General features: G+C 50.9%; 1 protein-coding gene across 1 annotated transcript; it reads right to left on the reverse strand.

The window, feature by feature from the left end:
- Nucleotides 1–1,095: 1,095 nt before the first annotated feature.
- SYT13 (synaptotagmin 13) lies at nt 1,096–44,632 on the reverse strand. Its single transcript, XM_045808686.2, has 6 exons — nt 44,430–44,632; nt 15,188–15,413; nt 12,375–12,509; nt 10,538–10,839; nt 6,399–6,528; nt 1,096–4,743 (listed from the first exon to the last, which is right to left on the reverse strand). The coding sequence occupies exons 1-6, from the start codon at nt 44,610–44,612 to the stop codon at nt 4,439–4,441; spliced, it is 1,281 nt and encodes a 426-aa protein (XP_045664642.1). The 5' UTR covers nt 44,613–44,632; the 3' UTR covers nt 1,096–4,438.
- Nucleotides 44,633–71,109: the final 26,477 nt, after the last annotated feature.

Here is a 71,109-nt window from a genome sequence, read left to right on the forward strand (position 1 = left end):
GTCATTACAATATAATAAAAATGTGTATAATATAAAATAAGGAATTTCATGCACAGACCTGGAAAGCAAACACACCCCGTGGCTTTCTTTGTGGATCATTTCTCCTTGATAAGAACTTCGGTTTTCATCAGCCCTGGCTAATTCCCTGCTGACTATAAAATTCAGGCCCTGCCCTTTGCCTGATGCCAGAGGCTCTCCCTCCAGAGGCCAGGGATGCGGCAGCCACCAGGAGGGCCTAGGGTGACAGGCCTCCAGGAGCCCCCTTGTCCCTGCCCACCTTCTGGAGTGCAAGAGAACCACTGGCTGACCTTCCAGTGACGGGAGTATTTCTTTTGGGGACATTAGAGGAAAGTCTCTAGTACCTACCTGATTTTTCTTCTCAAGAATAAAGTCAGAGCCCCAAGAGGCCCGATGCCTGCATTCCTGCTTGTGTGTAACCCCTTGGATTCGGTGCTCAAGCAAAGCCACCAGGGGCATGAGTATACACACACACACACACACACACACACACACACACGTGCAAGCATACGCGCACAGAGAGCCCTTTGTGATTCAGCAATTCTGCTCACTCCTAGGGACATACCTTAGAGAAACTCGTACACGGGAACAAGGGGACATGCGCGAGAATGTTCCTAGAAATCTTGTAATGGAAAAAAACAAAGAAACGTCTAAATGCACGTCAATAAGAGAATGGGACTGTGGCCTCTCCGTACGATGGAATATTATACAGCAGCAAAGACATAAGTAATAAATAAATAAATAAATGAGCTGGAACTACATACGTGTGGATGGGTCAAGCTCAGAATTTTCATGTGGAGCTCAAATAGTGGGATGCAATTTAAATAAAGTTTAAAACACAAAGATACTCTTCTGCTGCTCAGAGTTTATGTGGACATGGAGGGAAGGGGTGAAGACATGTTTGGGGTGGGGAGAAACAGGGCGCTGTCCTGAGTGAAACCGAGGGGACTTCGATGGCATTTGTCAAGTTTTATAAAATTCGGCAGTGGCTTGCGAGTGTTTGTCAAATTACTGTCTGTGCCTTTTATGTGTCTCAAATATTAAGTGAAAAGGAAAAAGAAAACACCGGCCACCTGATCCAGCTAGAAATGATTTATTTACCATTGAAAGGTTTTTGCTCCCAAGTGTGACACCAGACATAGGACTACAATGTCTCATGCTTCTTTTTGTGCTTCGGTTCGTGACTGCAAAACAAACACACACTTAGCACTGACAACAAGAAACACAGGCGGCAGAAACAAATCACAAAGGCTAGGTCTCTCTTTTGGGGCTCCTCGCCTCGATTTGGCTTAGACTGCAGCTCCCTCCCCTCAAGACTCCTTCACACCCCAAAGGAACTGTCGCCGGAGACCCTCCCTTGCATCTTACCCTCCCTACATAGCATCATTTGGAGAGCTGGGTCACTCAACCCATGCCAAAAATCCTATCGCAAAGTGAAATGGACAGACAACGTGCAAGGTCTTGACCAAGGGATGCGTGGCAAACGCACACCAATTTGATGTGAGAAGTGGAGTCACAGATTAATGAGGATGGACTCCCCGTTCTCAATCCCTGTCACCATATCTAGGAAAGAACCAGGTCACCCTGGGGGCCCCAGCCCTATCTACGATGGGTTCTCCCTTTATTTTCACCTGGCTCCATGCCCTTCTTAGAAAACACTCCCTGGCCAAGTTACAAGGCATGCCTTTCAAACATGATCAGTTGATTTCACAGAGACTCAATTACTCTAAGTCGGTAGTAAGTCACAAATGTGTCTGGTACAAGCTTTGCCGATGCGAAGATGACTGAAGTTTGTTGATTCGGCTGTCTGATGTCTCTGGGCAATTTAAAATGTAAAGTTCCGAGATGGCTGATGCTTTCACCATTGAGAACACTTACAGTGTCTTTTTCTGTCTAGTCCCCCCCTCCATCCCTCATTCATTAATTCATTCAACAGATATTTATTGAGGGCCCACGAGCTAGCTTTATTCTAGGTTCTTGGAACATGCCAGTGAACACGACGGACTAAATCCCGTGCAAGACTTCCCCCTTCCTGTGCATGCCTGCCAAGTGAGGTGACGGGCAACACTGAGATGGTCTGTGCTGGCATTTGACTCCTATCAGGGGCAACCTTGAGGTTGGATTCTGGAAAACGAAACGCTTGAGATACAAAGAAATGGAAGCCTTGTGATGGAATGGCCATAGGCAGAGCTGACATTTCTGGCATCGGAGGCTCCCCGGCCTGCCTCAGACATCCTTCCGTGATAACTAGGAGGCAGGTGCATAGATTCATGAGGAAGTAGAACCTGTGTTTCCCGATGTTAAGTCTAGAATCCAGGCTTTTCTACACTGGAATAGTGGATGTTACCAAGAAGAGATTACCCGTCAGCCTACGTAGGAAATGTTTTGTTTTCTTGTGGCCATGCCGACCAAAACCGGGAGGCCGGAGTGTGAGGGGCATCTCAGAAGCACATTATAGGAAATCACCAACAAATGCTTTGCCAAAAAAAAAAAAGAAGAAGAAAGAAAGAAAGAAAAATACAAAATACAAAAATACAAAAAAAACCCAAAAAACAAAAAAACAAACAAACAAAAACTTGGCAGGAGGTGGCCAGCCTTAATGAGCAAGATCTCCTATTATCTGAAAAACTTTCCATTTAAACAGGGATTCGATATTTTTTCTGTTTCTTTAGATGCTTTTCTACTTCTGCACAGAAACGGAAAATCATGACTTAAGGTGATGAGGCCGCTGCTCCGATTCTCAGCGAGAGGCTAAGCACGGCCTGACTTGTCACAGGCATGAAGCATGGCCCTTACCCATCTCACCCAGGGGTTCCCTTGTAGATCACAGGACAGGGCGACATTTGAAAGCCCAGAGTTTGGGTGTCAGTAGCAAGGAGCCCAAATGCAGAATCCACGGTTCTGGAACTGCCTGGGACGGTTCTGGCCCCTTCCAGTCTCCATCAGCTGCCCTCTTGCCGCTTAAAGATGATCTGCGGGTGGCTGCAGTTTCTTAGCCGGAGGACGCCTATGGTGTTCGAGCTCTATTTCATTGACCACATCACTCACAGAGACAGAGCTGCCATGGCATTGGCCCCATTTTACAGATGGCCAACAGAACCCGGGAGTCCTGGTTCATGGGTAAATATTATACCCACGCGGCAAGACGCAGCATCTGATTGACCGTGCGGACAGCTATTTGGGATAAGAAGGTAGGAATTTGAAGCCTAGCTGCTGATGACTTACTGATGAAAGTGGCAGACCCTGAAAATCGAGGAAGGGAGACACATTCGCAAAAGACTTCCTTTCCTATTTCAAGTTCCCTCTTCGGCCACTTCTACGCAGCCCGATAAAATAGACGAAATCAGGATGTGCCTCCCCCACGGAATTCCTCCTGCAATGGCTGGAACACTGAGGACGATGGCTCCGTCTCAGAGGGTCACTTTGGTGATGCTGGTGGGTGCGACAAGAAGCGCCTCGCGACAAACAGGGGAGTCCCACCTACGCCTTAAGGAGGATCTCCCCGAGTAGACCATAAACTGATTTTGAGATAAAACAACAGAGTTCTTCAATAAAAAACACAAAATTCAGTCCAAGAACAGGATCTGAAGAGCACAAATGAAAATATTAAGAATTAAAATAATTAAATAAATTAAAAAAAAAAACAAAACCAGAGAGGCCTCCCAAATTTCACACTGACAGTTGAGATGTCCAGCCTTGGAGCTGGCTGCCCCAGGCTGTTGGGAGTCTCAGCAAGGACTGGGAAAACCTGTCTGGAATGTTGTAGAAGGGATCTCTCCCAGTGCAGTGCTGCAACCTCTGCATCGAAACCGGATGGGGCTTGTAAAAATGCAGGTGCCTGGGTCGCGGCCAGGAGTATTGATTTGGAGTGTACAGGGGGCCCGGGGAATCTGCTGGTGATTCTTCACACACTAAGGTTCGAGAACCGTTGGGTGACTGCCGTGGGTCAGGCGCACCATGTCGTGCTGGCTAAGATTTCGTCCCACCCATCCCAACCCCTAACTCTGTGAGTTGATCCGGGATGCTCTCTTTCCTCCATCGTTTTTGAAAATGCTTATTTTTAAAGAGCCACATTCTTTGCATACATTCGTCCCCACATTAAGCTTTCCCTGCCTGGGGCCTGACCCCACCTGCCACACGTGCACATGGGCTCTATTCAACAAGTGTCTCTTCAACAGCACAGAGAAGCGACATGCATTCCTCGGTGCGACCCAAACGTCCTGTTTCCACACACTGCCCTGCCCTGCTCATATTCTAGAAGTGAGAGTGTACTAGGAGAGGGACGGGGGCCTGGCCTTTGCAAACACATCTGTCTCCTGGGTGTCAGAATGAGGATGGGGCACGAAGAGGACGTCACGGAGGGCAGCAGGGCCGGAGGGGCGGGGCTGGGGCCGGAGGAGGGAGGCGCCCGGGCAGCTGGCTACGGGTGCAGCTGATGCCACATGGCGATCTGGCGGCGAGGGTTTTTGAGCATCTCCTCCCAGTGGCTGCGCTCGGAGCCCGAGGCGTGCAGGCCCAGGCTGCAGCGGCCGAGCGCACAGCTCTGCCCCTCGTCATCCTGGCCCAGCACCTCCAGCTCCACGCTGGACGCCTGCAGCAGCTCGTCGGGCAGCTCGAACATGACCATCTCATTCCACACGGGGTTGATCTTGTGCTTGGCCCGTTTCGTCTGCTTCTTCTTCAGCTTCTGAGCCTGGTGCTTTAAGGTCACCTTGACAGAGACATCTGGGGGAAAGAGAGAGACAGAAGGGTGAGCCCGGGGGGGGGGGGGGGCGGGCCAAGGATGATGCTCCCTCTTAGGGCTGGAGAGACAGGGTCTCTGGCTGGAGATGTGCTCCGAGGCTCCCTCTCTCCGCACCCCCCCTCACTCTGTCCCCCTCTCACAGTTACTGCATGCCCACCGCGGGGCACCAGACGTGGGGATACAGCAAGGGGGCCTGCCCACTTAGAACTTAGGCCACGGTGTGGAAAACCCACAATGGTACAACACATCCGGGTGGTCACTGGGCTGCCCGCGACTGGGTCGAGCTGGAACCATGATTTGCCATGAGCCCTTCCCAGCATCTTCACGTCCCACATCAGCCCAAGTCCCAGGTAACAGCTCAAATGTACTACAGCTTGATTTTCCACTCAGACCAGCCAAACGAAGCCATCCCTTGTCCTCACCCCATTGGTTTTCCATCCGCGCGTTTTTGTTGATTATTAAGATAGAAGGTCTCCTGCTGGTTGGTTGAGTTCTTGTCCTCTGTTGTGTCATAAATGTTACTGGAGCACCCCGGCTGCATGTGGGGGGTGAGGGCAGATTGCCTGGGCCCCCACGGGTCCTGGGCCGATAGAGCTGAACCCCCCCACCCCCAGGAGAGCGGCACGGGTCACAGGACAAGCTCGCACGGGACATCACCAGGCTCAGAAGCCAGATTATGTTTTCATTAGTCATACTCCCCAAAGCTAATGTGAGAATAATTGTTCCTCGGTATTTACGGCTATAATTATCACCCCCGGGCGGCTAGCTTGTTATTTCAGCAGACAGATTTGAGAGACAAAGTGTTGTGTTGTAATTGTCCTGACAGGAGCTGTAAAAAAGGAGGCGAAGAAGTGTCTGGAGGGGATGAGGAAAAGCACTGAGTTCTGGCCTTCGGCTGGGGGATCGGCCCGCAAGACCGGCCCTTCTGATGTCATTTGCCCAAAATTGTTTGCTCCAAGATTCTGAACCGGTGGTACTTCTTTACTTGTATCCTGCTATAAATACCTGGTTATTTATATCCTGCTCTAAGCACTTGGCTTCGGGTCCAGGTATCATACTGCCAACCAGGGCTGCTTTCCGGCTCTGACAAGAGAGCCTGTTTGGTCCCCAAGACTCAGGGGTCTAGTCTGTGCTGGGGCATCCAGAAGGAAAAACCGAGGCTTCCAGAATGTCGAAGAGATGCTTACTTGGGTATATGGGGCACAGACGCCCTCAGCTTCAGGCCGCCTCGGCCCAGGCACCCACACACCTTCTGCCAGCACCCACACTCAGCTGGCGTGGGGGTGGCAAGTTGACAAAGATGAGAAGAGAGGAGAGACTGGGGTTGGGTGTGGGGCACACAGTGATGGCTGCCTAAGACAGGAGGACAGCCTGGCCTTCCCCACACCTGCCAGTGAGGTGAGTCCGGCCCGTTGTGGGTGACGGGCTGAGCCAAGTTTCCTCTATGGTCCGGCTACTGTGCTCCGTGGCTACCCTCCGATCCTCAGCTTCCTCTGAGCCACGGGTGAGACTGGTTCTTGGCATGTGGACCTGCAAGGTCGGGAGCTCCAGGTAACTCACGCCTGGGCCTGATGAAGGGATTGGCCCAGGAGTAAAGGGATATGAATTTAAAGCAGGGAGTGTTGTTCTCACTCACCCTTCCCCAGGAGCGCCTTGGACTGGTGAGAGTGAAGGTTCTTGGCCTTAATGAGCACGACCAGGAGGCGGTTGGCAGCCGGGAGGTAGCTGATGGACAGAAGGACCTCTCCAGTTCCTGCAGACGGCTCCTGAAACAGAAAAGAGGCGGAAGGAGGGGAGCTTTCCTTAGCGGTGCCTTCTGACCCATCGGCTAGCGCTGAGGCTGGGGTCACACCGGCCTTGTATCCGACAGGTGTCCCAGAAACCATTTACCCACCAACACTGCTCTCCTACAGAAGCGAGGGGGGCCCAGAGGAATTATACGTACCATGTGCTTCAATAAGAGTTTCCCATTTGCCACAAGATGTGTTTTCCAAATATCGTATATTCAAACCCAACACATAAAACAGATTGAAGAGATGCCACTTAGGATGTGGCAGGGGCAGAGGGCCAGGATCCCTTCTCACCCTTCACCAGCACCCCTGTACAAGTTCTTGGGGTATCTTTATAGAGCACTGGGGTCCTAGGGGACACAGTTTGAGAACCATGGCATCGACCGGTCAGGCTCCCGGGGCCGCGGGGAGGTGTGATCCATTACTCTGTTTGAGAAGGTAATTCCTTCCAGCCCCTGTAGGGCTCAGAGTCAATATGTGGTGTGCGAATGTTGAGCAGGGCCTTGCTTGGTCAACAGAATGGCCAACTGTGTCAGCACAAAAGCTGGGCGGCCGATGGTAGGAAGGGCACCAGAGGCCACTGGAAGTAAGTACGCTCTGCAGGAGGTGGGGATGCCCCGTCTGCCGCTTTCCAGAGCGTCTCCGCTGAAATTCCTGCAAGCACTTGTTTGGAGTGTCTGCAAATCCCCCGAGAGACAAAAATGAGCCAAAGAGCCCCCAGGAGGCAGATGTCTGTCACAGTCCCAAGGTAGTGCTAAGGGTATAGACCCTCGCACCGGACCATCGGGGTCAGAGCTCCGATCCTGCCATTCACACGCTGTGTGCCCGCTGGCACGTGACTTCACTTCCCCACGCCTCCAGGGCCTCATCTGTAAAATGGGCATAATAATACATCCACCCAATGGCCTGGCCCACGTGAAGTGCTGTGGAACGGTCGGCCTTGATGATCACCATCGGTCATCAAGGAAGGATACTCAGCACTTTTCGAGATGATTAAGTGGGAATGTTGTTTCTAGATCAACAGGAGCCAGTCTAGGCTTTGGCAATGTGGCTGGTTGAGGCTGGTCAGCCCTCTGCCTGGGTCTCCCCTTTTCTCTGGGGGGGAACAATGTCTTCAACATGACCCCAGTGATTCAATCGGCCCTAAGTAACTAGTCACATGACAAAATGATCTGGGAGCTACCAGGGACTTTGGCAAGGACATGAGTAATAGCCGCGAAGCCTGATTAAACACTTACTATGTGCCAGGGGCAATTGTATGATCGGTCCCACCAGGCTACAGGCTCCCACAAAGCCGTTCCCCAGCACGTAGCATACAGTTGGCACACAATTAATATTTGTGAGAAAGTACCCTACTGAATCTTGACAACGACCCTAGCGATACTAATCTCGTTCCCATTTGAAGCATAAGACCTTGACGCTGGAGAGGGGGCGTCGCTGCCCGAGGTCACGTAGCCAAAGGACGTGAAGCAGCAAAGCTGAGCCTTGAACGAAGGTCTGGTCTGATACCGCAGCCCGAGCCCTAACCCGAGATTTTCAGACCTGTCATTCCCCAGTGAAGGAACTAGGCCCAGGGACCTGTCCGGGCACCCAGAGGGCCCGGCCCCCACCTCCTGATTCTAGATACTTCTTGAGGTCCACGGTTGGCCTGAGCTGCAGCCACGGGATGATTCGGCTTCAGCGTCCTGCTCCCCCGAAGCCAGGTGAGAGGAACCCGGGCCCGTCAGCCTGGGAAGGGCTCGTCACCTCTGTAGAGGGGTGCCAAGAGCCCCGGGGGAGCCCCACTCGCTGTACCACAGCCCGATAATTTTAGCAGTCTCTGCTCCCCTCAGCTCTGCTGCTTCAAGTACCTGTCGGCAAAAATAACTCTCTTCACCCTCACCCTGCCCCCCAACTTTCTCTTGGGCTCTCAGGGAATCATTCAAGATGGCCTCGGAGTGGGGGGGCTCTATGATCCCCGGTGACGCACACGCCGCTGTTTGGCTGAGCGTCTTCCGGTGAGAACTGGGGCACCGACGGCCCCTGGTTAACTCATTCTGGCCTAGAGGAGAGAAGCTTCGGGGCTGTGGCCACGGAACGCTCCACCCACCTTGCTCACCTCAGCTCGCACCCCCAGCTGGAGCCAGGGCCACCCCCACCGGCCTCAGGGCACCAGCTCCCAGGTCTGCCAGCATGCTGCCTCTGGCATTCCTCACGTGTGGGGAAGCAGGCCAGCGGGGGTGTCTTTGGGGGCACCTATGGTGCTGGTGAGAAGGCGCGCACGGTAAGGGCAGGGCCCGGCCTTAATTACTGCTGCGTCCCCAGCTCCTGGCACGGGGCCTGGCACGTGCTGGAAATTGGGCATAGTATTTGCCGGATGAAGGGATGCGCTTTGCTCTTCAAGGGGGAGGGACAGCAGGTCTGAGACTTCCAGCTAGAAGTCTCCGAAGCCCTGGGGGAGCCCCTCCCCCTCCAGAGAAAGCTGGTTTACCAGCTGAATGAACCACAAGTGTCAGATCCTCTTCCCAGGGCCCCCGGCTGTGATTCTGCTCGGGTCCCAAATCACACACTCATTAGGGAGCTTGCTGCCGAACAGCCTAGTTCCAGCTGAGAGTGACTGTCAATTTTTATCAAGGGTCTGCGGCTGGGAAAGAAAGAAAAATAAGGCGAGGAAGAGATGCTAGTCCACAAGGGGGCAGGTGGGGAGTGCAAGTGTCCGTCAGGGAAGGTCCCAGCGGACAGGGCCTCGTAGGCGGTCGGCCACGTACATGGCACGGCGGCGAGGGGACAGCCCCAGACTTAGAGCCAGACCAACCTGGCCGCAAGGCCGAGCTGGCGGGGTCCAAGCTGGGGGACCCTGCGAGGGTTACCCCACCGCTCGAGGCCCCTGTCTGCACATCTGTACACGAGTCACGTTGTCGTTTCTGCCAGGCCGCTCTGAGGACTGAAGTGACTCTCTAAGCACAGCAACTGATAGGGGGTAAGGACTCAACACCGCAGGCCCTTTGTGGCATTGTTATCACTCCAGCGCAGTCGGCAAACGTTCTCCGTAAAGGGCCAGGCAGTAGATACTTGGGGTTTTGTAGGCTAAGCAGTCTCCCCGTGAGGCACTGATCAGCTGGTTGAGACCGGTCCCCCAGAAGGCTCCCTCTCGGCTCCCCTGCGGCAGCCCTTGGATGAGGCCTTGACCCGAGGGCCTAAATAACCACACACCGTCCTATGGCCTTGACCTCTCTGACCCCTCGCTGCCCGGCCCCTGAGGAATGCCAGTTTGCTCTCCAAGGAACTCCTCTCTAAACAGCACACAGCCGGCAGACCCTTCTCTCCCACCCTCGGCTCCCCCCGCAGCACAGGGGTGTGGAGAACCGTCCCAGGGCTGGGGACCCCAGGAGAACACTGGGCTCTGGGGCTGCCGCCAGCCCAGTCTGTACTTCAAAGCCCAGCACAAACAACACTTCCCACCAGGCCTTCTAGAACTCTCCATCAGAGCACCTCGGTTAGGCCTCTCTTAGATGTCTTAGGATTCAACCCATGTCCGCTATCATCGTTGTCGTTGTCATTGTCACTTGTCTGCTCTAATTTATTCCCCCGGCCTGTAAGTGCTAGGCGTAGAGGCTTTCTATATGATGCCCATCTCCCCTGCAGTGCCTGGCACATAGTAGGGACACAGGGAACGTGCATGAGTTCGGATGGGGGTATTTCTGTCAGCGTTAGAGCCCAGACATTCATAACACGTTTTCCACGATGGCAGGGGGATCTCTGCACGGTCAGCTAGAAGCAAAACCAGATGCTGGGAATTCCACAGCCTGGGCTGTGGGGTCTGCTGCAGCTCTCCACCCTGTTCACGACTCCAGTCTTCCTTGCATGCACACACACGCACACACACGCACGCACGCACGCACATGCTGGGAGGGCCTGTGGAGCTTGCTTCGTGAGCGCTGGCCCAGTACCACCACCCCAAGCTCCCCTAACGGGTTTCACCTTTCCTGGCAAGAGGTCACCCTACCTTAACTGAAGTCTTCAGCTCACCCCACTGGGCGGCCCCCAGAGGCACAGACGCCCCGTCCAGGCCCAGGCGGAGCTCCCCGAGCACGCTGTGGCGGGAGAAGCGGTCGCAGGTCCGCAGGGTGAGCAGCAGCGTGGCCGTGGGGAGCTCCTCCTCCGCCAGGGGGAGCACCAGGCCTTCCTCCCAGGTGGTGTGCAGCTGCCGCTTCTTCAGAGCTGTCTGGGCCTCCACCGTGCCGGTCCTGTTGGCCACGCTGCCTTGGATGTAGCAGTCACAGCCTCCGTCGTGGCCGCTGGTCACAGCTGCAGCCAAGGAGACAGCAATACGGACGTGGGACTTCGCGAGGACGAGGGGAGGGGAGCGGCACGGGCCGGCTTGGAGCGGCCACGTCCAGCTTCACGGTCATGACCTTAGGTGGACGAGAGCCCTGGGGCCGACCACCGTGGCTTTGTGGAATCGCCCTTCAGCAAGACACTTAGACACTGGAGCTCCCCGGAGGCGGCCCGTGTCAGTACACGCTGGTCCCCAGAGAAGACGGGCGGGACGGGGAGGCTTCCCAGAGTCCTCCCCGCCTCATGACCCCGGGGTGTCCCCGAGATGCCAGGTCCCACGAACGGCTAATGACTTTTGTGTTCTGACACCGTACTGTTCGTTCTGTACTTTAAATATTTACCACACAACCATCTGTGACACGCATCGCTTGGCCACCACCTCCGTTGTTTTCTTATTCTAAACTTTGGTGTTTTTAAAGCTTCCCAAGATGGACTGACCCAGAAACTTGTACTCGTGGTGCTTTTATGGCTGGCTACTCAATGATCAGCTGAGAAAGGGTAGCTGATCTTTCCCAGGAAGGGAAGGTGAAGGACTGGGGCCATACATCCTGCTAGAACCCTCCACCGAGCTCCAGGGGAACTGGGTTTAGTCCTGGCTCTGGCACCAATAGCTGGAGTATCTCAGACAAGTCACCCGAGGTTGCTAGACCTCAGTTACCTAATCTGTTAAATGGGACTATGGTGAAGACCAAATGTAATATATTTGAAAAGGCTAAAAAATCTTGAAAGAGCATAAAGAGGAAAAACACCCCTTAAAAAGCATAAAATTTAATACAAAAATCTAATTTCTCCTGCTCACAGCTCCCAACTCCCAGGAGCCATAGAATGGCCCATTGTTAGCCCCAATTCCTTTGCAAAGCCTCAGCTTTGTTTGCTGGTGGTAAAGTGAATTGTGGGGGTAGGGAGACCAGGGACATCCTGACCCCCTTGGAAAGCCTGCCCCGTTCTCGGGTTACAGAAACTTGGCGGCCCATTCAGAGCACCCTTCACGTTCAGCACAAAGCCCCATTCAATGGCGAAGGCACCTGCGGCAGATAGCCAGCTCTTCACCAAAAACCCCTTTCCTTTTTTCTGAGCACCCACTGAGCCACATTGCCCAGGCTCCTTGGCAGTCAGCGGCCACGTGACTGAGTTCCAGCACTGAGCAGGCGTGACGCGTATTCTGCGTAGGTCATGGCTTCTAAGGGGCGGTTGGTTGTGCTCTCTCCCTCTCCTCCCTCTCTTTCCACCTGCTAGATACAGATGACAAGGAGGCCTGAGGGAACTGGGGGCGGGGGGGACTCCTGATGGAAGGAGTCTGGTCCCTGAATCACCCCTTGGAGCAAAGGTATTTGCCAACTAGGATTCTCCACTTTGGATGTTATGGGGGGGGGAGCCCCACACATTTCGGAATCTGTTCATTACAGAGAGCTCCCTCCAGCTGCAGATGCCCCCATCCCTCCTGCCCAGCTCCTCCAGGGGAGACGGACACATGGAAGCCCGTGGAAGTCAAACAAAAGTGATACCTTCCAGACGAGTCACAAACAGTTCTGCCTTCTGCCGGTCATAGTCCACGCGGTAGTGGAGTTTGGGCGCCTGGTTCCAACTGGCGGCCTTCTCTGGGTTCCAGGCCTCCATGACACACACATCCTCCACCACACCTGTTAAGAGAGGTAAAGCCGTCACTGCCACCCTCGCTAGGGTCCCGTCGTCCAGATCACATCTTTCCCATCTGCCACCTATGTCATGAATGCAAACCGATAGCTCCCTAGCTGGGGCCAAATCATGGTGGCCACCCAGGGTGACACCTGTGGTTCTGGGATGACATTTTAAGGGACTGTCACTGCCCCGTGGGCAAGACATGGTCTTTGGTGTCACACGTGAGCTGCCCTGTAACAGTTATGTGACCCTGGACAAGGGACTTCGCAGTTGCCTCATCTTTACCATGGGAGCGATCATAGTTCCTCTCTCCTCAAGTTACTTGCACGAAGTGAAATAAAGTGGGGAAAGTACTTGGCCCAGGGCCCGGCCCCTGGTGAGCTTTCGGGAAGGGAAACTGTCACAGCCTGTGTGGTCCAGTCACACTGTATCAGGCAAACTGAGCTCAGCCCACCTCCAGCTCCCCCTCTCCTGGAGTCTAATCCCTGCTCCCCAGGTGTTGGTGGCTGGAGATCAATGTGAGAGAATAAGTCAGGGGGAGATGCCCGGGGCAAGGTCAGGGGTCGTAGACGTGACTTCCGTGCAGGTCCAATAAACGCCTGTGGGACGAATGAATGACCGTCGCTTTAATTCAGAAGTCCCTAAAACCACCAAGATTGCTCATTCTGCCCGCTTGCCCAGGAGCCAAACATCTGGAAGATTGTCATCCGTCGAATATACTACAAGAATTAGAGGGTCCAGCAGCTGTAGCAGACTCCACTTGAGGCAAATTGGAATTTAAAAAATTTTGGTTTTCAGAACAAATTCAGAGAGTAGATACTTGAAGGACTATTGAGCTTCCCAAATGGCTCGTTATGGGGTTTGTGCAAATGGTGAGCAAGTCCCCTGGCGCGTCTAAGTCAGGAACAGATTGACCAGGCCGTGAGCAATGCGTAAAGCGACATCAACACACACACAGGACCCACGCGGCTTCTGAGGCCGCCACACGGAGGAGAGCAGCAGGGTCAGCGCCAGAAGGGGCCTGCCTGGCGCCCAGAGCTCTCCGCTCTCAGACAGCCTCAGCCTTCAAAGCCAAATCAAAACCAGACCAAAGCCGCACCACTTGGAAATGCGGGGACAGATTCAGCTTCCAGAAATGGGACACGGAGCTCCACAGGGAGCTGAGGATTGTCACGGGGGGGGGGGGGTAGGACATGTCCAGCATCATGGGGATGATGTGCAATCGATCTGGCCTCCCCCTCTCCTGCTCGCCCATCCCTCTGGTCAATACTTGCTGAAGAGTCAGTTCCTGAGAGCTTTCTGTGGAGCCATCGCTTGGCTTCTGCGGTGGGAAAAGCAATGAAGAACGATGACAAAGAGAAGATGAGCTAATGTTCTGAAGTCTTCATGGTTCCAGACTCTGACACGCTCCCCTGCTCTTCCTGGTCCAGAGCATCCAATCCTGGCTTCATCCAGGCTTTGAGAAATTAGGATTCTGATCACCCACCCTCGAGGCTCCTCAGGCAAGCTCTTCCCCACCCTCCAAATGTAAGCTCTCGAGTCCCCAAGGGGTCTGTTTTCATCTATTTAAAATGTAGGCTGCTTGGGGCATGTGGGTGGCTCAGTGGGTTAAGCATCTGCCTTCGGTTCAGGTCATGATCTCAGGGTTTGGGATGGAGTCCCACACTGGGCTCCCTGCTCAGTGCAGAGCCTGCTTCTCCCTCTCCCTCTGCCCCTCCCCCTGCTCATGCTCTCTCTCAAATAAATACATTTTTTTAAATCTTTAAAATAAAAATAAAATGTAGGCTGGAGGCTAAAAGTGGAGCAGTTTCGTTCATGCCACAAGCATTATGTGAATCTGTTCTTGAAGAAACGCTGGACTAATCACTGTGGTCCTTGGGTGGGTTTGGCGGGGGAGGGGTTGTTCACCCGCCAGCATGGGGTACAGTTGGACCCAGGCCAGGAGATGTATCAAAACTGGGGTCAATGTCAAAGCCAGTTCTGCTGCTTCCTCTTCCTCCATGTCCCTGTCGAACCACACAAACAAAACCCCCAAACCACACAACAATCTATTCTCCCGAATGTATTTCTTGCCTCCTTCTGAAAGCCTGCACGCTCCTTTCGCTTAGGGACAGTGTCTGCCTGACACATCTGCCCCAGGGCCCAGCGTAGCCCTGCACCCCTAAAGGTGTTACATCTTGAAGTCTGTCCTGATGAGAAGAAGAGAAACATCATGGTGACAGTATGTTGTGAGTATGTCCTTTGTGCCACTCCCTGCACTGAGCGCTTTATAAGCATTCTTTTATTTACACTTCCCAGCAGCCCTATGGGGCAGATCATAGCGCAATCCCATTTTACGTATGAGGAAACTGAGGCCCAGAAAGGTTAGCAACATGACCGAGGCCAGCCAACGAGTACATGAAAGAGCAGAGAATCGAACCCGTAACTCTGAAAGCCCATGATCTTATCACGACTCCTCTACACGACTTAAAAAGGACTCTCCACTGTCCATTGGGAAGCTGGAGGCCCTGGAGGGAAGCAATGAAGCAATACGTCTGCAGGAATAAAGCTCTGTGGCTCTGAGGCCCTGGGCTCACCCACTTGCCCTGCGTCAAATGCTGTGGATGCTGGGGCTGGCCACACCCAGCTCCCCCCTCCCGAAGTGCTGCCTAGAGGGGAACCAGGGGCAGGAGACCCCTACCATTCTGAGGAAGGATGAACAGCTCCTCTGTGACCTGCCTTTTGAGGCGGCTGTCGTTCAGGGCCTGGGGACTGACAGGTGCGGCGGGCTCCTCTGTGGTCCTCAGAGTGTAGTCTGCGTAGTTGATGACCTCCGGGGCTGTCACAGCCGGCCTGGGTCCGTAGACGTCTGGGAACTTGAGGAGGGCTCGGGGCTGGACGGGCTCCGTGGACTTTTTAACGTTGAACTGCAAACACACATCACTCTGATTAGTCCTCGAGAGCACCTCCCACCTGTGTGCCACCCACAGAAAGGAGACGCCGTGACCTGACCTGTCACGAGAGGCAGAGGGCGGGCTGTGGTCCCTTTCTGCTCTTAGGGGCACCACCCCAGAAGCTGAAATGTCACCTCCAAGCCCACCAGAATCCAGGACCCCATGAGTGGTGGCAGAGTGTAGTGAGACAGGCCCTGTTCAGCTGTCCCTCCTCCCCCTGTCCCTTGGTCCTCTGCTGTGCCCCGGATGGTTATCACCTGGGCCACCTGCCTCTTGTCGCTTCCCCCTGCCTCTTCCACCCAGTGGCTCAGAAGTGCCAGGGGTCCCACCACACTTAGAACAAAATCCAAACTTCCAGCAGTGACCTACCGGCACTTGTTCCACGCGGCCCTACTCAGCTTTCTGACGTCGCCCCAGAATCCTCTCTTCACACCCCTCCAGCCACTGACCTTCCTGCTTCTCGAACAGGCTGAACTCTTTCTGGGTCTGATTTCTGGCCCTCAACCCCTCCCCCGAAACCTCCCCCTCCACACACCTGCTGTAAATGAAGTCCCTCCCCCACACCTGTCCCTTCCCTTTCACCACATCCTGCGCTTTCCTTGATAGCATTGAGCTCACCCTATATTGTTTTGGTCATAGGTTGGCCTGTTTGTGGCCAGTCCTGTGTGAGCTCTATAAGCTCAGGGATTCCGTCTCATCTTGCTCCTTTGGTGTCCCAGGTGACTGCATAGTGTCTGCTCACAGGGAGCACACGGTACAAAACTGTGGCTAAGTCTGCCACGCTTAGTGGCCTGGTTCGTGCACTGCACAAAGGAGGCTGGATGAGGGGCGAGTGGGGGTCAAACTGCAGTCTGTGCACCACTTGGCCAGCCGTGCACCCTGAGGTAGGGGCTTAGTCCCCCTGGAATGAAGGGCATCTTCTCTTTACATGAAGGCCCATGAGCTTGTGAAGCTCTAAGCCTGCAGGGCTGTCTCACACAGACCAGTGGAATCTTCTCTTTGCCTCCCTTAGGAACTGAGATTCCTTCTATCCGAGGCATTCAAACTTACATACCAGGTAGCAATATCGGGGGTCTGCCCAGTCCCCCGGAAATCAGGGACTGAGGGCCAGACCTGGAGCTCAAACTGCTAGCTGGGTAGCCCACAAAATAGCCCCCAAGTTGGGGCAGGTACGGTGCCATGGGAGAGTCCCCCAAGAAGCTTCCTGCCCTCCTCGCCGGTCCTCCTGGCTCTCCCCTCTGTGGCTGCTGGAGGGGCCAGCCAGGGGTCAAGGCTGCTCTCTCCAGTGACAGGAGTGACCCAAGGGCTGAGATGTGGGGGCAGGGGTAGGGGTGGCGGTCATGCAGTGCTGGAGGGGGCAGCACTTGGAAGTTCACGCTGTTTCAAAGTGTGTGCCCAGTGTTTGCACACTCTACATTCCACCATCCCAGGATAAACCCTGGACACTCTGCCCTCATTGCCACTCTGTCCCAGACCATTCTCGAGGGAGGCTGGACCTTGGTGACAAGGCATTCCTAACTGTCCTCATCGACTGGAGAGCAGGTGAGGAGTGCACCAGGGCTCCCAGGGGCCAGAGGCAGCAGCTGGGGTCTCCCGGCCACCATGCAGGGCGTTGCCCTGCGTTACCTCTTATTCTCTCGAACTCCCTAAGGGACTTAGAGGGGCTTAAACACTTAATTCATCTCTCGGAAACGCTGCCCAGCGGAGGACAGTACAGCCAAGCCAGGGCACGTCTATCCCGATCTCTGCTGAGTGTGCCTGCCACGGACAAGCTCAAAAAGCATTTCTGCCTTAAATGGAACGAAGCTGCCCATGAGCAGACAGTGGGGGTGGCAGCAGGATGATACCTAGATCAGCCTGGCCCCAAAGCCCACTGCCACTGTGGCCCCCGAGCTCCTTCCCACCTTCGAGCCTTCGCCAGGCCCAACACCCACTGTCAGAAACGTTTGTCTCTGTTACACATCGTGACGAGTCCCCCACAGAGGGACCCGTATGGTTTGCAAAATCAGTCCCCTTTGCACCCCCACCCCGTTGACCGTGCCACGGAGAATCAAGGGGCCTGGCTCCTGGTGCTGACCCGACCGCCAGAGCTGAGCAGGTCTTGGCGGGTCATTTCGCCACTCTGAGGAGTCACCTCCAGGGGCAGGTGATTTCAAGGTTGGTTCCACTCCCACGTTCTGAGCTCTGAAGAGGTGGGAGACACAGCTCTTTATTTGCAGGTACAGGTGAGTTGGGGAGTCGGTCACCCACTGGAGAGTAAGTAACAGGTGTACTTGGCAGTTCGGGATGCAGTTACAGAAGCGGGCAGCAGGCACGTGGCCACAGGGAGGGGGAGAGCGGACGGTGCATGCAGGGGGCAAGCGGGGGTCTGGGAGGCCAGGGAGGGTGTCAGGGAGGAGCCAGGGCATGAGCTAGACCTTGTAGGAGGGGCAGATTGGAAAGCGGAGTGGGAGTGGCGAGTAGGGTGGTGGGGAAGGCTGTGCTCCCGACTTGAGCAATGACTGACGTCCTCATGTCTTTTTATCCTCCACGAAGTGGCACCTGCCTCCCATATTTCGTCCACGTCTGAGTTATATTGACTATACTATCGCACAATGAGGAAACAGAGGCATGAGGAAGTTCAAGGTCATATAATTGACAAGTGGTGTATAATTGAGCCTCCAGATCTTTTTCTCCAAATTTGTGTCACTTCCACTGTCCTGCAGCTGCTTCTCAAGAAAAAAAAAGTCCCCGTGTGTCTTGGACGCTGGAAGCTGAGGGCGATGGTGGCATCCGGGTTCGGGCCCCGGCTGCTTCCTCCTGTTCATTAGCACAAAAGCGCTCGGCTTCCCACCAGCTGCTGGACACCCAGGCCCTTCTCAGAGCCACGCTATCTGTCACTTGTTGGGTCCAGAACTAAGGTCGTTGGGCTGGTTGGCGGGGGGAGCTACTCTTGTGGTTTCATATTTGATTTCATCCCAGTTCAACCCTTCAGAAGAGGGCTATGTTGATTGATTTCCAGTTGGATCAAACTTGGCTGGTTCTGCATTTTTCATGGGAAAATAGTCATCGGGCTCAGTTCTGAGTGACGTTCGCTCTGCGTGGCCGCAAGTCTCTGCAGAGCCTGGGTCGGCCTTCCTCCCCACTCAGTGGGTCTTAATTTGTGTGCCCCTGGTGAGCTCGGGAGTTGTGACAAGAGCTTAAAATGCAACCCCAGAGCACAAAGTTGGGGTTTTCTTGGGTGTCCGCCAATATCCATCCTCTCCATGCTGCCTTTCCTCCAGATCGCCAGGTTTTCTGAGCCCCACCGCAGCCCCAGCTGTGCGGTGGCGGGGGGCGGGGGGGGACCTGTTTAGCCTGATTCTATCAGGTCTTGAGTACTCTTTCCGCCACAGGGGTTGGCGCCTGTCTGGGAAAGCCAACCCAGACAGAATGGAAGGACTTGCACTTCACAGTGGTAGAAGAGATCCTCTCCCCGGCCGGACGGGAAGCCTGTGGTCCTATCTGGCGACTACAAGATGAGCCAGGCTCAGGACAAAGTTGACATGGGGGACCGCAGGGTGGAGAGAAAAAAGGAAGCTCTGTCTCTGGTGACCAGTGTCCTCAAGCCAGTGGATTATCCAAGCCTGGTATCCCACCTCTGCCCTGCAAGACCACTGAGCAACATTGTCCTTACTGTTTACACCGGTTGGGATCAGGGTCTTTGGGATTTGCAGCCGGGAACATCGGGAACTGAGGCACGGCATTTCTCATGAGCATCCCAGGACACCCCGACTGCTGTAGCGAAGCTGCCTAAGGTAAGACACCATTCCCACCTCCTGAATGTCTCGGCATCCAGCCCAAGTCGCGCTCGCCCGCTGTCTATCCCTGCTCTGCCTGGGTGCGATCCTGTGTGGCCATGGCTCCCTGAAGTGCAGAGTGATTTATAGGCCTTAACTGGGCCGAGGACAGAGTCTGATGGCTGCTTCATGACTCTCTTCAAGAAGGAAAAGCAGCGGCTGATTACCTATCCAATTCTCCCGTCCAACCTTATTTATTGCATTTCAAAAGCCTGGTTCCACCACATCTTTCAAGTGCATCAGTGTTCCCAATTTTAACAGCTGGAACTTACTTCAGTGCCCAAGAAGCAGAAAAAAGGTTTGGGAGTGAGGCTGAGAAAGCATCACGAGTGGGGTGCAAGGTTTGGGAGGAGGGAGGCGCCAGGGGAGCAGCCCCCCAGGGAAGGGCCCGCGCTCCAGCCTAACCCCGCGTGGCAGGAGGGGCAGGATTTGGAAGTGGGGATCCTCCCTCCACTCTCCCTGGAACCCAGGGTGGAATTATCAGTGCAGAATGAATCAGGGAGAGAGTTTCCAGGGGGGCAGACACTCAACAATGAGGGAACGCCCGTCTGGTGCCGGCATGACAGGTACGGAGACGGGAGGCCCCTCTGACGGGTCTCTGCACGTTCTCCTGGCCTCGCCTGTCTCCGGGGCCTCGGGCCACTTGCTCTTGCCCAGCGTGGGCCGTGAGCAGCTTCACCGTGCCTTGGGTCACGCCCGTCCCCCTCCCCTCTTGTCATCTGCTCTGGGGCTTCTCGGTGGCTGCTGAGGTGCATGAGACACCCAGGGACAGTCTGGGCCCACCCAAGGGCAACCCCGATGTGCCAAGACTTAACACTCCACGGTGTCGGGGGTCGGGGGTGGGGCTTGACCATGAAGAGCTGGAAGCCAGACCTGAATTCTTCTCTTCTCCTCCTTCCTACCCCTCCCAAAAGTATCTTCAGTCATCTCTCGGAAGATGACACCTCCAGCAATGGCCCTCGATGCCAGGTGGTGGCCGGCCCAGTAACGCCCCTGCATGTGGCCTCCTCCCCCCTCCCTCCTGCACCCCTTCGCACTTCCGGCTAAAGAGCAGCACAGAGGCCTCAGGGCAGGCCCAGCTTTCCCTAATCCAGCCTAAGACAGATGGCAGGGGGAGGGGCGAGCCTTCATTTCATGAACAAATATTTATTGAGCCCTACTCCAGGCCAGGTCCTATGCTAAGTGTTAGGAACACCGAAGTGAACAAGACAGATGCTGTCCTTCCCTTATGGGGCCTGTGTGGGGGAAAAGAGAAATTAATTATGCAGTTAATGATCTGGAAACAAACGCTTAACCTTACCAGAGACGTTGGGCGACCCCTTTCGTGACATGATTAATTTTTGCCACCTAAAGACTGTTTATTAAATTGGGCTTTCGTGCTAGGGCATCTGTCTTCAAGCATCGCAGCACCCAGGAAGTTACGGGTGGGCGAAGCAGCCTCCGGCTGGGAAAGGGGACAGACGGCTCCATCTCTCACACTTGAACTTAAAAAAGGAGAGGACAGAGGGGAGAGAGCCAAACACAGAGCATTTGGAGTATGTCAAACACAGGCCACTGCAGCTGGGGGTTCTGCAGCGAAGCAGAGCCAAGCCCCGCTCCAGCGGGGCTGGAGAAAGGAGCCTGCCAGCTTCTGTCCCCTCTGGACACTGACGTTGGTCGTTTTGCACACTGACATGCATCCCCGAGTTTGTAAGGGAGCCTGGTGGTCAGGTGTTCAAGCTTCCGAACAAGAAAGTGTGGGGCTGGGACCCACATTCTGCCAATTACCTGCTACACAATCTTGGGTCTGATTCATGAACCTCTCTGTGCCCCCAGTTTCTTCATTTGTAAAATGGGGGTGCTGACAATGGGGTTGGACGGACGATTACCTAAGCGAGCGGGGTAAAGCTCTTAGCACAGAGGCGAGCATAACAACCCCTCAACAAATGTCGGAGATACTCGTTTGACCCTGGGGTCTATCTAGACCACTGCTATGCAAAGTGGGGTTCATGCATCAGGGTCTGCCCATGAACTCTCTTGTGATGAGATCAGTAGATATTAAAACGAAACAAAACAGAGCTTCTCACACTGGAGCTGCTGGGAAGATGGCCCTACAGTGGCCTCCGGGGACCCCGCACCTCCTGGCCTGCACCCCTTTGTGGAACTCTCTTCCCCGGAGTGTGGGCTGCACCTCGTGACTTGCTTCTGATGAAGAGAGTGTGTGCTGAGCTCTCACATGGGAGATTAGGTTGCAAGAGAATTAGATTTCATCTTGTCTGCTCCCCCTGACAGGCTGTGATGTTGAGATCTGCCTGGCAAGCCTGGGGGGACCCGGCTGGCAAGGGAGGGAGAGCAGCTGGGAGGAACTGAATCCTGCCAACAACTCGGAAGTTGGTCCTGCCCCTGTCGGACCTTGAGATGACCGCAGCCCTGGAGGACGTGACCCTGAGCCAGACGATCCGGCTACGCCAGGACCCGATTCCTGACCCTCAGACGCTGCGACCTGGTGTTATTTTAAGCCACTGATTTGGGGCATGATTTGTTAGCCAACATTGTGTAACTAATACAGCTGTTCGGCAGAATTTTCCAAGAAGGCGTAAAAAATATAGAAACAACTACACATCCACCGGAATGGCTAAAATGAATAAGAATGGCGACATCAAGTCTGGGCAAGGATGGGAGACAATGGGAACGTTCATACGTTGCTTGGAAGGGAAAAGAGGAAACCACTTTGGACAAGTGGGAGTTTCAGACAAGTTAAACTCTACCTTCCCTCTGGCCCGCAATTGCTCTCCTTGGTGTCATCCAAGTACAATGAAAATATATGTTCACACGAAGATTTGGCCATGAATACTGGTAGTAACGCTACCCGTTCTGGCCCCGCACTGGCATCAGCCCAGGAGTCCATCAACAGGAAAATAAGTAAATTGTGACCTATTTTCATGACGGAATACTCCTCAAAAATAGAAAGAAATGAATTATGTGAATGCTCAACAACAGAGAAAAATCACAAAAATGTGCTGTACGAAAGAAGGCACCCTACGTAAGAATATATACTGCGTAATTCGATTTATACTGCTAGTGCTTAACTCGGGGAACATTTGCAATGTCTGGAGACATTTTTGCTTGTTACAACAGACAGGTGGATGCTGTTCCTGGGTGGAGGCCAGAAATGTCGCCAACCATCCTCCAAAGCATAGGACAGGTCCCTACAACAATTATCCAACCCAAAATGTCAGCAGTGCATATCGAGAAACATTGATTTACACGTAGTTTTAGAACAGGTAAAACTAATCGATGGTGATAGACATCAGAAGAGTGGGCGCTTCTGGGAGAAGTGAGTGGTAAGAGGCATGTCAGGTGTGTGGTTATAGCCCACAAGATAAATATTTGTCAAAACCGAGGAAGCTATATGCTTACAATATGTAATGTGAACTATACCTCACTAATAATTCAGAGAGAGGTGGATACGCGCGCGCGCGCGCGCACACACACACACACACACACACACACACACACACACACACACGGCGATCCAACCTGCTGCATTAGGCTTTCTGAGATGGGCATAAGAATCTGAATGTTCGGGGCGCCTGGGTGGCACAGCGGTTAAGCGCCTGCCTTCGGCTCAGGGCGTGATCCCGCCGTTATGGGATTGAGCCCCACATCGGGCTCCTCTGCTGGGAGACTGCTCTTCCTCTCCCACTCCCCCTGCTTGTGTTCCCTCTCTCGCTGGCTGTCTCTATCTCTGTCAAATAAATAAATAAAATCTTTAAAAAAAAAAAAAAAGAATCTGAATGTTCAGAGGGCGCCTGGGTGGCTGAGTCAGTTAAGCGTCTGCCTTTGGCTCAGGTCATGATCCCGAGGTCCTGGGATCAAGTCCCACATCGGGGCTCCCTGCTCTGTGGGAAGTCTGCTTCTCCCTCTCCCTCTGCCTGCCGCTCCCCCTGCTTGTGCTCTCTCTCTCTCTCTGTCACATAGATAAGTAAAACCTTTAAAAGAAAGAACCTGAATGTTCAGCAAGTGTCCCAAGTGATCCCTACATACGGCCAGCTCAGAGCTATCTGCGGACTTCTATTTAGGATCTGCCGGTCTCTGGATCCGCGTTTCTCAAACTTTCCTTCCAAAGCAGCTCCAGAGGCAGAGAAAGGTAACGCATACTCCAGGGAAGGGGACGTCTTCTGGAGCAACCGGGAATCTTTCCTGAAATCTCCAGCTCTATCATTTAAATTCATGTGACTTTTTATATTTGGCCCCATGTGATCTCTGTAGGACAAAAGTGTTTTAAATTATCACCAGGAAGGAAAAGTTGCCCTTGTTTACTTTGTGCCTTGAGATAGTTTCCAGGACACTGGCTCCACCTCCCACGCATTCACACACGGACTCGCTCTCACACATGCTCACACACGCACGCACGCACGTGCTCCCCTAGCGGAGAAGCAGGATTCTCTCCCTAATGTCTGGACGATGGGCAGTAAGTCCATTAGGTCCAGCTACGAGTTACCAGAAATAGTCCTTTTGCCTCTAGGGAAGGACCAACTCCTGGAGGCTGAGTCTGTGAGTGGGAAGTCCTTCCAACCACGTAGATAGCTCCCTCTGTGAGAATTTGGGGTGCAGCCATAGAGGCTCTTAACCAGCCCAAAGGCTTGCTCCCCACTGCCCATTCCCTCTAGAGAGCATCCTCACACACCCCTACAATGGGGTGAAGCTTCATGACTAACAGGCTGCTTGCCTGTATCAGTCAGGCAAGTCCACTGCTATGTAACAAGCAACCCCACACCCAAATGGCCGAGCCCAATAAAAGCTGGTTTCTTACAGTCCTAAAGGTCTACTGGCCCTTCTCCAAACTCGGGAGTCTCAGCCTCTTCTACCTTGCGGTTCTGCCCCCCTGTGCCCTGCACCATTCAGATATGAGCTCACCGAATCCTCACAATAACCCCACCAGGAACTACTCCTAGGATCCATCCCATTTTCCAGATAGAACGCACCACCAGCCAGTGAGTGGTAGGGGCTCGATTCAAACCCAGGCAGACTCACTCCAGAGCCCTACACTGAACCACTCTGCCCTGCTTCCGGCCCCTTTCTCCACCTCCTCTCATCTCCAGTCATACTTGATTGCTCACCAGTGTTTTCCTGCCCTGGAGACTGATGCCCAGGCCCCTGGGCGGCCCCACCACCCCAGCTCTGCGCCTACGCACCCTTCAGGCAGAGGAACAGGGTTGTAAGCGCTGCTTCCTGCACTTGGGTGTGCATAATTCCCACCTGCGGAAGTGAAAAATTCTGATTTTTCTGAAACCCCAAGGCCCAGGGGTTTGATTCAGAGGTGGTGGGTAGAGGCTGGGGAACCCGCATGTCTATGAAGCTCCCCAATATGACTGTAATGTGGGTGGTCCCTGCGGCCCACGTGGGAACACCCTGGCTTCAGAAAGGCCCCAGAAATCTGGGTGGGATAAGTGTAGAAATGCCCTCTTGTGTGGCGAGCCGCTCCTGGGCAAGACCTCCCTGTCTCTCAGCAAGTCCCCTCAGTTCCCCCGTTACTTGTGGGGTAGATCTCCCACTCCAGGGGACCTGCTGGTACCAGGTATCGACTTCTTAGAGGCTTACGGGCAAATCCCCAGGGTCAGGCCCCCGGGGGAGGGTGTACTCTGGGGGAGGGCATACTGCAGCTGCGAGGCTGAAATTCACTTGGAAGGAGCAGCTTGTCTTCTGGTCCAGGCGCCAGGCAGTGTTTCCATGGCAACCCAGCCACTGCTCCATCTTTCAATATCCCTTCCAACACCTCGTCTTCTGTTTATTACAAGTCCGTGTCCCCGATGCCTTTTCAACTCCTCCTCCCTTGGGACTCACCTGCTACTTTCTTTCACTTCTTTTGTTATTTTAAAATCTAAAAAGGCTAGTTTGTAGTCGACCCAGGACACTCCCTGACCCCTCGCTGGTACGAAATGTGACAGACCAGGAGGTGCAACAGACAAGGAGGTTTAGCCTTACTGTCCGTTGGGTAGATGAGCCTCTCCAGCGGACGAGAATGAGCCCCAACTGAAAATAGTAGCCAGCCCAGTGTCAACCCTTTCTCTGCTGGTCGTCATTCATCCAATCATTTGTTCAACGTCTGTGAAATCTCTAGATGCTGGTCAGCTGCACGAACAACACTGGTCACTTCCCTTGTGGGCTGAGCACCAACAGGGAAATAGAAAGCAAGAAGTCACTAGATGCAAAAAAAGGACCGATGGTAACGGTGAGGGTGGGAGGGGAGGGGAAATGATATCCACGTAGAATGTGAGGGTCAGGAAAGGCTTTCCAAGCTAAAATTGGGGGGCAAAAACCCTCTCTAGCATTAATCACGTGTCAGAAACAACTGTGAGTGGTTTACCTGGAGGGCTCCATTCAAACCTCACAACCTCTGGAAGGAGGCATTATTTATTATCCCCACTTTACAGAGGAGGACACTGAGGCACAGAGGACTAAAGTCTGAAGCCCCGCCATTACCTGGATGCAGAGCCAGTATTTGAATCCCACCCAGCACGTGGCCGTGGAGCTTGCAGGCTTTCTAGCTTGACCATGAACTTCCTGCCTGGGCGAGACCAAGGAACCAAAGACATGATGGTCTGTTATCTTTCTAAAGTGTTGGGTAGATCTAAGGAGAAGCCACCGGGACCGGAGGGAGGGACGATGTCCCACCTCTGCCCTCTGACCCCAGCTATCCGTTCGTTCATTCCATCAATCACCATTTAAGACTGAGAACCCGATATGACGGGGCCCACAGCAGACACAGGTCCCAGCCCTCAACACTGTGTGCGGGGGGAGGAGTGGGCGTGGGGGGGGGGTTCATAGAATAATAAATGCTGTCATGAGATCAGCGGTGCGAGACACAGTCTAGAGGAGCACATCACATCACCTGGGGGAGGATCTCAGGGTGGGTGGTGTGCGTTGAAGGGAGGAGATTTTCAGGAAGATTCTGAGGCTCTGACTTTGGGTTGGGCACTCCCCCAAGTAGGAGCAGCAGCTTGGCGGTGGACAGCTGGGAGACGGGCATTCCGGACCGTGGCCGTGGCTTGAAAGTGTGCAGTGCATGCAGAGAACAGGGGGACAACTAAAGCTTAAAGCCCCACGAGCAGAGGAGGGACGGTGAGTGTTGCCGTTCTCCCAACATTCCCAGCGTAAGCGGAATTCAAAAAACAAAACCACAAAATGGCAAGACCCCGCCTAGAGACTTCCTTCCCCTAGGGGGTCCCCGCGTTGACTTCGTTAGTCACATCACAATGCCTGAGTGGGCAGTATGGTCACCGCCTCTGGACGGCGGGAAAGCTACAATCTCACACAACGTCACACAGCCCTATAGCAAGTGCCTAATAGTCTCCCTACTCTACACCCTCATATTAATAAACAAAAACAGCCTAATTCTTTACAAAGGAGGAAATTGGGGCTCAGGGAGTCTGAAACTTACTAAAAATCCTATAGCTCATATATGACTGCTCTGGACTTGGAAGATAAGTCCCCCCAAAGCCAGGGCTGCTGACCACACGACACAACATGCTTCCCCGGAGGCCGTCTCCAAATACCATCCATAAGCAGGTGGAAATGGAGATGTCCCATGAGTTGCTTTTGATTTGCTGGCTGATGCCACGTCATTAGACTGACAACCCCACTCCCCCCCACCCCCAGGTGTCTGGGTTTCTTTAACGAAGTGCCTGGATGTTCGGGCAACAGCTTTGTTACTGCTCTCAGTTTTGAATACGGGCTTGACTTGCTTCGTGCCGAAAACGTGTCTCGTTTGTGACAGGAGCCAAGACAACGGCAAGACTATGTGGCAAGCTCATCAGCATCCGTCATAAGCATTGTTTCGAAGCCAGGATGTTTGAAAGGTCAGAGAAGACCCTTCTGGTCAGTAGTCTGGGGCTCAAACTCAGTCTTGCCACCCCATCCAGCCTATCCTTATCCTCCATGTTCAGCCACAGCAAGGCCGTGGCCGGTGGTGCCAGTGGGATTGACTCCAAGCGCAACCTCAGCCAGCCTTGACCTGTTAGAACTTTCTCCCCCCACGCCCACTGCACTGGTTTCCCAGGGCCTTCAAAGTCTTTCTGGGAAAGCGTGTCCACGTACAAAGGAAAATCTCAGTCCTGCATCATCAACCATTTCTGTAGGATGAGAACCCAGATGTTTGATGTTGGTGTCTGTGGCCTTTAAGCAACTGTCCGTTTGACTACATAAGACATTTTCTCTCGGTTTCTTATCTGTGGGTGCCATGTCTCTACTGCTGGAACGTCTTTTTGGTATGAAAGACTGAGAAATCTGGTTATAGGCCAGTTTCCTTGACACTGAATTTGGGATCTTCCCTGAGAACAGCTAAAGGATGTTTTGATTCTATCACACTTGACAACTGATGAAACTCTTGACAAAGGGCAACAGTCTTTAACCTTCCTGTCAAGCTGCTTACAAGCGATAGCTACGGTACCGGAATTTGATCTTTTTTTCCCACTTAAAACATCAGTTAGAGCACATCCAAGGTTCTCATAATAATACCTCCTTCCATATTTGCATTCCGATAAGCTTTTCTTAGCGGGAGAGAATGGAGGTACATTCTGGAAAACCCTTGAGCATGGGAGGAGAGCTGTGTGGAGGCACGTGCACAGAACCGCTGAGTGAAGCCATCCAGCCACTTCTGGACAGACGCTTGGGAAGCACCTCGTTTTCCAACCCGGTGGTTTAAAAAACAGCCAAGTTGTAAAGTGTGGCTTCAAAACAGGACAGTGACTGTTTTACCAGAACCTCCTTACTTTCTGGTTTTAAGCCCAAACCCTCCAATTCCTTGCCGATAACACCGAAACTCTGCACACACTTGCTGCGCACTGTCTGTGCTCGCCCGTCCTGGACACCAACGCGAGATGCATGACTAGGTCCCTGCCCCCGGGAGGCTTGCTACGCCGTGGTGGGGACGAGATAGTTCACATATGGGAAATACGAACTGCTTAGGCTAGACCTCTCCTGTGTCCGGGGCAGACACGACGAGTCCGCTCAAGCAGTCTTTAACTGCCCCCCTCAGACGGCCGCTTCAGCTCAGGGCTCCGGGAAGCCGCTACGAATGGATAAGAATTTGTATACAAGATGAAGGCTAGATGCCATATGCTTTCCCTGATGCATACGTATAAAAAGTAAGTATTGAAGGTCATTGCGAAGGACCGTATGTCTTGACTACGTGCTGCAAAAGACGAGGGAAGAGGTCCTCATGGTTTGTGAGGTCACGGGAGGCTTCCTGCCAGAGGGGCTTCAGCCCAGCATCCAAGGATAAGTATGGGCAGGAGAGGCAGAGGGAGCTCAAATGGCGAGAGTGCAGCAACGTGGGCAGAGGGGTGCACATCCGGGGCCCGGAGAGTCTGGCAAACCAGCTGAAGAGAATGATTGGGATTAGAGAAATGGATTTGCAAAGGAATGGTGAGGCCAGGCCATGAAGGGTCTCGAATACCAAGCAAAAGGTTTTGAATTCCAGGGTATCACCAGTATAACCAGTGGAGAGACCCAGACAGCTAATGCATAGGAGAATGAAATGAGCAGCATTTTCAGTACATCAGAGTAGCAGGTCATGCAGGAGGGACGGGAGGCGAGAAGGCCAGCCCAGAGCCAGGTGAGAGCAAGCGAGGGGCTGGGCCAGGGTCCACCTGTCTCGATGGCAGAGGAAGGCGGCTTGCGAGACAAGTCCCCAGGGAAGATTCGACGGTGCTCACGGGTGGAGCGGTGGGTAGGGAGAGGGAGAAGTCTAGAGAGAGCCGCATTAAAGGAAAGGCACCCCCGTCCCTACCCGTCGGGGCTCAAGACGAGGGTCACCGAACGTCTGCAGCTACAGCAACGACTGGGCAACAGATCATTTCTTCGCTGTGACTTTTGTCAGAGACTGTAAGGCACAGCCCCTGAAGAGCTGCTTCTGACATTCCCCTCCCGGGGGCCCCCCTGAGCCAACCCAAAGCCGCTGACGATCAGCTATAGGCCCAGCTGCTAACTTTTAGATGGGCTGCGGACCCGCTGGATTTCCCTTCTGCGTCACACGGGCCAACGTTCCAACAGGCTACCAATGGTCACAAAAATGGGATTTGATTAGGGAAGGTCCATAATACCGGAGCATTTGGCTCCAAGTTATGCTAAATGTCAGATAGTTTTCCTCGGCTCATGTCAAGCTTTTTGAAATGAGAAAAAACAGCTGACCTTTCCTCCCTGCACAAGCTCCAAGATGTACAGGGCACCCCGCTAGAGGCTAGACGCAGCGGAAACCATGCCACTGGCTGGACCAAACAGAAACCAGGCTAGAGGCTAACGAAAGCAGTTTCTAAACAATGAAGCCCTGTGCTAACATTGTTGACTCTGACCTTTGCCAATTTGCACCCCCCTCTCTGATGCGCAGACTCTCCCTTTGTTATTATGAGTTATCAGGGTTGGTAATAATAGCTGACATTGATTGAAAACCCTATCAGTTAGGGTTTGGGCAGGAACAGAAGGCACATTCAAAGCGGGCCATTGAGGAGCGTTTCATAAAGCAGGTATTTACAAAGGTGGGGGAGGTGAAGGAAAACAACATGGAATGGAGACTTCTGGAGCCGGGAGTAGCTGGGCACTGCTCACAGCCCTAGACCAGGACTTCTGCGACCAGGGAACGGGGACGGGGAGGTTAGGAAAATGGGGTGAGTTTGAGCGGGACTGGCAGGGAGGGGAGAAGTATGCAGAGGGTGGTCTGGAGGCAAAGGGACAATGTCCAGCCCGACACTTACGTTCTGGGCACCGCCCCGCCTGGATGATCTGATTGAATCCCCAGGATTCGGTGACAATGACACAGTTTGCAGATGGCCACACTGAGGCACAGACAGGTGAAGTCACCAGCCAGCCATCACGCAGCAAGCAAGGGGCAGAGTAAAACTGGAACCCAAAGCCCGAAGGCTTCCTGTCCTCCACTCACCTCGTGCGTCACATCCAATCAGTTCACTGGAGTCGTTTTAATGACAACTTAATTATTAACACTATTTATTAATCCAATAACCATTTCATAGACTGCCGCAATCAGCGCGGCCTCCCAGAGGCTGCCGGGAGGAGTCCCAGGAGCTTGGCTTCTGGCGGCGGTGGCAGCCAGAGCCACCCTTCTGCTCCTGAGAGGCCCGGGGCTCCGGCGTGACTCTGCCAGGGACACCCGCGCCCTCGGGGCGCTTGCCCGGATCTCAGGCAGCGGCCCAGGGAGCCACCAACACACCAGGGGCCTCGACCCCGCCTTCCAGACGCTAAGCCACAGGTACAGGTCATCGAGGCACGCAGCCGGCCTGATGTCCCCTGTGGCCTTCAGGAGTTAGAATCCAGGTGCTCCTTCCTTAGTCTCGAATTTCCCTAAAATGGAGAATTCCAGAAACACCTCAGGGCAGGTGACTGCTGACTTAACTAGCTGCTGACTTGTCCTGTCTTCTTAAGAACTGAAGTCTGTCAATGACTCACCGCACCAAGGTGCCCTCACCCCACCCCTACCAGCCTTGTGAGGGAACCGAAGGATGCTTCTGGCACCTCTGACCCTGGTGGGCACACTGCCCTCAGGGCCCCTGCGGCCCTGGCTCCCTCTTCCAGCTGCTGCCGGAGCCCCCCCACACCTGCTCTCCCATCCCTAAGGAGCCTTCAGACCAGGCAGCCCTCTGCTTTCTCCTCCCTTTCTTCCCTTGGCTACCTTCCCAATTTGATTCCACGGGCCATCATTTCAACACCTTTTTAGTGTCTAAAGACCCCCTTGCCTTCCCGCCCTTCCCTGATGCCTTGTGGCAAAACCCCAACGTCGGACGAGCCCGCTACACCGCGATGCCTGCGCCCAACAGTCCTGCCCTGCAGGAGGGTGGCTCCAGGGGGGTGGTCCCCTGACAAATTCATGGTCAGCAACCTCAAACTGGCTCCAAGCCCTGCCCCGCAATCTTACCGTTGCCCTAACTCCTTCCCTGAGCCCACACTTTGGAATCTATCACCTCAGGCTTCCTCCACAGACAAAAAGGAAGCCAAGAGAACAGGCCCCTTTGTGTCCTGCAAACAGACATACACCTGCTCCCCTCGGCCGGAAGGACGCTGTGGCCACCCCCGTCCTGTGACACCACGGCAGGTGCACCCCTCGCTCTCTGCCTCCGGGACCAGCCCTTCGGTCTGAGTCTGGCACCCATCCCCACGGCATTTGTGGGAGCCCCAGCCCAGTTATTTGCCAGGTCTCTCTTCCTCGCTCTTGAATGTTTACCTTTCTCTTTCAACTGGCTCCTCCCCCATCAGCTTTTAAATGTGCTCAACTTTCCACTGGCTTCTTGTCCCCTGCTCAGCCGCTGTGCTCGGCCTCTCTGCCCCTTGGCAGCCAGCCACACATCTCAAAAGAATCGCCAGTACTTGGTGCCCTCCTCACTTCCTCACTCTCCATCCGTATGACAAGCCATCCCCAAAGGGCCCCTGTCAGCCTGCCGGAAGGTCACTTTTGGCCTCCAAGGTCACCGATGACCTTTACCCTCTAATTCCTATGGATTTTTTTCAGTCTTACCTTCCTTGACTTTTCAGTGGCAGCTTCGCACTTGAGGATTCCCTTCCTCTTAAAAAAAGCTTTTTCTCCTGTTATTATTATCCCTCTGACATTGTTTCTCTAGGTTCTTCTCCTTCCTCTCTGGCCACTCCTCCTTCTCATGAAATGTTGGTGTCGGTCAGGACTTCCCAGGCTCTTTTCCCTCTTGTTCTGCCCTCTTGCTAGCTGGTCTCAGCCGTGCTCACGGCTGTGATTGCTGCCTCTTACAGATGACTGCCCAACATACATCTTCGGCTCCCCAGTATACATCACAGCCGTACTGTGAGCTCCAGACCCGCCACACCACCAGCATGCTGGACATCTTCGTGCAGACAGCACAAAGACCCCTCGAGCTCTCCCTGCACAAAAGTGACCTCATGACTTCGAATCCATGACCTCATTTTTGCTGAGTGTTCCCTGCTTCACTAATTACCACCACTCTCCCGTTGGGTAAGTGAAAAACCTGAGGTATCATCCCTAACTCCTCCCTCTTCCTGAAGCCCACCCCCAAACTATAGGCAAAACCAGTCGATCTATTTCCAAAACATCCTGCCAATTCACTGCCACCATCATACCAACCCAAACCAGCACAGTCTTCCTCCAGGCCTTCCCTTGTCTCTCTCTCTACTCTTCCCCCATCCAAAAGGATGGTTTCACAGCCCAAATATAGCCATGTCATATCATACTGAAGAACTTTCAGTAGCTTCCATTGCTCTTGGGATAAACATCCAAACAATTCTGGTGGCCCAGAAGGTCCTGGGTGGCCCTGCCCTGGCCTGACTGGCCCCTTCACCTCACTCCCTCCTGTGCTCTTTGTACTCTACCCACTTCGACCTTCATCCAGTCCCTCCTGAGTGATATTTCTTCTTTCCACAGGGCCTTTGCACATGCCCTATGCCTAGAAGACTGCAAATGTCAGCCCCAACACCTTTACCTAGTAAATAGCACTAACTGTACGTCATAGGGGTATGCAAGACAGTTCATGTGGGGTATGGGAAGAAAATAACAGAATTTCATTTTATAATTTATTTTTATCTCATTGTTTTAAAAGATCCATTTTGTGCATGTTTTATGATGTATATATTGGTAAAGTAACACATATATAGTATATATAAGTATATATATACACTTTATAAAGAACTAAATATACATGTGCAATATACATGCTCGATTTTTTTTTTTTTTTACTGAAAGGCGTTTCCAAATATGTTGAAGATCAGAGCAGTAATCAGCTATCACTTCTTGGGAGGACTCCTACCTCCCTTACCACACCCAACACAGCTGTCAATTTATGTTCATTTGTGCAACCATGTGAGGAACATTCTATCCCTGAAATCTGAGCTCTAGCAGGTCAAAGACGCTGTCTGGTTCCTGCAGTGTCCCCCGTGCTCGGTGTCTCGTACATAGTAGGTGATCGGAAATATTTTTAAAATGAATGAATATCCTAGAAGCAGAATCTTCATGCTCTCCTTCCCATCCTCATAGAAGCCTTTTCATTTCTCACACCTGGAATGTTCTCACGGACTCTCTCTTTCCTGCGTGGTGAACACACACACAAGTCACTGCTTTTGTAAACGATCAGTAAGACCATGATTTTGAGATACTTAAAATATACTCTGAACAGAGCCAGGTGCTGAGTCTGTTGGCAGCTTTCAAAAGCTACCTTACTTAGTCTTTAATATTACCTGAGAGATTGTGATCGTCAACCCTGCTTGCTGATGAGAAAAGTGCGATTCACAACGGTCAAGGTCATTGGGCTGGAAAAATGGTGGAGGCTACCTTCAAATTCAGGCTTGGGGTCGAAGCCTAATCTGCTTCCTAGTCTATCTCAGCAGCTTGATCATAAAATGAAAAGTTTCATTCTAAGAGGCAATTTCCTCTTTCGAGTGATCTCAAGAAAAGAGATTGTCATTAAGCCATCTAATCCCGGTGGGTGTTGAAAATCAAATGCAAGTCTACCATGTCGTGCTTCCAATTGGGTTACCGAATCTCATGTCCACTCCTTTCTGTTCTTTGTTTCTGCGTGGTTTGTAATGAGGCTGTCGAGCAAAGGGCAACAGTCACGTGGCTGCTTGAAGGATCTGTTCACTTGCAAGATAAGAGCCGCGCTCCTCAGAGGGGCGCTGGCAGGGACGGTGCCCCCAAACCCTCCAGATCACGTTGCTGTTTTGCTCTGGAGTTTCATGCCTTGCGGTGCCATGCTGTCTTCGCCCTGTCTCTCTGATGGATTTGCCCTTTCTTCTAAGGGAAGGGACTGAGCTGAACACGGAAATGCATCTCAGGATGCTTGCGGGTGGGCTGTGGGAAGGGAGGAGGGGGTCTGACACAGAACGAGCTGAGAGCAGCCACTCTACACTTACAGCTGTTTCCGTGACGTCTCCTACCTGCCCCGCCACACGGCTGTCCTGCAACCTTACCGTCATCTCCCAACTCTGTCCTCTCCAAAGCGGGATTCTTCACTCTGAAAGGCCAAGTCTCCAAAATCCTGCTTCAATAAACCACACCCCTGTCACCATGCCTTTCTCAGCAGCAAATCCGAAGCTGTGTGGTGGGTGACGCTTTTCCAAGGAAAACATAGTCTCCATGGGCATTAGCCCGTTGGCTTCGCAGCTGAAGGTTTTTAAACTGTCTCCAATGTTAGCCAAGTGAACGGAGACTCGGAAGGGAGGGAAATGAATAGAAAGAAGGTGAGGCCGCCACGCCCTCTGGGCTTGTCGCGATTCCTTGCTGTGTCACTAAAGGCGAGCACAGAGGAGCACGGTGATGCCTCAGCAAGCTTGTTGCTGTACTTGGGATTTTTATTTTGGCTGCAAGCAGAGGCAGTAGCCCCATGATCCCTTCCACCCCATCCATCCATCCAACCATCCATCCATCCAACCATCATCCATCCATCCATCCATCCACCCACCCATCCTCTGACTCAGGAAGCCATTGAACATTTCTCCTCACTTCTCTGGCCATCTGCCAGCATTGCTCAGTTTCTCTATGAAGGAGCAACCCATCTTGGACTTACTGAGAGGGCGGGTTGAGGGGGAGCCCACGAGATATGTCAAAGTACCCTGAGGTCTATGCCAGATGGATGAAGACTCACTTTCACAAAATTCGCATAGGACGCACCTCCCCTTTTTACTTATTCATATTCATGTATGCAACTACTAACTAGCTAGCAAATTTCAGAGCACGGTCACTCGAATTCCATTATTTTAAATGAGAAAAGTCATAATGCATTCCAAGTCCACCCAAAAACCTCAATCAACTTCCCAAAATATCACATCCTTAAACACCATGTAAAAGTCTCCCAGGAATTTTCTATAATATAAGTCAATTAAAACACCTTCCACTTAATTAGCACGTCGGGAACTCCCCAGTGGGAAGGTTTGCAAGTGCGCGCAGTGGGCTGACACCACAGGGGACCAAGGCTTCTCCTTCTGGCATCGCACTGGTCTGATAATGTCAATACGTAAGCAAATGATATTGAAAGATACTAAACACCCTCAATTGAACCTGGGCTTGTAGGACCCCCAGGTATGTGGGGGAAGCAGACTGGGACCCACGAGGGCTCAAGCTCAGGGGAGGGGTGAGGACCGTGACAGTGATAACACGCAATGTATTTAAAGGGTGGAGCAGCAGGTGTAAACACGCCAGTACAACAGGGGAGCCAGGACTGCCACACACGGCCTCCCCTTGTAAGACTCTGGAGGGACGAAATGTTTGCCCAGGTGTTCCCTTGTGGATTCATTGTCACGGGCATTCCACACCGAGAGGAAATGCTTTAAAAACCTGCCAGATACCGATGAGTATTTTTAAAATGAGAGTTTGGTGTGTGTTGGGGGCGCGCCTGGGTGGCTCAGTGGATTGGGCGTCTGACTCTTGATTTCGGCTCAGGTCATGGTCTCAGGGTCGAGGGATCAAACCCCCCGCTAAGTCTGGAGACTGCTTGGGATTCTCTGTCTTCCTTTGTCTCTGCCCCATTGCTCATGCTCATGCTCTCTCTCTCTCAAAAAAAAAAAAAAAAATTGAAAGTTTGGATTTTTAAAAACTTAAAAGCCTAAAAAGCACTGCAATGAAATACCACTTCACAGCCACTAGGTTGGCGGTAACAAAAAAACAAAAAAAGGAAACTCACAACCGCTAGCAAGGATGTGAAGAAACTGGAAGTCTCAGACATTGCTGGTGGAAATGTAAACAGTGCAGCCGCTATAGCAAACAGCTTGGCATTCCCTCAAAAAGTGAAGCATTCAATTGCCAAACGATGCGGTAATTCCACTCCTAGGTATCTACTTGGGAGAAGGGAAGACAGGGTGTCAGACGAATGTGTGTGCAGTGACGTCCGCAGCAGCACTATTCCCAATGACCCAAGAGCTGCTCACACACATCGGGAACCCCTGCTTTGAGGAGGGGGGAGAACAGCTTCACCGGGATCCATGTTAAGAATGAAGGGACTCTAGGTACATGTCAGAATCAACGTCCATATGCTTGCCAACGGCCCTCTAGCCAATGTCCGCCCAGACGTCCATCAACCGATGAATGGATAAACAAAATACGGCGAAAACACGTCATGGGATGTTATGCAGCCACAAGAATAAAGTTCCGATAGAAGCCACAACGTGGATGGACCTTGAGAACATGATGCTAAGTGAAAAAAGCCACAAACAAAAGGTCATGTGTTTATGATTCCAAATATGTCAAACGTCCCGAACAGGCAGATCCAGAAAGACAGACAGCAGATTGGAGGTTGCCAGGGACTGGAAGAGAGCAGGGAACAGAAAGTGTGTCTAATTAATAGGTACGGAGCTCTCTCCAGGGGAGATGAAGATGTTTTAGAGCCGGATGAAGGTGAGAACAAAGTTCTAGAACAACGTGACAGTGTGACTCGTACTCCTTAGAAGAGTTCATTATGCGAATTTCACCTCGATTAAAAAAAAGTTTTGAAAATAACTATAACCTTCATATTATCAGTGCTCCTCACATAGGCGTTGATCAAGTTTGATACGTCAATGAATAAATGAATGAGTGAACCTGTCCCTGGTCTACAATGCCCTGCTTGCCCCAGTCCACATCCCAGCCTCATCCTACACCAGGCCCCGCCTTGCTCTCTGCTCTTCGGGGGCACTGACCTTTTGCTGGGTCCTTCTAAGTGCTAGGTTTCTGTCACAGGACCTTTGCACGGCCTCATTCCTCTATCTGGAGCCTCTCACACCCCTCCCCATCGCCCTAGTTAACTTCCCTTCCAACCCAGCTCTCAGCTTGGCCATCACTCTGTCCAGGAAAGCCTTCCCTGACCTTCCTGATGGGGTCAGCCCCACCGTACACTATCACAGCACTAGAACTTTCTCTTTAGGTCACTTACCACTACTGCATCTTCATCTGTCTGTGCTCTTCTCCTATTAACTCTGGTCTCCCCCATTACAAATTTCATGAGGGCTGAGGATAGGCGAGCGTGTTGCTGAGGAAGGAGCAGTTACTACTGTATCCCCCTGCCCCCAAGCACAGTACCTGGCGCATAGTATGTGCTCAATAAACATAATCAAGGGAGAAAGGGAGGGAGGGAGGTGACAGGGAGGAATCTATCACCCTTTTCATCTGTTTGCCTTCAGAAATCCACTAACACATTATCTCTTAACAAAGCGGCTAGACAGGGCCCTTGGCACGCGTGTGTATGTTGATTCTGATGTGTACAGATAGAACCCCTTAGGTCTTAACATGTATCCTGGTGAAGCTATTCTCCCCCATCCTCAAAGCAAGGTTTGCTAATGTTTGTTAGCGAGAAATCAGCTCCGGAGGGAGTGAATGCAGTGACACTGAGTTATGCACGGTTCCTGATTGCTGGGAGATTGAAGGTCAAATAGTGGGGATCCTCGCCAGGTATTCTGATTTCTCCTACTGGTCTCCGACCCTGGGATGGCCAGTCAATCTTTACCCTGCTTCCTCTTTGTCTTCTGGGTCTGCTGCTTCCCCATATGACTGGTCTCTCCCCTTACCCCCCTCCGATTTCTCCTCTGGGCGTTTCTTCCATCACACTCAGATGGCCTGTCTATTCCTCCTCCCGCACCCCAGGTACTTGATGGTAAACCGGGGCCAGGGTCTACAAATCTGAAAACATCTAAAGAGGCAGCAGTCTTTTCTCCTGCAGTAAACACAAGGTGCTAGAGAACTGTCAGTCCCGTGAAGACAAGAGCCAGGCCCCTGAATTATTGACATGCTCCATCAGAGGAGAAATGAGGAAGGGAGGGAGATGTGATGGGTCTGGGACCTACCACTGGGAAGGGACTGAGGACAAAGACTTGGGATTCACATTGTATGTGGAAGGGCCTGGTATTTCTGGCGGGTGTGTGCTCATTCCTCTGAAATAATCTATGCTAATTTCTTGATGAAAAATTCATATTGTCTTCCTTGTTGCTAAGCAACCAGCCCAAACATGTTTACTGTGTAAATCTCTCCAGAGGGCCCTGGGCTGCACCCCCAGCGTGATGTGTGATGGACATGAGAGGCGACAAAGCCATCCAAAGCTTTGGGAAATGCTTCTGAGGCTGACGTGCAAAAATGCCTATTTTTGACACTTTTATGCCATATCTGGGGAAACACAGCGGTTCGAGTGTAATTTTGACTAGATTTCTCTGCTAACCTCCAGCCTAGTGGTCAAAGCGTGGGCTCAGGAGCCAGACTTCCTAAATTTGATTTCCAACTCTGCCACTAAAACGTTGCTTAAGCGTGCTGTGTTTTGCTTTTCCCATCTGTAAAAGGGAAATAATAATTCCACATGTTTCATGGGGCTATTGCGAGGATAAAATTACTATGATTAAAGAGGGCTTGGCACACATTAAGAACCCAAAACAGTGATACTATCACTATTATTTATGACTCTATGGAAATGCTTCTATTTTTTTGTCTGTTCATGTGAACAGGAGAGTCTGTCAGCCAGGAGATGAGCTGAGAAATGAATCCTTTAAAAGGGTAAGAATCCATGCAGTACAGACCTTATAGCAGCCCAGAGCCCACATCGGCTCCAGGAGTGGTGTGAGTAGGCTATGGGGCCTCCTGTGACCACCGAGGTGCAGAGGAGACCTTGGCAGAGCAGTGAGCCAGAATAGGAGAAAGTTCTTTCGGCTGAAGGTGGGGGTGCCCCTCCTAAGGGTTTCCCGTGCCCCCTGCACCTGCCCCATCAGGACAGCTGTGTAACGCACTCCATGGCTTCATTGTCTCCCCACTCATCAGAAAGAGCGCACGCCTGTCTCTTCACTGCTCTATCCCAGTGTCTAGCAGGTGCTCGTTAACCTTTAATGAATGAACCTATTAGCTAATGAAACCCAGCCTATGGGCCCTGATGCGTCCGCCCTCTGATAGGTATGAATTCAGACACGTGACCGGAGAGGATGTGGCTCCAGGGGTCTAAGGATGAGGCGAACAAGGCAGGAGGGTTGATAGGGCCGCACTGATGGTCTCGAGGCTCCAGTCCCAAGAAGGAGGCCGCCACAGTAGTGGCAGCAGAAAGCAGACAGAGCCAGGGACCAGGGAGGATGTGACGCATCCCAAAAAAGGAGGGCCGTGCGGCTCGATGATAGCCCAGAAGTCCTCCTGGGAATAAAAATGGTGACTTGATACCAAGTGAGTGTTTAGGAACATTGTATCCCAACATGAAACGTTTCAATGACAACCTCACTGAAGTCTGACTCTATGGAGAAAGGTGCCCAAATCAGAAATGTAGAGCTGGCTGAATTTTCTTTCACAAAGTAAACAACATGCTTGGGTGACCAGCATCCCCATCAAGAGGCCGAACATGAAGGACATTGCAGAAGCTGTCCAACCACGCCCCGGCCATTGCCCGCCCCCGAGGGCAGGACCAAACATAAATTGGACTTGACTTCAAATCTGGTGGAAAGAAAACCTTGTCCCTTTGCCCTCCTTTGCGCCTTTGCTCTTGGTGAGTACGAGTCACAATACAACCACTTCATTCACAATACACAGTCGATGGTGACCACGGGCCCAGCGTCACACCAGACATTGTTGGGGACACAAGAAAAAGGAAAAACACTCTCTCTGATCCTTTGGGAAAAGATTCCTCTGTTCCTGTATCGTTGGATACAAACTCAGCACTTGTTTACCTTATTTTATAAAAACCTAGAATTAATTTATTTGTGTTTGCTAAAGTCTGAACGTCCCCTCCGCCCAAATTCATCTGTTGAAACTGAGCCCGCAAGGAGATGCTACAGGGAGGCGGGCCTTTGGAGGTGATCAGATCATGAGGTTGGACCCTCATAAACAGCATCGAGGCCCTTACAGAAGTGGCCCCAGATAGCTCCCTTGTCCCTTCCCCTGGGCGAGGATAGAGCAAAGTCTGCGAATGGGCTCTCACCAGACACTGGGTCTGCTGGAGCCTTGGTTTTTGGACTTCCCAGGCTCTAGAACTGTAAGAAGTCCACTTTTGTTGCTTGTAAGCTGCCCCGTCTATATTTGGTTACCACAGCTCAGAAAGACTAAGACGGAGTTCCATGGAAGCCATTCTACTGGAAGGAGGGTGAGATTGTATAGTTTGGTGAGAAGTGGCCGTGAGGGCCTGGGGGATGGCAGAGAAGAGGCCCGGGGACCTCTGCCGAGGGTCCAAGCAACTTGGCTTAAAGCCTTGGACTACACGTTAGCTGCAAGGGGACAGCACCCGGGTCACCCTGGCGACCTCCGAGACACATTCAAGAAGATTCACTTCAAGAATGCAACAAGGTAAGCACCGTGCGGGGAGAAAAATCAGACACGAAAACCCAAGCTTTCCGAAAACAGGACCCCCAACTCCTGCTAAGTGACAGGTGTCAGGGGGTCTGAGCAGTGGGACAGAGCAGTTCTCCCTGCTCGTAATTACTGAGGTTAGCCCAAAACAGGGCTTCTTCTGAAGGGACCCAGGAGAAGGTGAGTGGGGGGGGGGGGAGGAACCAAGGGGCCTGGCTGCCTTTCACTCGTAGATTCTGAAGCAGTGGGAAAGGGAAGATGTTTGACACGCACACACACGTGCACACACACGTGCACATGTGCCATTCTGCCGCTCTCTGCCCCGTCTCCTCACTCGAGCTGCATCATCACCAAGCTTCCAGAGCCGCGTTGACAGTAGTGCGGGGGGGGGGGGTCCCTGGTGAGCCTGCCAGGCCATGATGGGGGCAGTGTAGTGAGACTGAGTTCCCTGCATCCCCCAAAGGACCGCACCCGGGTGAGGGTGAGGAGGCATGTAAGAAGGCCGGATGAAGGGTCCAGAGTGTGTGTTTTGGAAAAGCAGAGACCACCTGTGAATTGAAGCCACCTGGGGGCCCGCAAGGTGACGATGACAGAGGGCTTCTGCCTTCTCTCTCCTCCCACTTAGCAGAGATTCTGCTCCCCCCCCCTTTTTTTTGGTTCCACAGATTCCTTTAGCTCTCCAGAGAAGCCCTCTGGGCACTTCCTCAGCATGTTTGCAAATCAAAGACATCGGACTACAGAGGAACATCTAATAAAAGCCGCTTGTGAAATGGCTCCATGAGCCCCTCTTCATCCCTTGGTTCGCTAACAGGATCTGGCAGGAGATTTAATAAGCACCATGATTTAGAACCGGCGATGAACGGAAGAACCTACAACGGCTGTAGTTGTCTCAAAACTCCCTGCGATTTCCTGGGGACTGAGTCACAGATACTGGTAACACTCCTGGGGTGTGGGATTGATATGCCGCCTTATAGGAAATGCTAGGTTCCAGCTAGAAGTTAGGGAAAAGAAAGGTGTAATTCTTTTTCCTATCCAAGACCCTGAACCTCTTAAATTCCATCTACAGACCCCATAGGGAGGTCTTTAGACCTCAGGTTCAGAACCCCCAGGGGCACTTCCAAGTTCTTCTCAAAATCACTACAGACTTCAACGTCATCCAACCATGCGAGGCCTGAACTCCCAAGGGATTTTTCCGGGAACCACAACCGGTAACTCACAGAGACCTCGGGCGGTCCCTCCGCATCCTACAGACATGCGGGTCTCCGTGTGCGGGCGTCTGAGCCCAGTTCTGCAGCCCTGTGCCCTCCCTTCCAGGAACACCTTCAGAAAGCCTTCCCTGACTCCTCCCCTTGTTGTCGACGCCGTCATTTCCATCACCCTGCTGTCACTTGCTGCCCCTCAATAGCACCTCCTTTCCTTCTTTTGAAATGGCAGTTGTGATCTTTCCTCCATTTCCTCTATCTGGGTCAGTGGCTGAATCAGTCTGAGAACAATGGCAGCCAAACCAACATTGTGAGATCGCCGTGCCTCTTCCATGCCTATAGATTCAGCCCGGATGGCCCAAATCCTGGTCACCGAGGGGCCCAGAGGAAGGAAAGTGAAGGAAGGGGTCTCACGTGTCCACAAAGGCTTACTGCGGCCCTACTGAGCTCGCACAGGATTACAAAGGCCTGTAATCTCCCGTTGGGAGAAATGACTCCAGCAATAATCCCAAGGGGACACGGGGATACCTTTACCGGCCAACATTATTAGACACCTGCTAGGTTCCAGACACTGAAGAGGTGCCGGCAATAAGTAACAGACAAGGCAGTGGACACAGAAGATCACATCCAGTTGTAACGAGTACTAGGAAAGAATTGGAAGAACAATAGGGAAGAAGGTACTAGAGCAGGATACTTCGTTACATGTGGTGGGAGACAAAATCCTCTACAGAAGGGGAAATTTAAACAGAAAGAGGCCTAAAGGATGAGAAGGAGCCATCAGCGTGAAAAGCCAGAGGAAAACGGCCATGGGGGCTGGGCGGGGGTGGGGGGGAGGGTCTTTAAGGAAAATCGTAAATACAGGGAGGGTGAGATTACAGATGATTGGGAGAAGGGGCATGAGTTTAGCCAAAGAGGTAGACACCTGCCAGATCAGGCACGTGGGGGAGCGGAGTGGCTAATAGCATGGATTCCAGAAGCAGACCAGCTTGGCTAGACTCCATCCAGCTCTAAAACTTCTCTAGCTGTGTGGTCTTGGGCAAGTCACTTACCCTCTCTGAGCCTTAGCTTCCTTATCTCTAGGGAGGGATCATCATACATGTCCTTCATTGACTCACTAAGTGCATTAAGAATAAAGCGCTTAGAACAGTGGCTGACTCAGAGTGCATGCCATGTAGCGGTTTGCTATGACTTGTTCCAAGCTCATTGAGAAGTTGGGGGGCAGGGTTGTGCAGAAGAGAGACACAATCGGGATTGTCTTTAACAGATTCTTGGCCCTTGTGTGGGCTACTGGTTATCAATAAAAGGTGGTTGGAAGGGATCCCAGAGTCATCTACACCAATTCCTTCCCCAGCGCTTCTCTCTGGGAAGGGGAGGGGACGGCGCCTGAAGAGCCACCTCTGAGAAAGGCACAGTGGTCTTCCCCTAAAGCCTGAGGAGCCATCTCTGTGAAGGGCACAGTGGCCTTCCCCTAACGCTGGGTGGGAGAGAAGGTTGAGAGGCAGCAGGCCACAACTTCTGAAGGGCTCATCCACCCCCTCAACCGCCTGCCGGTGGAGAGCCCACTACTCCCACCTCAGATGGTTCTAGAAGGGTCCCGTGTCCCGATGTGTCAATGTCACTTTTCTGGGATTGTAAGTGCCTCAAGGACAGCAGCCATTTCCTTCCCCTCTCACTACCCTGTGACTGACAGAGGCCTCAAGCACTGAGTCTCAGAGCTTTTGAATAATTGATTGGAAAAAGGAGGGTGGAATCACAGCATTTTTGTGCCTCTCCCAGACCTATAAGCTCTATTAGGAATCCAGAGGGCTTTAGGAAGTCATGAAGTCCAGCCCCTGCCCCAGGGCTAGCCTTCCTCAAACACCCAAGCACGACTCTTCCTCCCAGTGTCCAGAGGGCGTCTGCACTCCCCACCCGGGGAATGTGTCCTGAAGGGCGCAATCTATGTAGGGGGCTCCTTCCAAACCTCTTCCCTAGACCCCTTCTGCCGCACTGTACAATGGGGACTCCACCCATTTCCTGTCCCAAGGGGCTCTGGGTACAAGCCAACGCCGGGGATAAAAGCCCTCCTCTCTCCAGGGACATCTTCAGAGAGACCACAGCAAGCCCCTCTAGCTGGCTGGAGCTGAGGGCTGCTGGGAGGGGGCAAAGGCCCTTCAGACCCCTCCAGATTCACCAGCCGCTCCCTAGACCCCAGGCACTCCCTGCCCAGCTGCCCCTCTCCAGCTCCCACGGGGGCAGCAACCACCTCCCCTCTCGTTTTTTCCGTTTTTCCGTGGCTTTCCCCCTCCTCAGTTAAGTCAGTGCTTTCCCTACACCAGAACCCCCCAACTTCTCTTCCCTCTCCCGTCCCCCAATTCTGCAAGCTTCTAACCCCCCAAACTCCCCTCCCCTGGTTTCCTCCCAGCCGCTCAACTCTCCTCCCAGCCCCTATTGTACCCCAGTCCCCGTTCCCATTCCATCCCCTCCCCTTCCCTTTAGCGTTAGGTGACCCCATTCCTCTCGCGCCCTCACCAAGCCTCCCTCCCCTAACTATTCTCCCCGACCCTTCCCCCACCCCCAGGCCGTACGGACCCCTCGGCGGGTCCTCGAGCACGTCCTCCGCCCTCCTCCCCGCCACGCTCAGCGGCGCAAAGAACGGCGACAGCCCCCCCCATCCGGGTCCCCCGCCGCCGCAGCCGCCGCCGAGACCCCACCGCGCACGGGAGGCCGAGGCGCCGCCCCCGCTCACCTGTTGGGCTGACCGGAGCACACCGGGTCTCGCCTTCTCCGGGTCAGGGTCCCGGTCCCGCTTCAGCAGCCCCTTCTTGGGATGCATGTGCCGGCACAGGCAGGTGACCCCGCACAGCGCAAGGATGCTGGTGGCCGTGCCCAGCGTGGCGCCCAGCGCGATCACGGGCACCGACAGCACCATGGTGCCCGCTGCCCGCGCGGGGCTCGGTCCAGCCGCAGCGCACCTACCCCGGCCGGGCCCGCCGCCCGCCGCCCGGCAGCTCCTGGGATCCGGGCGCGCCCGCTGCTCTCCCGCCGCTTGAGGGGAGGGGGGTGGAGGGCGGCTGCGAGGACGTCAGAGGAGGAGGCCGGCCGGGAGCAGGCTGGTGCGCCCGCACTCAGCTCCACGTCACCCCGCACCCCCTCCCGCCGACACGTGACCAGACCCCCACCCCAACAGCAGCCGAACGTTCAGATGCCTGCAAGCTTAGGGGTGTCTCAGGCCCTTCTTCATGCTTCCCATACGCTGACACTTGGCCCCAAGAAGGGCAGGAGCTCGCCTAGGTCACGCTGTGTGAGCGGGGAACCAGGGCTCCAACCCAGGCTGGATTAGGAGTCACTTGACCAGACTACTAACCCTTCCCTTCTCACCTTCTCTGGCCCACCACACCGGACAACTGGGTCCTCCGCGAGATTTTCAAACACACAGGGGCTGGAGATTTCCCATCTCCCCAACTTGCCGGGAGTTTGCTCTGCAGTGGGGTAGAGGGGGCAGGCGGCAGGGAGAAGGGAGTCACTGTCTGGGGTTGAGACTGTGCCCATGTCCTGGTGAAGATCGCGGCACCCATTCTGTTTCTGTTTCTATCCCCTTTAGCACGCTTTCCAATCTCATTTGATCCGTGGGTCTCCATTCACAGATGAGGAAGCTGCGGCTGATAGGGGATGTGGGGCAGCTGGAAAAATCCAGACATCCTCCACCCAAACCCGGTTGGCAGATTCCAAGTCCATGCGTCACCCTCAGAGAAAGAACTTGTCTTAGAAGAACAAAGAGTATCACATATGCAGCCGCCAGGAGTCCACACTTGATTCAGGGAGAGGGAAATAAAAGAAGTAAGCTTAGAGGAAGGCGAAATTAGAATTCCAGGCATGAGGAGACTGCCTGAGATCAGAAAACAGTGGTTTTCAGTGTGTTGTGGTATGTGGAGTGTTTCATTTAATTCAGCAAGCATTTGCGGTGTCTGCTGCGCTCTGGGCGTTCTGGGCACGTGTGAGGAGTACAGACAATTTCAGCCACAACAGGGCTTTGGAATCCCCATGAAGCCAAGGGCTCCTAATTCTAGCATGGCTCCCACCAGACCTTCCGTGCTGAGCTGCAGAAGTGACCAGCACCCAGCACCTTATCTACCCCTGCGTGACAAGCCACCCGTGACTTAGTGGCTTAAGCAATCCTTTTGTTACTTTTCATGATCTTGTGTGCTGACGGGGCTCCGCGGGGCGTTTTTCCTGCTGCAAGTGATGCCCCCCGGGTCTGTGCCCGGCTGGGCTGGGATGTGCAAGATGGCGCACCCCACGGTGGGCAGCTGGTGCTGGCTGCCACTGGGGGCACAACTGGCTGTCAGCCAGTGCCCTGTGGTTCTCTTCCATGTGGCTGGAGCTGCACGGCGGCCAGGTTCCAAGAGGAAGGAAGCAGGAGCTGCCTGTTCTCCTAAGTCCTGGCTTCAGAAGTTCTAGAACCTCATTTCTTTGGTCAAGCCATGGTCTGAAATGCAAAGCGGATCCTGTAACTCACGTGTATAAAAGCCTTCAAAGTGTCACCAACAATAAACGCAAGACTTTCTGGTTAAATCCAAAGCCCTTTGCAGTGTGGTCCCTGCCCATCCCTTCAGACTCCCCTCTACATGCTTCCCAACATGCCCTTGAGCCCCAAGGAACTTGGGATTCATTCAGCAAGCTACTGTCTCTAGAGCCTTCATACCGTCACCCATGGGTGCATACGGGAGGTACAGCAACTGTTGAAAGGGTGAATGACTCACATGATCTTCTCATGCAGGACTTCCAGTGGTTTGGAAGGAATCCCATTTGCTAAATGAGCTCCCTTTGATTAAAATGACTCTTCCACAAATATTTATTTTGTGCCTGCTGTATGCCAGGCACATTCTCCTACTGAGCTCCGTTTGCTGCCAAGCGTGGAGCTGAAGAGAAGTGCCTCTGTCCCTGGTGATAGACTTAGCTTTCTCTCTCATGAGAGCTTCCCTTGGAGGTTTTCTTGGCTCCCGGGCCTGGCAATGCAAAACGTTCTGGGGAAATGCGAGGTTTAATTAATGCTGTCGGTCCGATCTCCCATGCCTGAGCTGCTCCCCTAGGAGACCCTTAACACCTCCTAGCAGGATCTGGGGTGGGGGGGAAGGGAAGGAGGAGCACTCAATTCTAGACATTGTCTGATGGCGATCATACACCTGTCATGTGGTTCATTGTTACTATGGTTACTGGGATGACAGCAGCTGCAGTGACCTTCATTTTTAACGGGAAGAGGGACCCCAGCCCAAGCTCAACTGCTTGTCTCTTACCTCTTTCACACACAGTGAACTGATGGCAGGGCTAGGATAGACCTCACGAAATTTGAAACCCAGTTATCAGAACTCTGCTACGTCTCATCAAGGATGCGACTCTGGCTTCTTGGTTACTGATATCCAGGCGGTAGCCTTTCATGACAACTTTCTAAGGAAAGGCATTAGTGGATTCCTTTGAAAAATGGGACTGTCTCTACTGAGAAAGGCGGATGACAGAGTCATCCGAGTGGAACAGATGGGACAGTCTAAGCAGGAGGCCTGCAAATCATTAGAAATGCTGGGGTCCCCAGACTGCCAAGAACAGAGCAAGATGCTTGGGGGAGCTTCTGGAAGGCTGAGGGGGTAGATCCCAGAAGGTTCCCTAGCCTCCGGATAAAATGTCACCATTGTTATTTTGATTGATATTTTACTTGTTGGATGATTAAATATTCTGAGCAACCTCTCTGAATTTCTAAGGTATTAAAATGCTTTTATCTGGGGGAAAGGGTTTCAAATACAGAGGTTCTCTTATCTACAAACATTTATTATGCCTGCATATAACGCTAGGCAGGAGGGAGGAAAATAAACAAGCAGAACCACCACATTTAACCTCGGAAGGATATCAGACATCATCTTGTGGGATCCTTTCGTTCAACCAATAGGGAAACTGAGGCCCAGAGAGCTCGTGTTTTGCCGAAGGGCAGAAGGAGTTAATGACAGCGCTGAGGTCTTTTAGGTCAGGGTAGATGTGGTCCTGCTGTAGTAAGAAGTAACCCCCAGACCTCAGGGATTTGCATAATAAAAGTACACCTTGCTCCTGTCATATATGGTTCAAGGAGGGTCAGGTGTCCTAAGCGGGCAGCTCATCTCCAAACAGTGACTCAGGAATCTGGGCTTTCACTTCCTGCCGCCATGCAGATGGAGAAAAGACCACTCGTGCCGTTTCGGAGGCCATGGCTGGAAACATGGTTCTCACCCCATTGCACTGGCCAGGACTTGGTAACATGACCAAGCTAACAACAGAAGAGACTGGGTAGAAATGAAACTCGAGTAATAGTAGTCTCTGCCCCAGATGCCAAAGCTTTAGATTCCTGTCTAGTCCCTATTTCTCTAACTTTTTCATTAATCCAACAGATGTTTTGAGATCCTACCATGTACCAGGCACTGTGCTGGCCGATGGGGTAACGGCAGTGAGGGATATCATTCATCACACAAATACATGTGAAATGACAACTGTGATACAAGCTCAGAAGGACAGGCTCGAGGGCGGGATTTGACTTGTTCTGAGACACCAAGGAACACTTCCCAGGGGAAGTATCAACTAGACTAAGGTCTAAAAGAGTAAAGTTAACTCAGCAAAGAAGGAATGTTCCAGACAGAGCAGCAGGTTGTGCAAGGACCCCATGGTGGAACCACACAGTGGGCCCGGGGCTGCAGAGTGCTGGTCAACCAGCTCTCTGGGGGAAATTTTGATTTTCAGCATTTGTTGATTTCTCTGGTGCAAATAATCCCACTACAATGAATTTCCAGCTACCTCCACATTCCTGAATATTTCCCAATTGGCTCTGGGAGTGGTAGGAGCCAGCTCCAGTGCACACCTGGGGGAAACTGAGAGACGAGCCTGAAGGCAGAGGCAGGGGCCAGACGGCAGGGCTGGTAGAGCATACTGGAAGGCCATTGGGTGTTTTAAGGGAGAGGAGCATGATATGATCAGAGCTGTGTTTTGAAAAGATCCCTCTGGCTGCAGTATTGAGAACTGGTTAGAGAGGGACAAAGAAGAGCAGGTGGGCCAGAGAAGTTGCCAGAGCAGGCATCCAGGAGAGGGTGTGTGTCATCCTCTCTAGCGCACGCGTTGTCGTATGGTGGGCTGAAATTGCTGATGGCATGGGGAGAGGGCAGTATGGTGGGCAAGTCCCTTTCTCGTTCGTCCCACTCTTCAGCTCCCTGTAGTTACACTCTCAATTTGATGGACCGTATTCTCCACACTAGATCGCTGCTAACTGGAGGCTCCCCAGCCCTGGGCCTTGTCGAAGGTGGGGTGTGCAGGACGAAGCTGGCTGGGAGAAGGCGGTGGAGACCCCGGGCCCCGCCGCAGGGTGATGCAGACCCCGCAGAGCTGGCGGGCAGCTGGGCGAGAAGGTGAAGAGCTCAGTCAAGGCTCGGGAGTGGGGCCCACCCTCAGGACTCCAGCTCTGGCTCTGAGCGGTTCTGGGGTCACATCTTCAGGCAGAAGGGAGAAAGGAGTTGGGTCTGGGATCCCCTGATACAGAAATCCAAGACTGTAAAAGGTAGAAAAATATTCTAGAGTTGGAGCAAATTGCAGTTCACTTCCTGCTGTTAGTGACTTTGTGCCCGACGGGTCATTTCCAACAACCCAGTGTGCATTCACACCCCTGATACCATCTCAACACGAGATGAAGTGACACGTTCCAATCCTCAGAGCTCCTCAGTCCCATCTGATCTTTCTTGGACTTAGCCTAAAGTCTCCCTTTTCCTCCACTTTCTAGACTATACAAAGTTTATGGGACTTTGTCTAAAGGGTTTCACCTGCCTGGTTGGGAGGAAATACAGCACTTATGCAGTGCTTAACTTTGTGGGGGGAACATAAATTCCTCTGAGAATCTAATGAGAGCTATTTCCTTTTTATCAGAAAAAAATGCCTGAGGGGCACCTGAGTGGCTCAGTTGGTTGTCTGCTTTCAGTTCAGATCAGTATCCTGGGGTCCTGGGCTCAGCATTGGGCTCCCTGCTCAGCGGGGGAGTCGGCTTCTCTCTCTCCCTGCTCTTGTGCTCTTGCTCGCTCTTTCTCTCTCTCTTGTCCTCTCAAATAAATAAATAAAATCTTAAAATAAAAAAAAAAGAATCGATCTTGGGGAGCACAGCACTTAAGAAGGAAGGGTACGGGAGTAGCTCTCTGACTCAACCTCCACTGAACCAACTTTCCCGATTGGCCCAGGCCCTCCACTCCTTCCAGAGCTCTTGCTGCCGGATGAAGCCTCTCTACTTGACCTCAGCCTTCCCTCCGCTTCCAACTGAGTTGTATGCTCAGTGTTAGTTGGGCTTGTCACCAAATCTTTTTTTTCAAAGATTTATTTATTTATTTATTTATTTGAGAGAAAGAGAGAGATGGGGACGGGTGGGAGAGAGAGAGAGAGTCTCAAGCAGGCTCTGCACTGAGCACGGAGCCCAAGGTGGGGTTCGATCGCATGACCCTGAGATCATGACTTGAGCCAAAACCAAGAGTCAGACGCTTAATGGACTGTGCCACCCAGGCGCCCCTGTCTCCAAATCTTTTTATGCCAGTTGATCTCCTTATTGAATTATATACTTTAATTAATATGTCAACTAATGAAATAGAAGTATGAGGGAGAGTTAGTTTTGTGAAAACTAAGGGGAGTACTTTGGAAAGACCCATAAAGGTAAGTTCCCTTTAGAACTTCGATTGAAATAGGTATGGGCAAGTTATCTGGGAAAGGTTGGGAAAATCATAAAAGTCTAGGTTTCGCCATTGGGCTGCTAGGCAAGTTTCTCTAAGTTCTCTCTCCACTGTAAAGAAAGCAAGACTGGATATCATAGACGATGCCTCACGGCGTGTACGACAGGAAATGGTGTTAACATTAACGAAGTGCTTCCTACAGGTCAGGCGTGGCTCTGAGCATTTTATCTGTTCTAATGTAGTTAATAAACTTTACGAAAGATGGCACAGAGCTTTCATCAGCAAGAGGTGCGCAAAAATAATGAAAACTATGATCTGGATGAAAAGAAAATGTTTAAGGTGTGTGTGTCATGTTTAACTTTTTATTGAAGTGTAACCCATACATCGTAACTATTTTTAAAAAGATTTTATTTATTTATTTGAGAGAGTGTGCGTGGGGGGGAGTGCTGAGGGAGAGGGACAAGCAGACTCCCTGCTGAGGGGCGCCTGGGTGGCACAGTCGTTAAGCGTCTGCCCTCGGCTCAGGGCGTGATCCCAGGGTCCTGGGATCGAGCCCCACATCAGGCTCCATGCTTCGCTGGGAGCCTGCTTTTTCCTCTTCCACTCTGCCTGCTTGTGTTCCCTCTCTCGCTGGCTGTCTCTCTCTCTATAAAATAAATAAATAAAATCTTTAAAAAAAAAAAAACAGACTCCCTGCTGAGCAGGGGACCCAATGCCCCACTGGATCCCAGGACCCTGGATCATGACCTGATCTGAAGGCAGATGCTTAAGGGACTGAGCCACCCAGGTGCCCCCACAGATCATAACTTAGTGGATTTTTACAAAGTGAACACACCTGTCTATCCAGCACCCAGATCAAGAGACAGAACATAGTCACATCCCAAGGCATTGTTTGCTAGGATTCCCCATTTTATTTTATTTTATTTTTTTTAATTTTATTTTATTTTTTAAAAGATTTTATTTATTTATTTGACAGGATAGAGACAGCCAGAGAGAGAGGGAACACAAGCAGGGTGAGTGGGAGAGGAAGAAGCAGGCTCATAGCAGAGGAGCCCGATGTGGGGCTCGATCCCATAACGCCGGGATCACACCTGAGCTGAAGGCAGACGCTTAACCGCTGTGCCACCCAGGCACCCCAGGATTCCCCATTTTAATCAGAGTTTGTAGATGGGGTACAGGGAGCAGCCCTGGTTCCCGTGGTGTCAGACTTAAGCAAGCTTCCCTGGGGATCCTCCAGCAGGGCTGGGCAAGGACAGGCTCTATGCTGCCCCATGGCCAGGAGGATGCTGCCACCTAGAGGAGGTAGGGGGAAATGAACCCTCCCCTCCAGGTTTTTACTGCCAGCATCACCTTCCCTAAGAGGCCTTCTCTGCCCACCTCATCTAAAATGACCAGCTCTCTGCCCTTCACCTCATCACTACCTGTTCCCCCTTTCTGCCTTACTTTTAACATGATTTAATAGTCCATATAAGCTTCCTTGCCTGTCATGTTTGTCTTGCTGATGGCCTGAGTCTCCCAGGGATATGGGTCTGTGTCATCGTTGGATGTATCCACAGCCCTAGAATAGTGCCTGGCACATAATAGCACCTCAGGAAGTGTGTTGAGGGGACAGACAGAAACCCTGTCCCTGTCCCACAGCCCTACCTGGAGGGCCCTTGACCCAAGCCCTGGGACTTATACTGCACCCTCATGCACAGCCCCTTTGCAGGTTCCTGCCACCCCACCCCCCAACCCCTAGTCCCACCAAAGGAAGGGCCTGGAAACCCCTGGAACTGCTGAAACTGCTCCAGGGCTGGAGAGAGTGGGACCTCTGGACGCCAGGGTCTGTGTCATAACCCGTGTCAGTGCCCAGATGAGCTGGGCTGTAGTGCTGTGTAGGGGTCAGGTCAGAGGGCTGTGGCACCAGTCTACACTGAGTGAATCCGGGTTCTACCAGGGGAACCAGCTGGGTGGCCTCGGGCAGAGCACTTCATCTTCGTGAGGCTCACTGACATGACATCTATAAACAGGGAGAATGAAGTAATAATAATGACACGTGCTTAAAGCTGGACTGTTGGAAATTATTGGCATTATATTGAAATGTGGGGACGGAAAGCGAAACTAGAGGTCACATGGTCCTGAAGAAACACTGGTCACTGCTGTGATGGAAAAACATCCCCCTCCCCATAGTTTTATGTGGAAATTCGACTTGTACACAAAAAACAAGCAGTTCAGGTGGGTGGGCGGGAGAAGTCACCTGGGGCCCCTCATCACCAGGCCCTCCTCTCCCCACCTTACACACCAGGCACCCAAAGGAGCTTCAAAGCCACTCCAAAGGACTCGTAAAGCCACTGATGGTAGTCGACACCCTCATTTTACAATTGGGGACACCAAGGTCCAGAGAGGAAGGGGGCCTGGCCTGGGCCACACCTGTTCCAGCCAAGTTGGGCCAAGTTCCCAGACTTTCTGACCCCACGACCAGGGTTCACTTGAGGCTCTCTGCCACCACCCCCCCAAACTTCTTAACAGTTTTCCTTGGATGGCCAGTGAAGAGCCCAAGGGAGTGGGGGGGGAGGTCTCACGAAAGACTATCTCCTTTCCCCTCACTTAAACCGTGGTGAGCTTCAAGGGGGAGCAGGAGAACTAGGGAGGTTTTAGAAGTCGATGTAATGGCATATTGGAGAGGAAATCTCAGAAGCGAAACGAGGTTGGTGAATTTGAGAAGCTCTGTAGGCAAAGCCAGGGTCAATCTGGTGTCATGGAGCAAAGACGTCAGGGGAGGTTTGGGAATTAGTATGAAAACGGAATCGAACAATCAGTGAAAAGTACTTTGTAGATTGCAAAGTGCTAAGTCAATGACAAGGTGTTTATTGTAATCAATATCATCGTTACACTTTATATTCACCAACAGGCCGGGAAGTGATTCTAACTAGCAGGAGAAGAATTAATTAATGCCTGGATAAAAATTACAAAATGCCAGTTTCTGGGCCCCACCTGGAGAGAGGCTGATTCGGGGTCACCAGTGGGCCTGATCTTGATGAGCAATGAGATCGGTGCCTTCCATCCCGGCTCCTAAGTAAAATCCCTTCCCTCCTTTGCTCCAGTTCTGTGTTGGAGTTGAGAGTTACTCATTGATTGCTTGTAACACTCACTGTTTACACCCCAGGTCTCACCCTCAAAATTTGAAGGATTCATAATTAACAAAAGTATCTCAGAAACCAATGAAGGTGATGTCCCCTCTTCTCTATAGCTACAGTGGGGACAAGGTCTTTCTTTTGCAAATGATCTGATTTGATATGATGTAAAACTGAGATCATTCGTGAGACTATCCATCTTGGTGTCTAGGCAATGCAGAGACTGGTGGGATGCGGTTGATAATCTCCAAAGACGACCCCTTTCTTCCCCATAAATGTGTGCCACCCCCCCCCCCCCCCGGAGAGGTGGAGTCCGTTTCCCTCGCCTTCGAAGCGGGCTGGCCTTGGAGATTTGTTGAACAACAGAATGCACAGAAGGGACTCTCTGAGACCCAAGACTAAACATCCCTGCTTCTGCCTGCGCCTCTCGGATCGCTCACTGGTGATGAGCTTCCACACGCTGGGAAGGCCAAGTGCATGGAGAGGCCACAAGGCTTCAGAGATTGCCACCATGCCCTTTGGAAAGAACCTTTCAAAGAGAAACCGGCCATTTGGACCAGCCATTTCTCTGGTCATGATGCAGAACTGGGCGTCTCTGTATTTGCCAAGAGCGTACAGACTTATAAGATGCTATGTCACATCAGGACAGGACTACTGGGCTTTCTTCTTCTCCCACCTATATAATGGGAACAAAATAAAAGCCCATGATTCTGTTAGATTCCTTATTTTATTTTTTTAAAGATTTTATTTATTTATTTATTTGACAGAGAGAGACACAGCCAGCGAGAGAGAGAACAGGGGGAGTGGGAGAGGAAGAAGCAGGCTCCCAGCGTAGGAGCCTGATGTGGGGCTCGGTCCCATAACGCCGGGATCACGCCCTGAGCCGAAGGCAGAAGCTTAACGACTGAGCCACCCGGGCGCCCCGGATTTCTTATTTTAATAAATAAGTGAAGAGTCCTTTGTCATTTACGTTCACAATGAAAATATATATTTGTCAACGGACCCCTCGGGTGGCCCTGGTGTGGGTGGTCCAGGGACCGTAATTTGAGAAACATCATGACCTTGGCTGTGCTCGCATCTCTCTCCAGCGTTTTTCAACTCGCTCCTAAGGAAAGTCACCTGGGTGCAGGCGAGAAACAAGGACCAGATTCACCTTCCCCCCACCGCCTGCTGCTACCACGGCCCTTGGCTCAATTCCGGGCACCTCACCAGGCTCTCCATCCACAGCCACCTGCTGAACTCAGAGCCTGAGCTGGGCCCTGTCTCTGTGGGTCAGTTTCACTGTGGGACCTCAGGCAAAGTCACTTCCCCTCTCTGAGCCCCCAGTTGCCTTAGTCAACCCCATGGGGCTTTTTTTTTTAAATAAGAAAGATAGTATTTTATTTTATAGTTAGATAACTACAATTACTCCATCATGAGACATGTGCACTTGTTGGGCACTGCACAATTGTTAAGAAAGATAGTATTTTATTTTATAGTTAGATAACTACAATTACTCCATCACGAGACATGTGCACCTGTTGGGCACTGCACAGTTGTTTAATCATCATTTTTACAGAATAATGGGGTATAATTGATACACAAAAAACCTGCTCGTGTTTAATGGGCTCCTGCAAGGATTAAGTGAGTTAACACAAGTAAAGAGCAGTCATTGCCTGTGAAGGGGCTCACGAATACCAGCTATTATGATTATTGTCCTTATCACTATGAATCGGCGTTTCTCCAACTATCCTCCATACCTAGTATGGGTCTGAAGGACGTGAAGGAATTAGCAGCAGACATGCATTTTCTTGGAGCCTTTATAGTTTTACCATAAAAAAGTAATGCGATTTTGCATTCTCGTCCACCACGGGTTTTTATGGGCTCTGAAACAGTGTTATGAATTGCACCAGGAGGAGAAAGAAAACTTGGCTCCAAGTTTCTTCTGTGGCTTCTGTCAGGGCCTGCCCAGGACCCTAATCTGCAAAGCTCACCTCTGAATTGCAAGCCTCTCTCTACCACCCTCCCTGTGCTTTCCTACCCATGAAGTCTTTGCTGGTTCTTGGCATCCTGGGGCTGTGGCTCAGGCAAATGGGCTGCTGTTTACGGAGAGCATAGAGGTTACGAGGCCAGCATGGAGTCTGACTGCCGGGGTTCAGATCTCAGCTGCTCCACTTCAGAGCTGGGGCTAGCTGCTCAAAATGTCTTTCTGTCTCAGTCTCCTCATGTGTTTTTGGGGGGAGGATGATTAATATTGGGGATGTCATGCCGTAAGGAATACATTAGGTTATCCTCTCTATGGTGAGACTCGTGCCAAATGTCTCGTTAGGGGTGTATGTGTGTGTGTGTGTGTGTGTGTGTGTGTGTGTGTGTGTGTGTGTGTCTTTCTTCCCAATTCAGTGATTCTCCACTGGGGACAATTTTGCCCTCTAGGGGACTTTTGCCAGCGGCTGGAAACATTTTTTTTAGCGATCACAATTGGGAGAAGGGAAGTTGCTACTGGCCTCTAATCGGTAAAGTTTGGAGATGGGCTGAGCACCCTACAATGTGCAGGACAGCCCCCACTCTCCAACCAAGTTCATGTGCCCAAATGTCACAAGTGCCAAGGGCGAGGAACCCTGTCCTGGTTAGAATCCAAGCCCCGCACGGGCAGGGGCAGCTGCATGTGTTCATTGCTGGATCCCCACACCATAGTGGAGTACTTGGTCCTCAAGGAGTGACATGAATGAGTGACCGTCAAGGTTCTCGGGGGTGGAGATGTCTGTGGAGCGGGGTGGGCATGTGTTTGGCTACAGATCTGTTTTCCAGCCTGAGTAATCTCCAGACTCAGGAAAAAGGATCCCCCAGCTGGGTGGGGTAGACGGGTAGGTGAGGGTAAGCGCTTGGAGGCTGGGGCTGGATGTCGGGTGGAAGGTTCATGCCGTCCGCCCCAGGCATACCGTTCTGGGACAGCAATCAGAAAACTCTCACATAGGGGCGCCTGGGTGGCACAGTGGTTAAGCGTCTGCCTTCGGCTCAGGGCGTGATCCGGACGTTATGGGATCGAGCCCCACATCAGGCTCCTCTGCTATGAGCCTGCTTCTTCCTCTCCCACTCACCCTGCTTGTGTTCCCTCTCTCACTGGCTGTGTCTATCTCTGTCAAATAAATAAATAAAATCTAAAAAAGAAAGAAAGAAAGAAAACTCTCACATAGTGGCCAGACCGAGCAGAGGTTTCCCTCAATATCTCCCGGAAGCAGGGTCCCTGGGAGCCCTCAGTAATTTAGAGTTATCCTGATGGGGGCTGGAGGGGGTGCAGGCTAGCTTTGCAAAGCACTTAAGGTAAATCTTCTGGCATCTGTTGATTCTTGCACTTTCCTTCTTTCTTTCTTTTTTTCTTCTTTTCTTTCTTTGTTCCTTTTTTTTTTTTTTTTAAGTATAGTGATTACTTCCTGCCCTGGAAAGTGCTACCTCCCAGCATTTCTGCAATTCTAAGAAGAAAAGAATCCACATCAGCAAATTCCAGCAACCCCCTCACTCCCGCCCCGCATCCCTTTCTTGGATCCAAGCCGGCAGACAGCCTGAGTCCTCCCAGTCCCAACGTCTCCCTGTTCGGGGAGAACACTGGCTGTTCCTTCCCACAGCGCAGTAAAACCCAGCACATGGGGAGGGTGCAAGGCAGAGACAAGGGGTGCTATCCTTGGAAACTGCACCTTCTTGACCTTCCTGATGAGTCCACAGTGCAGCAGCTGATGGGGAGGCCTTGGAAGCGGGGCCCGGAGCATCAGCCAGCCAAGCGATGGCCGAGGGATTTCCACGCTACTAATGGGATCTCACTGGGGCTTCTCCGGGATGCAGGTCCGAGCTGGGACTTCCGGGCTTTGGGAAGTGCCAAGTAAGCTTTGACAACAAGATCTGCGTTCCGTGATAGAATTGTGAAGAACTAAATTTCATTTTACTTGAACAGAAGAAAAGGAAATTGAGATTAGGCCTCGTGCTATCTGAACTTCAGATAAATGCTCTTCTCTAGAAGAGATTAATTTAAAAGATTCTTTGAAAGTGAAAAAAACAGAGTGTGGAAAAATCAGGAGATTAGAGTCATTAGAGTTGTTTTTTAGCGAGATGTTTTAATTTGAAACAGCGTAGATTGATGTCCCGCTCAGAGGAGGAAATGAAGCACCCTTGATGTTCCCAGCTTCCTTCCTCACCTCTGAATACTATTCTTATTTACTCTGTCCAAGTTGAGAGCATTGACATTGTGTTTGACACCACAAACCCTTCTGTGACAAGCTGTTCACCAAATTGTTCTCCCTTTGTTCCCGCTGGACTACAGTCCCCAGCATCCTCTGCGATCGCACACGCCTGCGCTCTCGACAATGGCCCACGGGCTGCAGTGCCGTGTGCTGTTTGCTGGCCTGGCCGGTGAAAACCTCAGTGCGTGACGCTCTGTGCTCCTCCCCGTTCCGCTGCTTGGATGCGTGAGAACCCAGCACCCCTGAATACTGCAGGGCCCCAGGATGACAGACACCTGGAGCCCTGACTCACCGCTCAGAGGAGAGCCGCCCGCCAATCAGGAAACAACTATTCTGGAATTTATATGATCCAGAAATCAACGTCCATCATGTTTGAGCCCTTATCTATTTGGTAGGGTGGTTAACATGACCTTCACCGGTATCTTTGTTCTACTGAATGGGACACCATGATCACTACAGTGTTTTCGAATTCTGTGGGGTTTTTGTTTTGTTTTGTTTTGTTTTGATTGGTTGATTTTATCTACAAGTAGATTCTTTCAGAAAAGCCCATAATAATAATGGCTAAGACTTACTGAGCTCTTACTATGGGACAGACACTGAACTAATCCCTTTACGTGTATTAATCCGTGTAATTTTTGCCACAATCCTGTGATGCATTAATGTTATCCCCGTTATACAGATGAGTAAGTTGAGGCACAAAGAGGTTATGTAAGATCACACAGCTGATAAGTTCCAGAACTAGATTTCACAAGTTTAGGCGATCTGGCTCTGAGCTCATTTTCCTGCATCTATAGTAAACATTTCAGGGGTTTATATTCCTAAACTTCTCGTGTGGTTCATTGCCTTACTTCTTACTATGTACCGATTGCTTGTAATACCCTTTTACGTGGTACCTAATTCTCTGGATGTATAGAACCTCTCCAATCCCTGTTTTTCCAGGCATCTTCCTCTTGGGATCCCCCATCTCCTTCTTCCCAGCCAAATTAATTGTTCTTCAGGCCTCCTGTTGTCGCTGGAATCCTGGAACTTCCTCTCATCTCCTCTCATGGGTAGGCACCACATTTTCCCCTTTATCGAATCCAAGAAAGAGGACTTGATTTGCTGGAGCGCATCCTCAAGTAACTTCCTCAGAAAAATGTGTGTGGGAGACAAATGGTCAGAGTCCTGGTAAATCTGAAAATGACTTTTTTCTTTTCTTCAGTCTCCATTGAACTCTATTGACCACTTGGACACAGAATTCCCGATTGAAAATCATATTCTCTCACCATTTGAAAGGCTTGCTCCTTTTTTCCCGCTAGTGTTCAGTGCTTTTGATGCCAGTCTGAGTTCCATTCCATTGATAGCAGCCTTTTTGTGTGTTTGTTTCTTTCTAGAAGTTTCCAGGATCTACTCTTGGTACTTGGTGTTTGGGAATTTCACCATGACATGTGTGGGTCTCTTTCCATTCACTTGTTGGGCATTCTGTGGGTGCTTTCCATCTAAATAGTTGTTATGCTAGCCCTGGGGAGTCCTTTTGTGCTCACTTTTCCGACTCACTTTCTGGAACTCGTTTCAGTCAGATGTTGTATCTCCTCAATCAAGGTTTCATGTCTGTTATTTTTCTCGTATTTTCCATTTCTCTCTCTCTTTTTTTTTTTCTTGTTCTATCTTCTGGGAGATATTCTTGACCTTCTGTTTCAAACCACTGAATTTTTAATTTTGACAGTTCTCCTTTTACTTTTTGAATGCTCTTTGTTAGTCCATCTTCATAGTAACTCTTGGTTTTCCCTGTAGCAGTGTATTCTCAAAGCTTTCTGCGGAAGTTTTGAAAACCATCCATCCCCTGAACTAGCTCCACTTCCTTTAGAGTCAGTTTTATCACTGATTTTACACTTTGTCTTTCTTGTTCCAAATTTTTCTCTTTCTTTTCTTTTTCCTCTCTGATTTCCTCCTTTTTTTTTTTTTTTTTTTTTTTTAGGATGAAGCAATAAAAAGCTGATGGGGAGCTATATACATAATTTATTGACTGGTGAACCTGGTCTCACTGTTACAGTGACCTAGTGAGCTAGTCTTTCCACCGGGAGGCTCCAGAATGCTAGGTTCAGAGCCCACCAATCTCATGAGTGGCCACAGCACAGACCTGGGCCGTCAGCCTGTTCCCCCCCCCCCCCCCGGCCACAGTGATTGGTTCAATGAGACTTAGTTCTGGGGCTTCCATTGGAACCAAAGGGGATAAGAAACTCCTTATACTAGGATAGATGGCTGTAAAAGTAATGCAGATCTTTACTTGCCAGACACCATCATGCAGAGGGAGTCTGCCTGGGACACATGCCCACAGGGGAAGGCAGAATCCAGAGATGAAGAGAAACATAAATTCCTGGATTTGGCAATGTCTGAAGAGAGCCCCATCTTTGATGGCATGAGCCACTACATTTTCCTTTCCTTGTCTTATCCAGTTTGAAAAAAATTTCTGTTCCTTGCAACCAAAGGTGTATAGCAAAATAACAAATAACAAAACTAACCAAACCTACTGACCTTCTGCAAATCCTTCCACCTTTTAAAACTCAGTCTCCTCATCTGTATGATGAGGGTGATGACTCCGGCCTCCGCCTCAAGGATACAGATGAGGGCCAAGTGAGAGGCTGAGTGGGAGTACCCTAGTAAAAACTGTAAAATTCTGTAAAATGTAAGCAATTCATATTGTAATGATTCGTCCTTTTGTTTACCCCCTTGGGTGGGGTCAGGTTTTTCTTTTTTATCTTTTTCTAAGCCAAAGAATTGCTCAATCTTTGTGTCTTTGGAAAACAAAAGCAAACTGAACCTAACTACACCGGCTTGGGCCTTCCGGCTCCCACTGGAAGGAGGAAGGCTTGGGGTCAGAGTACTTGGTAGAGAGCTTCTCTAAGTGGAACATATGACTTTCTTACTTAGTGTTTGTATAGGGCTTTGGACCCACGAAAGGCCATGGAGTCTGAGATTAATCACTGTTGATGCTTAGTGAACCATAAAACCCCAATTTCCTCCTGCACCCCCAGCCATAAAATAACAGTTTTACTGCAGCCTGTAAACACCCCTTGGTCACCAGACCCCACCCCCTGATGCCTGTGGGGCTGGTCAATGAACGTTATAAAGCAAGGCCTCCTGGATGGCATTGCCCTCCCCTCTGTTCTCCCTCACTGGCTCCTCTGACTTGCTCCCTGACTGTGGAGTGGGAGGGAAGCTCCAGTTGGATTCAGGCCACCATACTGACCAAAAGTCTCTCTAATCACTTCCCCATGGGCAGACCAGAGTGGGGTTTGTTCATTCATTCTTTCTTTTCTTTCTTTCCTCCTTCCTCCTTCCCTCCCTTTCTTCCTTCTTACTTTCTTATTGAGGCATAATTACATACAGTAAAATTCCTCCCTTTTAGTGTCTAGTTCTACCTATGTTTTGATAAAGACATAAAGTTGTGCAGCCACGATCACAGTCGAGGTGAAGAACATCCGCATCGGGGCACCTGGGGGGCTCAGTCGGTTAAGCGTCCAACTCTTCACCTCAGCTCAGGTCTTGATCTCAGGGTCGTGGAGCCTACTTGAAAAAAAAAAAAAAAGAACATCCCCATCACCCCAAAATGTCCCCCCTTGCCCCTTTGTAATCGACTCCTCCCCCAACCTCTGGTCTATTTTCAGCCCCTTTAGTTTTGCCTTCCCCAGGATGTTAAGTGAATGGAATCACACAGAATGAAGCCCTTTGCATCTGGTTTCTTTCACTCACATTTGAGATGTGTCCATGTCATCACAGACAGCAGTCCTTTGTGCCTTTCATTCTGTGTACTGTACGTGTGTACCACAGACCGTCCGTTCAGCCGTTGAAGGGCATCTGGCTTGCTGCTAGTTCTTAGCCCTTACGACCAGAACGTTCATGTTTTTGTGTGAACACAAGCTCTCGTTTCTCTTGGGTCATATGGCAAGTGTATGCTGGACTTGACAGGAAGCCGCCAGGCTGTTTTCCAGAGCGGCTATACCATTTTGCATTCCCACCATCAGCGGAGGAGACTTCTAGGTGCTCTGCGTCCCGGCCGGCACTTGGTACTGTCAACAGAGGGAACTTCGAAAGATGCAAATCTGATTATTTCAGAATGATTTAATGTTGCTGTTGTTGTTGTTTTTTATTGCTTTTAGGCTAACGATATTTACATGTCCCAGAGACCTTGCATGGTCTTCTTCTGAGCCTTCTCCTCTTCCTCACGCCCCTGCCCTTTTCCACGCTAAATCTCTGCCTCTCCCTCCCCCGACCATGTCCATGCCCCCTCCCCCCCCCCACCCGCCCCGGCCTAGGACCCTTGAGCCTGCTCTTCGCTGGGCTGACTCCTTCTCCCGCTTCACATCTCAGCTCTACTGTCCCCTCCCCCAGCAAATTTTCCTGACCCCCAAACCGGATCTGCATTCCTTTGTAGGCTTTCTCATAGCACCCTGTGATTTTCCTTCCTAGCACTTGTCACGACCTGGAAACACAGACTTATTTCTTTGCTCAGTCGCCTCCTCTCCTCCGCTCTCGCCTGTCCTCCGTCTGATGGCGTTCGCTTCACCTGCTATTGTTTCTCCACCTTCCTGGTCACACAGTGAATCGTCAGTGAAGTTCTTTCCATTTTTGCTACAAGAAATAATGTTGATTCGAGCATTCTTGCGTGTCTTCCTCCTGCACAAGAGTTCTCCTAGAAACGTACCCAAGAGTGGATGGCAAAGTCGTAAGAAATCAGCCTTTCAGCTGTTGTGAAATGCTGTCCACGGGGTTGTATCCACCTGCGGGGAACGAGCTTCCATGGCTCTCCTCTTCACCGTCACTTGGTGTTACCCGAGTCTTAATTTTTGCTAATAAAGAGAGTAAACTGGAAACTCACGGTGAGATTTAGTTTGTGTTTCCTTAATTGCCAACAAGACCGGTCACCTTTTCGTGGGTGCCCCCTTATGCTCCATTTTAAAAATGTCTTTTTATGGATTTTGCTCATTTTTCTGTTGAATTTGTGTGTTTTTTCCTTCCTGTTTCTTGGTTGTTTATATGTCCCTGATCCTAACTCCTTGTCTGTCATCTATATATATGGCAGGTTTCCTCTCCCAATTAGTGATCATCTTTTCAAACCTTTCTATATGGTGGCTTTTGGTGCACAAACATTTTTAATGTTAAGAAAGTCAAATCTGTCCATTATTTCCTTCATGGCTTATACTTTTTGTGTTTTGTTGAAGAAAACCTTTCCTACTCTGAAATAATAACGACATTTTCCCCTATGTTATTCTAGAAGTTTTAAGCACCGCCCCCCACCTTGAAGCCATGAATGTACCTGGGATTTATTTACGTGTTTGGTGGGAGGTGATGATCTAATTTGATTTTTTTTCCATTTAGGTAATTGATTAATTGACTAGCCCATCCTTTTCATATTGATTTGCAAAGCCACCTCGGGCAAGTATAAAGTTTCCATGTTCACGCAGGAATATAAATCTTGCGTATGTGTTTCTGGGTTGGCCATTCTGTCCCATTGATCTGCGTTTCTATCCATGCACCCGTACCACTCCATCTTAATTACACGGGCCGTACGTGAAGTCTGAATACCTGTCAGGGCACATTCCACAAACTTCGGAATTGTCTTGGCACTTCTGGCTCCTCCGTATGTATTTTTAGAATCTATTTGTCAAGTACAATGAAAAACCTTTTGGAGATTTGGGTTGGAATTGAATTGAATTTAGAAATTAATTTGGAGGGGAGCTCCTGGTTGGCACAGCGGTTAAGCGTCTGCCTTCGGCTCAGGGCGTGATCCCGGCGATCTGGGATCGAGCCCCACATCGGGCTCTTCTGCTGGGAGCCTGCTTCTTCCTCTCCCACTCTCCCTGGCTGTGTTCCCTCTCTCGCTGGCTGTCTCTGTCTCTGTCAAATAAATAAATAAAATCTTAAAAAAAAAAAGAAATTAATTTGGAGGAAATCAACATGTTTATAACGTTGAGCTTTACCATCTATGAACATAGCTTATCTTTCTACTATTGTGGCCTCCTCTGATGCTTTTTAATCAAGTCTGACCGGTTACTGCATAAAGATCTTGTAAAGCTTTCGTTTACTTATTTTTGTTTACTTATTTTTGTAGCTATTATAAACGGAATTTTTTGAAATGACTTTTTCAGCTTGGTGGTGCTGGGACATAGAAATGCATTTCATTTTTGCTTATTGATCTCATATGCAATAATCTTGGCCAAATTCTTAGTTCTAATAATTTGCCTGTAGCTTCTCCTGGGGTTTGCTCTGTAGATAATTTTGTTTCTTCCTGTTCAATCTCTATTTCATTTCTTTTTCTTTTATTACTGTGTGGCTAGAACCTCCAGCTGAATATTGAATAAAGGTATTCTCTACGGATGCAATTTCTTTTCAGGTTATAACCATAAGAAGTCTATTTGGATTCTCAATTTCCTTTTTCTTTCTTTGTGTTTTACTTTACACATTTTCTGTAATTGGCATGCATTACCCTCATTTTCCCTTTTATTTTCTTCAGAAAAAAAGTCAACCTCTAGAAAAGTTAAAAGAACAGTATGGTGAGTACTCATGCACTTTTCACCTAGATTCACAACTGTTAACATTTTCTCACTGGTTCCACCTTTATGAATACAAATACACACACACACACACACACACACACACACACACACACACTTCTCTTTTACCAAACCATTCAAAAGTAAGCTGCAGACATCAAGGTATTCACTCCCAACCCTTCAGCAGGTGTATTCCAAGACTAAGCCTTTTTCTATACGATCCTCACTCTTATCACACCAAGAACATCGATATGAATCTAATAACTTCGTCCAACATACAGTCCGGATTCCGAAGTCTCCAGTTATCCTCAAAACCTATTATATAATTTTTTTTAAAAATCTGGAATTCAATCAGATTCCATCCACTGGATTTGGCTACTATGTCTCTTTCACCTCCCCTGGTCTAGAATAGTCTTTCCTCTCCTTCCCTCCATTCTCGATTTGGCTTCTTTCAATGACAGCGTGTTGTGAGCGTCATTCATCCTGTTGCATGCAGCAAGAGTTTGTTTTTCCTGATTGTCATGTAATGTTCTATGGTGCATGGGTCCCCCACAATCTGTTTACCCATGTTAATGCTGGGCACTCAGGTGGCTGCCGGTAGTTTGCTCTGAGTAACAGTACGGCTCCTAAGATCCTAGTACGTGTCTCTTGGTGAACAGATATACTCAGGAAGTAAATTTCTTCTCTCTTTCTTTCTTTTTTTTTTTTTTAAGATTTTATTTATTTATTTGACTGAGAGAGAGAGAGAGAGACAGCCAGCCGAGAGGGAACACAAGCGGGGGGCGGTGGGAGAGAAAGAAGCAGGCTCCCAGCAGAGCAGGGAGCCTGACGCAGGGCTCGATCCCAGAGCCCTGGGATCATGCCCCGAGCCGAAGGCAGACGCTTAACACTGAGCCACCCAGGCGCCCCAGAAATTTCTTATTTCTAATATACCTGTTCTTTAATTGCCAGACAGTTGGCAGGCTTTTAGTTGTCTTCGCGGTGGACGGCTAGCTCAATTCTACAGTTAGCAGAGAACGTACTCGGAATGCTTCCAAGCTTTCGAATGCTTTGAGGCTTTTAAAACTGATCGGCATGGGTGAAACTTTGATAAATATTCCAGATGCACTTGGAAAGTGTGTGGCTTTGGTCACCGTCAGCTTCAGTGTTCTCTAGGTAGTAACTGGGTCAAGTTTGTTAGGGGTATTTTCCGGATCTTCTATATTCTTAAGGGTTTTTTTTTTTTTTTTCTCTAACTGTTCTATCAGCAGCTGAGCAAGGTACAGGAGAGCCTCCTGCTAGGACTGTGGCTTTGTCTCTTTCTTTTGAGTTCTGTCAATTTGTGCTTTCTACCTTTTAAAGTTATGATATCGGGGACATGCAGATTTAAGACCGTGATATCTTGCTGGCCAGTGTACCCTTTTATCCTGTATAATGTCCCCCTCTCTGGTAGCACATCTTGTGAAGTGTACTTTGTCTGACATAGAGTCTGATGAATCAGTCTTCATCTGGTCCCAATTTGCTTATCGTATCATTTTCAATTCTTTTCCATTGAAACTCTACGTCTCCTGATGTTGAAGGTATATTACGGTTCACACACTCCCTTCTGGAGTTTCGGCTCCGTGTGGGGTCTCTCATTTGACTTCTTTGCTGGGTTCCAGGCTGTTTTTGGCATCTCCTGGCCTCTCAAAACCCAGGCCCTAGCCACCAGGGATGAAAAGATATCTTTTTTTAGAAAATCATTTTAATCTGATTTTTAAGCCGTTTTATTGAGGTGTAATTGGCAAACAAAAGTTCGCATAATTCATGCATATACAACTTGATGAGTTTGGAAAAAAACATACAGCCATGAAAACATCACCACAGTCTATGCCATAAATAATCCATCACCTCCCCAAGTTTTCTCCCACCCTCTTTATTTATTATTACCTTTTTGTGTATGTGATAAGAACACAACAAAAGGTCTACTGTCTTGGCCGATTTGTAAATGTATATAATACAACATTGTTAACTGCAGAAGCCGTGCTGTGCAGGAGATCTCTAGAAAGTGCTCATCTTGTGTAACTGATACTTTGTACCCTGTGATTATTCGCACTCAGTGGCTCCCCTTCCCGAGCCCCTAGCAGCCCCCATTCTACTCCCTGCTTCTGCGTTCAACTTTTTAAGATTCCTCATCCGAGTAGTATTGTGTAGTTTTTGTCCTTCTGTGGCTTATTTCACTCTGCATAGTGTCTTCTTTTTTTTTTAAAGATTTTATTTATTTATTCGACAGAGATCGAGACAGCCAGCGAGAGAGGGAACACAAGCAGGGGGAGTGGGAGAGGAAGAAGCAGGCTCATAGCAGAGGAGCCTGACGTGGGGCTTGATCCCGTAACGCCGGGATCACGCCCTGAGCCGAAGGCAGACGCTTAACCGCTGTGCCACCCAGGCGCCCCTGCATAGTGTCTTCTGGATTCATCTATATTGTCATAAACGGCAGAACTCCCCCCTTTTCAGGGCTGAACGATATTCCACTGTATAGAAATACCACGTTTTCTTTACTTGTTCATCTGCCTACAGACACTTGTTGCTTCCATGTCTTGGCTGTCGTGAACGATGCGGAGGGGGGTATGGACTGCAGATACCTCTCCGAGATCCCGATTTCAGTTCTTATGAGTACATACCCGGAGTGGGAATGCGGATTTGTATGATAGTTCTATTTTTCAGTTTTTGAGGAACCTTTGAGCAAACCCTGACTGCAGCACTTGCTTACCTTCCGGTTAGCGTGTTCTGGTAGTTTCTACCCTCTGGGTCTTTCCCTGACTTCACTGCCAGCTCCACCACGCTTTAAAAAATATTTTACTTATACTCTCTCAAGCACTTTTAGATCTTTGTGTACTGAGAAAGGGCTTTTTTTGGATCCTTGTTCCAGAACATTTCTGAAAATGGAAGTCTCTTCTTCCTCTCGTCCCCAACTGGGTTATTTGTCATCTTCTTATCAACTGGTAGGAAATCCCTACAAATTACTCGTTCATCCCGCCTAGATATTGTAGATTTATGCTCCCAAGCATCGTCTCTATCTTTCCACTTTGTTTGCAGTATCATTATTTATAGAGAAAAATCAAATACTTACAAAATTAAATCAGTCTGTCTTTTCCTTATGGCTCCTGGGTATCTATACCTTACCAAATAAGGTATTATCTGCACCAACACTTTATTAAATTTTAAGAAATTTTGGATTGTTACATTGAGTTTTTAATCCATGTGGAATTTATTTTTGTAGACAGTGGACAGAAAGGATCTAACTTTATTCAAACCAGGTGCAGAATCAATTAGGCTGGCATCATTTAGTAAATAAACAACTCGGCCCAGTGAGCTGAAATGTCACCTTTATTATGCATTATGTGCTCACATACCCTTGGGTCTATTTTTGGACTCTCGATTTTGAGCCAGTGATATATTTGTGCACTTTGGTGCCAAAATCAAACTTATTTCTGTGGTGGTACCTTTAGACCTAAGTTCTATTATTTCCTAGGGCTAATTCCTCCTTACTATTACTTTTCAAAATTTTTCTTGGCATTCTTGAATATTTATTCTTCCATTTGAATTTTTAAATTACTTTTCCTTTTCCAAAGAATGATTATATTATTCTATTTTTGCATTATACTTTTATACTAATTTGAGAGGCGTTTTTCTTTCCATGCCCTCCTTTCGACTTTTTTGGTCTGCTCATATTGTTCAGTTGCAGAATTAATACGCCCTGTCCATGCAACATGCTGACTCTTCTGTACCCAGTCTCATGTAATTCTCACTACAATCTCTGTGAAGGGATTACCAATATCCCCATTTTAGGTGAAGAGGGAGAAGGACAGAGAAATGAAGCAATGCGCCCAACATCATTAGTTAAGCACGCGCAGGAGTTTCAGCCCCGGGATTCTGGATAGCATGCTCGCAGGCCTTGTGGACATCTGAGAATTTGTTCCCAATGGCTTCAAATTTATTCTCAGGCTCACACTTTCTGGTTCAAAGGCTTGGGGTTTGTGTGTATGTGTGTGTGTGTGTGTGTGTTTTAAGATTTTTATTTATTTATTTATTTGACAGAGAGACACAGCGAGAGAGGGAACACAGCAGGGGGAGTGGCAGAGGGAGAAGCAGGCTTCCCGCTGAGCAGGGGCCCGATGCGGGGCTCGATCCCAGGACCCTGGGATCATGACCCCAGCCGAAGGCAGACGTTTAATGGCTGAGCCACCCAGGCGCCCCAAAGGCTTGGGTTTTTAAGCGAGGAACTGTCAAAAGTCCACTTTGGAGACAAGAAAAGATCTGTTTGGCCACACCTCTTGGGACATAGATTTCATGTCAAAGCCTGGACCAGCTGCCGGCTGGGATCCAGAGTTCATTTATTTTTTTCCCCTCATTCAACCAGCAGCTGTGAGGGTGTACCCAGGGCCGGCAAGTGTCAGTCTTCACAGGTCACCATGGCGGGCACTGTGGGAGATCAAAGGAGAGGAACCCAGCTTTGCCTCCAGGGACTTACCATGTGGTTGAGTAGCTCCGGACACAAGGGAGAGGCAAGGACTTAGATCACAGACCAAAACGTCCAGCCCTGGACTAGCCTCCGAAGTCCCAGCTGGGTCCTCACGTCCAACGCCGAAAGGTTTAACTCCCCCGAACCACCCAATCCCACAAAGCCATCATGATTTCCCATTTGTTTCACATCTAACCAGATAGTCACTGTGAATGAAGAAAGACCAAAGTCAACGACACAGAAGGCCAAGGGACAAAGGCGAAGAAAGAGGTCTAGTTCACAAATCGGTATAAGACATGCTCACAGATGGAAAAAGAAACCCAATTAGGAACACACCCAACTGAGGTCAGTTCTGTAAAATCATCTTTGAAATAAAGAGGGGCCTTTTAGAACAACGTTCTTATGAAAGGAAAGGAAGTGACTTTCTAGAGCACTGGGCAGAAACAAAGGCAGCTCTTTCTCTCCTTCCCTTGTCCAGACTCCTGCCTGAGATGGGGACAGGGGGGTGCTGGGGTGCCAGGAGAGGACCTGAGACACGTGGGCTGGTTTTTGCTCTCCCCCCTGCTGGGCTGGGTGTCTCCTGCCACCTGCTGGAGGGCTCTGCTCCCATGTTTATTCTGGTTTTCAACTGGCCCATGTATCTTATAATGAGTTCATTTCAAACTGAGATAGTATCTCTTAATCCAGGACTCCTGTTTTTCAAAACTATGATGTTTAAAGCTTCACGGGAATTGAGGGATCATTCCATTCATCATTTCCCAAAGCAATCTGTCAAAGGTTATATTCCTCAAGATCTTAATATATTTTCCACAAAAAAAGGAGGGTACTGTTCTGAGATCAACAAAGCTTGGAAACGCCGGATTAAAGAAACAGAAGAGGTTCCTTTACTATGGGGCTTTTTTAGGGCTCCTAACCCCCGCATGTGTGCTTGAATTGCAAAGAGGGGTCCCCGTCAGAATTTTCTTAAGTGACCGTGGACCTTTTTTCCCCTAAGTTGCACCCTCTTCTTGGGACATAGTGTTCCACAGACCCCAGTGCAGGAGCCTCTGATCGAATCCAATCCTCCCATCTTACAGATGGCTTGCTCAAAGTTCCCTGTCAACCAGTAGCTGGTTCTGGAATCCTGACCCTGAATCTGGGGCTCTTCCAAGTAAATAGCCCATTCTTTCTGAGCCGGGGTGGAATGAAAGGCAGACACCGTGACATCTGGGTTAGATATGAAATAAATTCTGGCTTTGCGGAGTGGGGCGGTTCAGAGAAGAATAGGGGGAACTGCTAGGCTGGATGGTGGAGGTCAAGGCCGGGGGCTCACCTTGATTTCCTGTCCCCTCCCCCGCTCGCAAGAACCCTCTGTGGCTGAACCAGAGCTCTGTGATGCGGGCCTGGACCTCAGTCTCCAGGGCTCATTCTCGGGGCCCAGGGCCCGGCTGCCCAGTGCACCTCGGATGATGGACAGCTCTCTCTTTGGTCCTAACAGGCTTAACATCCCGTGGTGGAGCTCAAGCCTGAGTCCCTGGAGCAGCATTTCTACCCTCTGCTCCTTGTGCAGGGAGGGCTCCTCCTTCTGTTTCCCTGCTTCCCGCAAAGGCATCATGTTTTATTAACACTGAGGAAAAATGGAGACATAGATCAGGAGGGAAAAAAAAGAAAAGCTGAGGCTCAGTCCCAGCAAAGGCTGGGTCTGATTTTTCTCTCTAGTTTTTCTAAGTCAGTTATTTGGTGTAGAGAGACACCTGGGATTGGAACGCAGGAAGGCTAGACCAGCACTCTGCTAGGGAACGGGCCGGGCAGGGCAGGGCTAGAGCAGGGACTAGGGCTTCCGTCCACGAGCCTGGCGGAGAGCGTCGGGCTCACAGCCCAACAGGTGAGTCAGTAGCCCCGGATCGGATTCTTTAGAGAGTCTGGAACCCGGGCATGGAACAAAGTAGCCCTGTTCCTCCATGAACCTTGTTTGTCAGTAGCCTTTGGGTCCGAAGTATCTCTGGGTCCTGCCATTCCTTTGTCCCTTGGGCCTGATCTGGCGGGCAGTGCTGAACCTCTGAGAGCCTCCCATCAGAGGCTCTAGCAAAGCGGCGGGAGGGAGGCTTTCGGGGAGAGAATCTTCAGGGTCCTGGCTGGGCCACAGCCAGGCTGATGGAACCGTGGCGATGGAAGTGGGTCTCGCCACTGGGTGACGCTGTGAGCCGTCGAGGAAGGGGGACTGCTGGGCTCGGGAAGGCATCCCGCCTGCCTCCATCACCCGACAGGCAGTTGTGAGGCTCCTAGGGGATACCAACCGTGCAAGCACTTTGTAAAGGGCACAGCTCCCTCCATGATGACCCGCCTTGACCTTTGTACCCCGCATGCTCATTTCTGGGGCTCTTGGGTCCCACACC

This window comes from Ursus americanus, chromosome 24, assembly GCF_024610735.1.
Source record: "Ursus americanus isolate L20-20 chromosome 24, mUrsAme1.1.p, whole genome shotgun sequence".
NCBI lineage: Eukaryota > Metazoa > Chordata > Mammalia > Carnivora > Ursidae > Ursus > Ursus americanus.

Bases quoted from the DNA above. Each gene is read 5' to 3' on its own strand.
- SYT13 (XM_045808686.2), bottom strand. From the start codon at position 44,612: ATGGTGCTGTCGGTGCCCGTGATCGCGCTGGGCGCCACGCTGGGCACG. The intron at 15,414-44,429 runs GTGAGCGGGGGC...GTGTGTTTGCAG, and splicing joins TGCTCCGGTCAGCCCAACAG to TTCAACGTTAAAAAGTCCAC. The intron at 10,840-12,374 runs GTATCACTTTTG...CCTTGGCTGCAG, and splicing joins GTTTGTGACTCGTCTGGAAG to CTGTGACCAGCGGCCACGAC.